A 72,089-nucleotide genomic window follows, 5' to 3' on the forward strand; every position below is an offset into this window, starting at 1 on the left:
TTCTGAGTGGGTTCAATGTAATCACAGGATCATGATAAGAAGGAGGCAGAATGGTCAGTCAGAGAGGAAGATGTGAAGACAGAAGCAGAGGTCAGAGAGAGAGAAATAGAGATTGAGATTTGAAGACGCTATAATGCTAAATTTAAAATGGGGGAAGAAGCCACTAATTAAGGAATTCAGTTAGCCTTAGCCTCTATCCACTTGATATTGAATTGATCCCAATTCAGCAAATATTTGTGTGAATTATGACTAAGTCCCAGTTCTACTTTATTAGTGACAACCAATCAGAAATGCATACATCAGTGAAGGACAGTACTCGACTACTATCCAACAGGTTGGCGGTTTGAACCCACCCGGAGGCATCTCAGAAGACAGGTCTGCAGGTTGTTAATGAGTCCTCCTCCAATCCTGATGCTGCATTCTTCTTCATGTAGTGCAGCTCCTCGGATTACTTACTCAGCATGAAGACTGAATAAGTATAGTGAAAGGATACAACCCTGACACACACACTTTTACCAATTTTAAACCACACAATATCCTCTTGCTCTGTTTGAACAACTGTCTCTTGGTCTAAATACAGGCTCCTCACGAACACAATGAAATATTATGGAATTTCCATTCTTCTCAATGTTATACATAATTTGTTAGGATCTACATGATCTAATGCCTTTGCATAGTTAATTAAACATAGTGTATTAGGGTTGTCTTACTTACATGTGCAAAAAACCCACATCCAGATGAGTGGCGGTTACAGAACCAGCTTGTGGACTAATCCTGTCTAGGAGCAACTGTGGAGTCGGTTCCAACTCATAGTGACCCTCTGTACAACAGAACGAAACACTGCCCGGTCCTACACTATCTTTACAATCATCGCTATGGTTGAAAAGCAACGTAAGGATCATTAAGTACAAAAGATCCTGAACTCACATCACCCAACACTTTTTCCTATTTCCAGAAGCAAGCTATTCCTCTGATCTCCTACCCCAGGCAATTTGTGTCTCTGGCTGTACTTTTTTTTTTTTTTTTTATAACTTTTATTAAGCTTCAAGTGAACGTTTACAAATCCAATCAGTCTGTCACATATAAGTTTACATACATCTCACTCCCTACTCCCACTTGCTCTCCCCCTCTTGAGTCAGCCCTTTCAGTTTCTCCTTTCTTGACAATTTTGCCGGCTTCCCTCTCTCTCTATCCTCCCATCCCCCCTCCAGACAAGAGTTGCCAACACAATCTCAAGTGTCCACCTGATATAATTAGCTCACTCTTCATCAGCGTCTCTCTCCCATCCGCTGACCAGTCCCTTTCATGTCTGATGAGTTGTCTTCGGGGATGGTTCCTGTCCTGTGCCAACAGAAGGTCTGGGGAGCATGGCCGCCGGGATTCCTCTAGTCTCAGTCAGACCATTAAGTTTGGTCTTTTTATGAGAATTTGGGGTCTGTTTCCCACTGATCTCCTGCTCCCTCAGGGGTCCTCTGCTGTGCTCCCTGTCAGGGCAGTCATCGATTGTGGCCGGGCACCAACTAGTTCTTCTGGTCTCAGGATGATGTAGGTCTCTGGTTCATGTGGCCCTTTCTGTCTCTTGGGCTCTTAGTTGTCGTGTGGCCTTGGTGTTCTTCATTTTCCTTTGCTCCAGGTGGGTTGAGACCAATTGATGCATCTTAGATGGCTGCTTGTTAGCATTTAAGACCCCAGACGCCAGATTTCAAAGTGGGATGCAGAATGATTTCATAATAGAATTATTTTTCCAATTGACTTAGAAGTCCCCGCAAACCATGTTCCCCAGACCCCCGCACTTGCTCCGCTGACCTTTGAAGCATTCATTTTATCCTGGAAACTTCTTTGCTTTTGGTCCAGTCCAATTGAGCTGACCTTCCATGTATTGAGTGTTGTCTTTCCCTTCACCTAAAGCAGTACTTATCTACTGATTAATCAGTAAAAAACCCTCTCCCACCCTCCCTCCCTCCCCCCCTCGTAACCACACAAGTATGTGTTCTTCTCAGGTTTACTATTTCTCAAGATTTTATAATAGTGGTCTTATACAATATTTGTCCTTTTGCCTCTGACTCATTTCGCTCAGCATAATGCCTTCCAGGTTCCTCCATGTTATGAAATGTTTCAGAGATTCGTCACTGTTCTTTATCGATGCATAGTATTCCATTCTGTGAATATACCACAATTTATTTACCCATTCATCTGTTGATGGACACCGTGGTTGCTTCCAACTTTTTGCTATTGTAAACAGAGCTGCAATAAACATGGGTGTGCATATATCTTTTTGTATGAAGGCTCTTGTATCTCTAGGGTATATTCCCAGGAGTGGGATTTCTGGGTTGTATGGTAGTTCTATTTCTAACTGTTTAAGATAACGCCAGATAGATTTCCAAAGTGGTTGTACCATTTTACATTCCCACCAGCAGTGTATGAGAGTTCCAATCTCTCCGCAGCCTCTCCAACATTTATTATTTTGTGTTTTTTGGATTAATGCCAGCCTTGCTGGTGCGAGATGAAATCTCATCGTAGTTTTAATTTGCATTTTTCTAATGGCTAATGATCGAGAGCATTTTCTCATGTATCTGTTGGCTGCCTGAATATCTTCTTTAGTGAAATGTGTGTTCATATCCTTTGCCCACTTCTTGATTGGGTTGTTTGTCTTTTTGTTGTTGAGTTTTGACAGAATCATGTAGATTTTAGAGATCAGGCGCTGGTCGGAGATGTCATAGCTGAAAATTCTTTCCCAATCTGTAGGTGGTCTTTTTACTCTTTTGGAGAAGTCTTTAGATGAGCATAGGTGTTTGATTTTTAGGAGCTCCCAGTTATCGGGTTTGTCTTCATCATTTTTGGTAATGTTTTGTATTCTGTTTACACCTTGTATTAGGGCTCCTAGGGTTGTCCCAATTTTTTCTTCCATGATCTTTATCGTTTTAGTCTTTATGTTTAGGTCTTTGATCCACTTGGAGTTAGTTTTTGTGCATGGTGTGAGGTATGGGTCCTGTTTCATTTTTTTGCAAATGGATATCCAGTTATGCCAGCACCATTTGTTAAAAAGGCTATCTTTTCCCCAATTAATTGACACTGGTCCTTTGTCAAATATCAGCTGCTCATACGTGGATGGATCTATGTCTGGGTTCTCAATTCTGTTCCATTGGTCTATGTGCCTGTTGTTGTACCAGCACCAGGCTGTTTTGACTACTGTGGCTGTATAATAGGTTCTGAAGTCAGGTAAAGTGAGGCCTCCCACTTTCTTCTTCTTTTTCAGTAGTGCTTTGCTTATCCGGGGCTTCTTTCCCTTCCATATGAAATTGGTGATTTGTTTCTCTATCCCCTTAAAATATGACATTGGAATTTGGATCGGAAGTGCGTTAAATGTATAGATGGCTTTTGGTAGAATAGACATTTTTACTATGTTAAGTCTTCCTATCCATGAGCAGGGTATGTTTTTCCACTTAAGTATGTCCTTTTGAATTTCTTGTAGTAGAGCTTTGTAGTTTTCTTTGTATAGGTCTTTTACATCCTTGGTAAGATTTATTCCTAAGTATCTTATCTTCTTGGGGGCTACTGTGAATGGTATTGATTTGGTTATTTCCTCTTCAGTGTTCTTTTTGTTGATGTAGAGGAATCCAAGTGATTTTTGTATGTTTATCTTATAACCTGAGACTCTGCCAAACTCTTCTATTAGTTTCAGTAGTTTCTGGAGGATTCCTTAGGGTTTTCTGTGTATAAAATCATGTCATCTGCAAATAGTGATAACTTTACTTCTTCCTTGCCAATCCGGATACCTTTTATTTCTTTGTCTAGCCTAATTGCCCTGGCTAGGACTTCCAGCACAATGTTGAATAAGAGCGGTGATAAAGGGCATCCTTGTCTGGTTCCCGTTCTCAAGGGAAATGCTTTCAGGTTCTCTCCATTTAGAGTGATATTGGCTGTTGGCTTTGCATAGATGCCCTTTATTATGTTGAGGAATTTTCCTTCAATTCCTATTTTGGTAAGAGTTTTTATCGTAAATGGGTGTTGGACTTTGTCAAATGCCTTTTCTGCATCAATTGATAAGATCATGTGGTTTTTATCTTTTGTTTTATTTATGTGATGGATTACATTAATGGTTTTTCTGATATTAAACCAGCCTTGCATACCTGGTATAAATCCCACTTGATCAGGGTGAATTATTTTTTTGATGTGTTGTTGGATTCTATTGGCTAGAATTTTGTTGAGGATTTTTGCATCAATGTTCATGAGGGATATAGGTCTATAATTTTCTTTTTTTGTAATGTCTTTACCTGGTTTTGGTATCAGGGAGATGGTGGCTTCATAGAATGAGTTAGGTAGTATTCCGTCATTTTCTATGCTTTGGAATACCTTCAGAAGTAGTGGTGTTAACTCTTCTCTGAAAGTTTGGTAGAACTCTGCAGTGAAGCCATCCGGGCCAGGGCTTTTTTTTGTTGGGAGTTTTTTGATTACCGTTTCAATCTCTTTTTTTGTTATGGGTCTATTTAGTTGTTCTACTTCTGAATGTGTTAGTTTAGGTAGGTAGTGTTTTTCCAGGAATTCATCCATTTCTCCTAGGTTTTCAAATTTGTTAGAGTACAATTTTTCATAATAATCTGAAGTGATTCTTTTAATTTCATTTGGTTCTATTGTGATGTGGTCCTTCTCGTTTCTTATTCGGGTTATTTGTTTCCTTTCCTGTATTTCTTTAGTCAGTCTAGCCAATGGTTTATCAATTTTGTTAATTTTTTCAAAGAACCAGCTTTTGGCTTTCTTAATTCTTTCAATTGTTTTTCTGTTCTCTAATTCATTTAGTTCAGCTCTAATTTTTATTATTTGTTTTCTTCTGGTGCCTGATGGATTCTTTTGTTGCTCACTTTCTATTTGTTCAAGTTGTCGGGACAGTTCTCTGATTTTGGCTCTTTCTTCTTTTTGTATGTGTGCATTTATCGATATAAATTGGCCTCTGAGCACTGCTTTTGCTGTGTCCCAGAGGTTTTGATAGGAAGTATTTTCATTCTCGTTGCATTCTATGAATTTCCTTATTCCCTCCTTGATGTCTTCTATAACCCAGTCTTTTTTCAGGAGGGTATTGTTCATTTTCCAAGTATTTGATTTCTTTTCCCTAGTTTTTCTGTTATTGATCTCTAGTTTTATTGCCTTGTGGTCTGAGAAGATGCTTTGTAATATTTCGATGTTTTGGACTCTGCAAAGGTTTGTTTTATGACCTAATATGTGGTCTATTCTAGAGAATGTTCCATGTGCGCTAGAAAAAAAAGTATATTTTGTAGCAGTTGGGTGGAGAGTTCTGTATAAGTCAATGAGGTCAAGTTGGTTGATTGTTGTAATTAGATCTTCCGTGTCTGTATTGAGCTTCTTACTGGATGTCCTGTCCTTCTCCGAAAGTGGTGTGTTGAAGTCTCCTACTATAATTGTGGAGGTATCTATCTCACTTTTCAATTCTGTTAAAATTAGATTTATGTATCTTGCAGCCCTGTCATTGGGTGCATAAATATTTAATATGGTTATGTCTTCCTGATCAATTGTCCCTTTTATCATTATATAGTGTCCTTCTTTATCCTTTGTGGCGGATTTAAGTCTAAAGTCTATTTTGTCAGAAATTAATATTGCTACTCCTCTTCTTTTTTGCTTATTGTTTGCTTGATATACTTTTTTCCATCCTTTGAGTTTTAGTTTGTTTGTGTCTCTAAGTCTAAGGTGTGTCTCTTGTAGGCAGCATATAGATGGATTGTGTTTCTTTATCCAGTCTGTGACTCTCTGTCTCTTTATTGGTGCATTTAGTCCATTTACGTTCAGGGTAATTATAGATAAATAAGTTTTTAGTGCTGTCATTTTGATGCCTTTTTATGTGTGTTGTTGACAATTTCATTTTTCCACATACTTTTTTGTGCTGAGGCGTTTTTCTTAGTAAATTGTGAGATCCTCATTTTCATAGTGTTTGACTTTATGTTAGTTGAGTCGTTACGTTTTTCTTGGCTTTTATCTTGAGTTATAGAGTTGTTATACCTTTTTGTGGTTACCTTATTATTTACCCCTATTGTTCTAAGTAAAAACCTAACTTGTTCTATATCGCCTTGTATCACTCTCCATATGGCAGTTCAATGCCTCCTGTATTTAGTCCCTCTTTTTGATTATTGTGATCTTTTACCTATTGACTTCCATGATTCCCTGTTATGTGTATTTTTTTTTTAATTAATCTTAATTTGTTTGTTTTTGTGATTTCCCTATTTGAGTTGATATCAGGACGTTCTGTTTTGTGACCTTGTGTTGTGCTGATATCTGATATTATTGGTTCTCTGACCAAACAGTATCCTTTAGTATTTCTTGTAGCTTAGGTTTGGTTTTTGTAAATTCTCTAAACTTGTGTTTGTCTGTAAATATCTTAATTTCGCCTTCATATTTGAGAGAGAGTTTTGCTGGATATATGATCCTTGGCTGGCAGTTTTTCTCCTTCAGTGTTCTGTATATGTCGTCCCATTCCCTTCTTGCCTGCATGGTTTCTGCTGAGTAGTCTGAACTTATTCTTATTGATTCTCCCCTGAAGGAAACCTTTCTTTTCTCCCTGGCTGCTTTTAAAATTTTCTCTTTATCTTTGGTTTTGGTGAGTTTGATGACAATATGTCTTGGTGTTTTTCTTTTTGGATCAATCTTAAATGGGGTTCGATGAGCATCTTGGATAGATATCCTTTCGTTTTTCATGATGTCAGGGAAGTTTTCTGTCAGGAGTTCTTCAACTATTTTCTCTGTGTTTTCTGTCTCCCCTCCCTGTTCTGGGACTCCAATCACCCGCAGGTTATACTTCTTGATAGAGTCCCACATAATTCTTAGGGTTTCTTCATTTTTTTTAATTCTTTTATCTGATTTTTTTTCAGCTATGTTGGTGTTGATTCCCTGGTCCTCCAGATGTCCCAGTCTGCATTCTAATTGCTCGAGTCTGCTCCTCTGACTTCCTAGTGCGTTGTCTAATTCTGTAATTTTATTGTTAATCTTTTGGATTTCTACATGTTGTCTCTCTATGGATTCTTGCAACTTATTAATTTTTCCACTATGTTCTTGAATAATTTTTTTGAGTTCTTCAACAGTTTTATCAGTGTGTTCCTTGGCTTTTTCTGCAGTTATCCTAATTTCATTTGTGATATCTTGAAGCATTCTGTAAATTAGTTTTTTATATTCTGTATCTGATAATTCCAGGATTGTATCTTCATTTGGGAAAGATTTTGATTCTTTTGTTTGGAGGGTTGGAGAAGCTGTCATGGTCTGCTTCTTTAAGTGGTTTGATATGGATTGTTGTCTCCGAGCCATCACTGGGAAACTAGTTTTTCCAGAAAATCCGCTAAAAAAAAAATGCAGTCAGATCCCTATCAGAGTTCTCCCTCTGGCTGAGGCTATTCGGATGTTAATGAAGCTGCCTGGGGAGGGTGGGGGAGGGAACAGAGAGATAGGAGAGTAGCACCTCAGAATATAGCCAGAGTTGCTTGTCTTGCTTGGAATGAGTATTATATCTGAGATTCCCGCGGGCGCGTCGCCTATGTGTGCTGGCTGTGTGGAGATTGCCCCGGGGGGTCTGGCCTGCTGGAGTCACGGTCAGATCCTCCGCTTCCAGCCCCACGCCCAGCGTCAAGGCTCCCCTACTGGGACGGTGCACTCTGGACTCCAAAATCAGTGGCTGCCTCCCGGGGACTTCTCGTCCCTCCAGCCGCGTGGCTGTGCTGCCCCTGAGAACCAGTTGGGCCACCTCCTGGGGTTAGTTCAGATGGGTGGAGCTGTGCCGTGACCGAGTGTGCCGGCTGGGACGCTGTTCTCCCCGCTCCAATACCAGTCGCTGCGTCCCGGGAACTTTTCTTACCGGCTGCGTCCCACGCTGCCGGCGTGACCCAGCTGGGCCCCTTCCCGGGGTTAGTTCAGGGGGGTGGAGCAGCTCTCCGTGTTTATGCCGTACCTGCGTCCAGTCCAAATCCCGGTGGGATGGTTCTCCGGCTGGGACGCTGCTCTTCGTGCTCCAAGACCAGTCACTGCCTCCCAGGGACTTCTCCTACCGGCTGCGTCCCACGCCGCCCTCGGAACCGGCTGGTCCCCCTCCCGGGGTTAGTTCAGGGGGGTGGAGCAGCTCTCTGTGCTTGTGCCGTACCTGACTGGTACGCTGGCTCTAGGCTCTGGAAACAATCGCAGCTTCCCCGTATTAGTTCGTTCTCCATCTCTAAATCTGTGTTTGTTGTTCAGGGTTCGTAGATTGTTATGTATGTGATCGATTCACTTGTTTTTCCGTGTCTTTGTTGTAAGAGGGATCCGAGGTAGCGTCTGCCTAGTCTGCCATCTTGGCTCCGCCTCTGGCCGTATGTTCTTAAGCCCACTCTGCATCCCATCATAAAATGTAGAAAAGAAGACATGAAGCCTCACTATGCCAGGGACCAGTAGGTCTCTCTGTGCTGTTTCATCTATTTCTCACAACATCCCTCGTAGGTAGATCTGTTAATCCTATTTTATAGATAAAAACATAGAATTTTACATGAATTTACAACATTTGATCCAGGTTTGCATGGTTATTGATTAGTGATTAGAGCCAAGATATAAATCTCTCTGTTTCTACTCTAAAATTCTACTATTTTCTCTTAGGAATTTTGTATAAGTTCTCAATATCCAAATCGTACCATCAAATTCTACTTTCTTTGTTCTGCTTTACAGAAATAAAAAATAGTGTAATAACAAAGTGGGAAACAGGAATTCCTCTTTATATCTCCCGCCATATTTCACCTGCCCCAGTGCAAGGTTGTCTGTTGGAAATTAATATGAAAACTTGGTTTGAGCTCAAAATCTTACTGTGTAAGGTTTTCACTCCCTCTCCTCCAAATTTGTACTATCAAGGACTGCAAAACAGGACCAGTCTAATTTATCTTCTCAGTAAAAGGGATGGAGAGCTAGGAACAAAGAAATAGTGCATAGATATATGTAACACTGTGGTAAAATGTGGCCTGTGGATGCTATGGGCCATGAACAAATAATATATGTATATATATTAAAAACGTCCCTGAGAGAGGCAAATGTTTACTCTAGGCTATTTACCTAAAGGCTGGCCCTTCACGTCTACCCAACGGCACCATAGAAGAAAAGACTGGTCATCTGCTTCTGTGAGATTATAGCCAATAAATGCACTTGGGGGTCCCCATAAGTTGGAACTGACAACAATGTGACAACAATGGGCTTATGTGTATATACACACGTATACCTCACATGTCTGTCAGTTGGTCATATTGTGGGGCTTTCATGTTGCTGTGATGCTGGAAGCTATGCCACTGGTATTCAAATACTAGCAGGGTCATGCATGACGGACAGGTTTCAGCTGAGTTTCCAGACTAAGACTAGGAAGAAGGACTTGACAGTCTACTTCTGAAAACAATTAGCCAGTGAAAACTTTATGAATAGCAGCAGAACATTGCCTGATATAGTGTCAGAAGATGAACCCCCCAGGCTGGAAAAAAAAGGCACTCAAAATACAACTGGGGAAGAGTTGGCTCCTCAAAGTAGAGTCAACCTTAATGACATGGATGGAGTCGAGCTTTCAGGACCTTCATTTGCTGATGTGGCAAGGCTCAAAATGAGAAGAAATAGCTGCAATCATCCATTAATAATCGGAACATGGAATGTACGAAGTATGAATCTAGGAAAACTGGAAATCATCAAAAATGAAATGGGATGCATAAACATTGATATCCCAGGCATTAGTGAACTGAAATGGATTGGTATTGGCCATTTTGAATCCTACAATCGTGTGGTATACTATGCTGGGGATGACAACTTAAAGAGGAATGGCCTTGCATTCATCATCAAAAAGAACATTTTGAAATCTATCCTGAAGTACAACGCTGTCAGCGATAGGATAATATCCATATATGCCTACAAGGAAGATCAGTTAATATGACTATTATTCAAATTTACACACCAACCACTAAAGGATCTGTCAACATTCAACCATTTCAGGAGGTAGCATATGATCATGAACCAATAAGACTAAAGAAAAAAGTCCAAGTACACTGAAGGCATTCACAAAAAAAAAAAAAAAAAGTCTCCAGGAATTGAGGGAATACCAACTGAGATGTTTCAACAAATGGATGCAGTGCTGGAAGTGGTCACTTGTCTTTGCTAAGAAATTTGGAAGACATCTGCCTTGCCAACCAACTGGAAGAGATCCATATTTATGCCTATTCCCAAGAAAGGTGATCCAACTGAATGTGGAAATTATCAAGCCATATTATTAATATGACACATAACTCAAATTTTGCTGAAGATCATTCAAAAGCGGCTGCAGCAGTACATCAGGAAACTGCCAGAAATTCAAACCGGATTCAGAAGTGGATGTGGAAACAGAGGTATCATTGCTGATGTCAGGTGGATCCATACTGAAAGCAGAGAATACAAGAAAAATGTTTACCTGTGTTTTATTGACTATGCTAAGGTATTTGACTATGTGGGTCATAACAAATTATGGATAACATTGCAAAGAAGGGAAATTCCAGAACTCCTAATTGTGCCCATGAGGAACCTGTATATAGATCAAGAAGCAGTCATTCAAACAAAACAAAGGGATACTGAGTGTTTTAAAGTCAGGAAAGGTGTATATCAGGGTTGTATCCTTTCACCATACCTATTCAGTCTGTATGTGAGCAAATAATCCGAGAAGCTGGGCAATATGAAGAAGAATGGGGCATCGGGATTGGAGGAAGACTCATAAACATCTTGGATTATGCAGATGACACAAGCTTGCTTCCTGAAAATGAAGAGGGCTTGAAACACTTAACTGATGAAATATGGATTTGAAGAAAAAAAATATTCTCACTACCGGACCAATAAGCAACATCATGATAAACAGAGAAAGGATTGAAAGTGTCAAAGAATTCATTTTATTTGGGTCCACAATCAACACCCAGGGAAGCAACAGTCAAGAAATCAAAAGATGCATTGCACTGGGCAAATCTGCTGCAAAAGACCTTGTTAAAGTGTTAAAAAGCAAAGATGTCACTTGAAGTAATAAGATGTGCCTGACCCAAGTGTTAGTGTTTTCAATTGCCTCCTATGCATGTGAAAGCAGGACAATGAATAAGGAAGACTGAAGAAGAATCAATGCCTTTGAATTGTGGTGTTTGAGAAGAACAAATGTCTTGGAAGAAGTACAACCAGAATGCCCCTTAGAAGCAAGGGTGGCGAGACTATGTCTCATGTACTTTGGACATGTTATCAGGAGGAATCAGTCCCTTCAGAAGGGCAATGCTTGGTAAATTAGAGGGTGAGTGAAAAAGAGGAAGACCCTCAACTAGATGGATTGACACAGTGGCTGCAACAGCGCGCTCAAGGCGGCACGGGACTGGACAGTGTTTGGTTCTATAGTGCTTAGGGTAAACATGAGTCATAACTGACTCAGCAGCACCTAACAACAACATATATACATATAGAGAGAGAGAGAGAGAGGAAGAGCCCTGGTGGTACACTGGTTAAGAGCTATGGATGCTAACCAAAAGGTCAGCAGTTTGAATCCACCAGCCGCTCCTTGGAAACCCTATGGGGCAGTTCTACTATGTCCTAAATGGTCACTATGGGTCAGAAACTACTCGACGAAAATTTTTTTTTAATATGTAGATAGGTCTGTGTGTCTGTATGTATACACATACACATATATGTATATATGTAAAAGTGTGTGTATAAAATCCTTAGTTTGTTTTACAAATATTTTAAAGAGAAATTTTCTAACATGAAAAATACTTATATGAACCACCATACTTTTTTAATGTAGTTACCTGTGTGGTATTTAATTTCGCTTTCAGAATATTGTGCAGTGGTGGCATGTTTTGGTCCCATGATAATGAATTTGAGTAGCTTAAAATCTATGAAGAAAGTATTTCTAATAAAAAATTTCAGACAAATATTTTATAGGTCACATTATCCCCAGTGTAACTAGAGTCCACATAGCCAACAGTGAATTAATAACTCTTTTCAAGACAATTACGAGATTTTTTAGTTTCCTTAGTGCTTTTTAATTTCAGCCTTTCTGAAATAAAATGCTGAAAATGTCCCTGCATGTTATCCAAGGAAATGGGAAGGAAGAAAACAAGTCCTTCATCAACAGTTACCAGTACTAGCAGTTCAGATACCCCAAAGCCAGGGCAAGAATCTGATTATAAAATTGAATCACTTGTAAATCAGTGGGGATTTGTCAGGTTCTTGAATTGGTTGGAGGATTTATTTTAATGAAAGAATGGCAATAAAGATGCATTTACAACTGAAATGGGGATGGAAGTAATTAAGAGCTCCTTTGAAACAGGATAAATGAAGGAGTTGGGTAGGGCTAGAGTGTTAATAGGAGAGGAAAAAAAAAAAAGATCAGCAGACTATTTGTCTTCTTGATCGGCTAACTATGAATTTTTTTAAGGCAACTTTCTGCTAAAAACACTGCAGTAAACATAAATATTTCTCCAAATGCCATGATAATGACTCCTGGAATCAGATGTCTAGTATACAAGTAAGACCACGTTCAAAAGTCAGTGGAAAACAAAATTTTTCTTCACAGTGCTGGATTAAATATAATCTTTGACATTGTTAAATGTTACAGTTCAGAAATAAGGTATGCAGGGTTGTTAGCAATGAAACATCAAAGCTACAAAAGTGGAAATGTTTGAGGGCAGATTTAGACCTATATTTGCCTACATTTTAACATTCAGTTATTTTAGCTTAAATCTTATTATCTTTCAAACCTAACTCAGGTCCTTGCCCTCAATATCTGTTGCCACAACTCCTTGTTTGGGTTTATCAATTATATTGTGGTCTTAGTTCCCTTTTTTAAAAATTTTACTGTGCTATATGTAAAAAAAAAATTTTTTTGTATGTCAAAGGGTACAGTGCAAATTATTTTCTCATTCGAAAATGTATACACAAATTGTTTTGCGACATTGGTTGCAATCCCTGCAATGTGTCAGCACTCTCCCCCTTTCCCTTTCTACCCTGGGTTCCCTGTTCCATCCGTCCAGGTGTCCAGATTTTCTGTCTCTTCCTATCTTCTTATCTTTGCTTTTGGGCAGGCTTTGACGATTTGGTTTCATATATTTGATTGAAATATGAAGTATGTAAAGTTCCTCATGTGTGTTATTGTTGGTTTTATAGGCCTGTCTAGTCTTTGGAAGAAAGGTGAACTCCAGGAGTGGCTTCAGTTTTGTTAGCAGGGTGTCTGGGGGCCATAGTCCCGGAGGTTCCTCCAGTCTGTCAGACCAGTAAGTCTGGTCTTTTTTTGTGGATTTGAATTTAGCTCTACTCCCTCCCCACCCCCCACACCACCCACCCCCGTCTAGGAACCTCTATTGTGATACCTGTCAAAAGGGTTGTTGTAGCCAGGTACCATCTAGTTCTTCTGGGCTCAGGCTGGTGGAGGCTGTGGTTCATGTGGGCCGTTAGTTCTTTGGTGTAGTATTTTCCTTGCGTCTTTGATTTTCTTCATCTCCTTTGCTTCAGACAGGATGGGACCTGCAAATGTATCTTAGATGGCCACTCACAAGCTTTTAAGACCCCAGACGCTACTCACCAAAGTAGGATGTAGAACATTTTCTTTATGGACTACATTATGCCGATTGACCTAGATGTCCCTCCAGACCATGGTCCCCATCCCTCAGCCCCAGTAACTCAGTCCCTCAAGGAAGCTTCTATGATTTTGCATTGGTCAAGTTTGTTGCCTTCCCCTGTGTTGTCTGTTGTCTTTCTGTTCACCAAAGTTAATCCCTGGTGGTGAAGTGGTTAAGAGTTCAGCTGCTAACCAAAACGTCAGCAGTTAATCCACCAGCCGCTCCTTGGAAACTCTTTGGGGAAATTCTACTCTTTCTTATAGGGTTGCTCTGAGTCAGAATCTACTCATGGTCAACTGTTTGGTTTGGTTTGGCTTTTTTTTTTTAATCTTGTTAGTGATTTTCCCTCCCTACCCTTTTTCACCATCAAAGATTATTTCTTTCTGTGTATAAACCTATTCTTTGGATTTTATAATAGTGATCACATATAATATTTGTACTTTCGTGGTTGACTTATTTCACTCAGCATCATGCCCTCCAGATTTATCCATTTTGTGAGATGTTTCATGGATTCATCATTGTTCTTTATCATTGTGTAGTATCCCATTGTGTGTACATGTCATAATTTGTTTATCCATTCAACTGTTTTTGGGCATTTAGGTTGTTTCTATCTTTTTGCTATTGTGAATAATGTTGCAATGAACATGAGTGCACATATATCTGTGTGATGGCTTATATTTCTCTAGGATATATTCCTAGTAGTGGGATTGCTGAATTTTACGGTATTTCTATTTCTAGCTTTTTAAAGAGGAACCATATCCTTTTCTGTATTGGATATACCATCTTACATTCCTGTCAGGAGTGCATAAGAATTCCAATCTCCCCACAACCTTTCCAACATTTGTTATTTTCTTTGTTTTTTTTTTTTTTTTTTTTGATGAGTGCCAATAATGTTCAGGTCAGTTGATATCTCATTTTTTTTTTTATTTGTATTTTCTAATGGCTAATTATCATGAGCACTTCCTCATGTGTCTCTTAGCTGTCTAAATGTCTTCTTTGGTGAAGTGTCTGTTCATAATCCTTTGCCCATTTTTTAGTTGGGTTATTTTTCTTTTTGTTGTTGAGGTGTTGAAGTATTTTGTAGATTTTAGAGATTAGACCTTTGTCAGATCTGTCATAGCCAAAGTTTTTTCTCAGTATTTAGGTCCTCTTTTTACTCATTTGGTGAAGTGTTTTGATGAACATAAGTGTTTAATTTTTAGGAGCTCCCAGTTATCTAGTTTATCTTCAGTGTTTGTGCATTATTAGTTATGGTTTTTATTGTAGTTATGCCATGTATTAGGACCCCTACTGTTGTCCCTAGTTTTTCTTCCATGATCTTAATCATCATAGGTTTTATAGTTAGTTTTTTGATCTGTTTTGAGTTAGTTTTTGTATATGATGTGAGGTATGGACTGAGTTTCTTTTCTTTTCTTTTTTTTTTTTTTTTTTTACAGATGGACATCCAGTTTTGCCAGCACTATTTGTTTAAAAGAATATATTTTCTCCATTTGACCCTTTGTCAAACATCAGCTGACCGTAGGTAGATAGATTTATGTCTGGGTTCTTGATTCTGTCCCATTCGTCTATGTGTCTATCCTTGTACCAGTACCAGTCTGTCTTCACTACAATGACTGTATAGTAGGTTCTGAGATCAGTTTGTGTGAGGCTTTCTACTTCATTCTTTTTCTTCAGTAATGCTTTGCTTATATTGGTCCTCTTTTCTCTCCATATAAAGTTGATGATTAGTTTTTCCACCTGATTAAAGACTGCTGTTGGAATTTGGATTGGGATTGCATTATACCTGTACATAGCTTTGGTAGAATTGACATTTTCACAATGTTGAGTCTTCCTATCCATGAGCATGTATGTTTTTCCATTCAGGTAGGTCTCTTTTGGTTTCTGCAGTAGTGTTTTGTAGTTTCTCTTTATAGGTCTTTTACATCTGTGGTTAGATTTATTCCAAAGTTTTTTATCTTTTTGGGGGTATTATAAATTACACTGTTTTGCTGATTTCCTTTTTGAATTTCTCTTTGTTGGTGTATAAGAATGCAACTGATTTTTGTATGTTGATCTTGTATCCTGCCACTCTACTGAATCTATTAATTCCAGTAGTTTTCTTGTGGAACCTTTGGGGTTATTTATATAGTATCATATCATCTGCAAATAGGGGTAGTTTAACTTCTTCCTTTCCAATTTGGATGCCTTTATTCCTTTTTCTTTTCTTTTTGTCCTAGCTAGGACTTCCAGCACAGTGTTAAATAGGAGTGGTGATAAAAGGCATCCTTGTCTTGTTCCCATTCTCAAGGGAAATGTTTTCAGCCCCTCTTCATTGAGAATGATGTTAGCTGTTGGTTTTGTACAGATGCCCTTTATTGTGTTGAGGAATTTCCCTTCTATTCCTAATTTATTCAGAGTTTTTATTAGGAATGAGTGTTGGACTTTATTGAATGCCTCTTCTGCATCAATTGAGATGATCATGCGATTCTTTTGTTTTATTTCTGTAGTGGATTACGTTAATTGATTTTCTAATATTGAACCATCCTTGCATAACTGGATGAATCCCATTTGGTTGCAGTATATTGTTTTTTGATATGATGCTGACTCCTATTGGCTAGAATTTTGTGACAGTTTTTGCATCTATATTCATGAGATATATTGGTGTGTAAATTTCTTTTTTTGTGGTGTCCTTGCCTGGCTTTGTTATCAGGGTTTTGCTGGTTTCATATAATGAATTTGGGAGTATTCCTTCCTTTTCAATGCTCTGAAATAGTTTGAGTAGTACTGGTGTGAGTCCTTCTCTGAATATTTGGCAGAATTCTCCTGTGAAGCCACCTGGGCCAGGGTTTTTTTTTTGGGGGGGGGCGGGTGTTATTACTTCTTCCATCTCTTGGAGCTTTTCTGTCTCAGTTTGTGTTATTTAGGTGGGTGGTATGTTTCTAGAAATTTGTCCATTTCCTCTGGGTTCCCAAATTTGTTGGAGTACAATTTTTCATGGTATTCTGCTATGATCCTCTTTATTTCAGTTCAGTCTGTTATAATGTCCCCCATCTTATTTCTTTTTTTTGGGTTATTTTCTTCCTCTTCTTTTTTTTTTTTTTCTTTTGTTGTTGTTTGGTTGGTTGGTTGGTTTTGTCTGTTTGGCCAGTGCTTTGTTGATTTCTTTGATCTTTTCAAAGAACCAACTTTTGGTCTTGTTGATTCTTTGTATGATATTTCTGTTCTCTATTTCATTTATCTCTGCTTAAGAAAAAAAAAAATGTTTTTTCCTTTCTTCTGGTACCTATGGGCTTCTTTTGTTGTTCTCTTTCTATTTGTTCAAATTGTAGCGCTAATGTTTTGATTTTGGTCTGTTCTTCTTTTTTGATGTGTGTGTTTATTGCCGTAAATTTACCTCTGAGCACTGCCTTTGCTGAGTCCCAGAGGTTTTGGTGTGATGTGTTTCCATTCTCATTTTAGTCTAGGAGTTTTTTGATTCCTTCTTTGATGTCTTCTATTACCCATTTGTTTTTAAGCAAGGTGTTATTCAGTTTCCATGCATTTGATTTTTTTTTTTCCTTGCTCTTCCTGTTACCGATTTCTACTTCTATGGCATTGTCATCAGAGAAAATGCTTTGCATTATTTTGATGCTTTGGGTTTTATCGAGGCTTGTTTTGTTGTCTAAAATAAGGACTATACTGGAGAATGTTCCATGTGCATTAGAAAAGAATGTATACCTTGTTTCTGTTGGGTGGAGTGTTCTATATATGTCTATGAGGTCAAGTTGGTTGAGTGTGGCCTTTAGGTCTTGTGTATCTTTGTGGAGTTTCTTTCTAGATAATCTGTCCTTTACTGCGAGTAGTATGTCGATGTCTCCCACTGTTATTGTGGAGCTGTCAGTTTCTCTTTTCAGTGCTGTTAGAGTTTGTTTTATGTATTTTGGAGCCCTGTCTTTGGTTACGTAGATATTTATTACGGTTTTGTCTTCTTGGTGTTTTCTATTTTCTTTCCCTGTTCTGGAGCTCCAATCACACGTAAATTTTTACTCTCTATTGTGTCCCACATAATTCTTAGATTTTCGTTAGTCATTATGTAATGTCCTTCCTATTCTTCTGTGGTTGGTTTTGCCTTAAAATCTATTTTATCTGAGATTAGTATTGCCGTTCCTGCTTTTTTTTTTGCTTACTGTTTGTTTGATATATTTTTTCCATCCTTTGATTTTTAGTATAGTTATGTCTCTGTGTCTAAGTAGACATGTAGACAACATGTTGGTAGGTTGTGTTTTATCTGCCATTTTGCCACTCTCTGTCTCTTTATGAGTGCATTTAACTCATTTCCATTCAGTGCGATTATCAATAAGTATGAGTTTATTGCTGTCATATTGTTGTGCTTTTTTTTTTTTCCTGGTGTTGAGGTTGTCTTTGTTCCTCTTACTTTCCTGTGTTGAATTCCTTTTGTTTGTGGATTTTCTTTTCCTTTCTTTCATTATTATGTATTTTGTGTTTACTGAGTTTTTATGTTTTTCTTCTTTTTTATTTTGATGAATAGGTTTGTTAACTTTCTTTGTGGTTACTTTGAAGTTTGAATCAATCTTTCATTATTTGATATTGTCTTGACTTCCTCTCCATTAGAAAGTTCTATACCTATACAATTTATTCCTTCTTTTATTGTTTTGATACTTTTGTTTACAAATTAACATCTCTGTTTCCCTGTTTTAAGTCTTTTAACTTTTTTTTTTTTTTTTTTGAGAGTTATTTACTTAAGTTATCTAGCTGTTGCTGTCCTTATCCTGGACTCAGGTTGTTGTCTGATACTGTTGATTCTTAACGAAAGGATTCCATTTAAAACTTCTGGTAAGTTTGGTTTCATTTTTACAAATTCCTTAGTTTCTGTTTATCTGTAAATGTCCTAATTTTGCCATTGTATTTGAGAGAGAGTTCGCAGGGTATTTTATTCTTGGTTGGCAATTTTTTTCTTTCAAGGTTTTATATATGTCATCTCATTGCCTTCTTGCCTGCATAGTTTCTGCTGAGTAATCAGAACTTAGTGTTTTTGATTCCCCTTTATATGTGAATTTCTTTTTTCTCAAGCTGCTCTCAGGATTCTTTCTTTGTCTTTGGTTTTGGCAAATGTGATTGTGATATGTATTGGTAACTTTCTTTTGGGTTCTATCCTATATGGGGTTTGTTTAGCTTCTTTTCTTCTTTCATGATATTTGAGAAGTTTTCTGCCAGCAAATCTTCAACAATTTTCTCTGTGTTTTCCGTTTTCTTTCCCTGTTCTGGAGCTCCAATCACACATAAATTTTTACTCTTTATTGTGTCCCACATAATTCGTAGATTTTCTTCATTCTTTTCTCTGATTCTTCCTGAAACAGTGCTGAACATGAATTTGTCTTTAACTTCACTGATCCTGTCTTCCATCGTTTCAAATTTGCTCCTAAAACCTCCTATTTTGTTGTCCATTTCTGAAATTTTGTTGTTTATCTGTTGGATTTCTGTTTGCTGTTTTTTTTTTTTTTTAATGATTTCTAATTGTTTAATTATTTTGATATTTTGTTCTTGAATTGTTTTCCTGAATTCTTCTGTTGCTTTATCTGTGTTTCCCATGATTTTGTCTGTATTTTCCTTTATCTTTTTCCTAATCTCTTGGAGAGCTTTAAATATTAGTCTTTTGATATCTGTATCCAGTAGTTCCTCTGCTTTTTCTTCTACTGGAAAGTTTTCTGTTTCTTTATTTTGGTCACTTACTGGAGCCATCTGCTCCTACTTCTTTATATGTTTTGATATCGTCTGCTGTTTCTGAGACATTAGGTATTATTTCCTTTATTTATTGATTGTATGTTTGTTTGTTTCATCCTGCTTTTTTGTTTTGTTTTGTTATGTTAGGGCGAGTGGGCTGAGCATACCTTACTGTTCCCTCATTTATGGGCATGAAAGCTGTCATCACTGGGTGGGCAGGGCAGCAGCAGGCAGGATGAGCCCTCTTAGCTGTGCACTGTTTTGGTGAGATGGCTTATGGAGGACTGGATGAACCCTTCTGACTCCTAATTTGGTCCAGCAATGTGAGAGCATTCACAGCCCCTTACAAGATGAGCAGCAGTGTTAGATAGGAAATGGTATGAGCTCATTTCCCACCATCAAATTTTGGTTCTCTGTGGTTGGGGCTGCTGGAATGAGGGGGTTGTTGCTTCTACTTACCAGAAGGATGAGGGATGGGAAACCATGTTTCTGTGGTTACCAGGTGCTCTGTTTCTAGTTGGGAACTCCATGAATTTGACTTCCCATACCCCCTGTCCAAGGACATTGCTGGATATTCTTCAAGATGGCCACACTATGCAATGTCAGTTGGCAGGGAACCTCTACTCTGTATCTCTCCTTCTTCTCGGCTTTCTGTCAGTTTCTTCTTCTATTCAGTGTTCTTGTCCCTTCATTTGATGCTTAGGGTTCCAAGATTGATGTTTGTATCTGTTTTATTTAGTATTTCAGTCTTTGCTGCAGAGGACAGCATGGTGCATCTGTCTAGAGCACCATGTTCCTTAGTTCACTTTTAATGTACACACAGTTCATCTTCCAAACTAGACAGAAACTTCTTGTGAGAAAGATATAAATGTGTAACATCTTCAGATTTTTGTATCCATGGTAGAGGTATCAGTTGGGACTCTTCAAGAGACCAAAAAACAAACCCACATAAACTTGCTTAAGCAGAAAAAAGAAAAGAATAGTATTAATAGGACTAAAGAATAAAAAGGAAATGTATTAGGTCATTTAACTAAATGATGGTAAGTTAGATATTTTAGATAATCTTGTGTTCGGGACTAAAAAAAAAAATTCACAAAGACTCATTTTTTTTTTTTTTTTAATTTTTACTGTGCTCTAAGTGAGAGTTTACAAATCAAGTCAGTCTCTCACACAAAAACTTATATACACCTTGCTACATACCCCCAATTGCTCTCCCCCTAATGAGATAGCCGGCTCCCTCCCTCTCCACTCTATTTTCGTGTCCATTTTGCCAGCTTCTAACCCCCTTTACCCTCACATTACCCCTCCAGGCAGGAGATGCCAGCATAGTCTCAAGTGTCCACCTGATCCAAGAAGCTCACTCCTCACCAGCATCCCTCTCCAACCCATTGTCCAGTCCAATCCATGTCTGAAGAGTTGGCTTTGGGAATGGTTCCTGTCCTGGACCAACAGAAGGTCTGGGGACCATTACTCCTAGGGTCCTTCTAGTTCAGTCAGACCATTAAGTCTGGTCTTTTTATGAGAATTTGGGGTCTGCATCCCACTGCTCTCCTGCACCCTCAGGGGTTCTCTGTTGTGTTCCCTGTCAGGGTAGTCTTCGGTTGTAGCCAGGAACCATTTAGTTCTTCTGGTCTCATGCTGATGTAGTCCCTGGTTTTTGTGGCCCTTTCTGTCTTTTGGGCTCATAATTACCTCGTGTCCTTGATGTTCTTCATTCTCCTTTGATCCAGGTGGGTTAAGACCAATTGATGCATCTTAGATGGCTGCTTGCTAGGGTTTAAGACCCCAGACGCCACTCTCCAAAGTGGGATGCAGAATGTTTTCTTAATAGATTTTATTATGCCAATTGACTTAGATGTCTCCAAAATCATGGTCCCCAAACCCCTGCCCCTGCTACACTGGCCTTCAAAGCATTCAGTTTATTCAGGAAACTTCTTTGCTTTTGGTTTAGTCCAGTTGTGCTGACTTCACCTGTATTGTGTGTTGTCTTTCCCATCACCTAAAGTAATTCTTATCTACTATCTAATTACTGAATAGCTTTCTCCCACCCTCCTTTCCTCCCCCCTCTTATAATGATCATAGAATATTTTCTTCTCTGTTTAGACTACTTCTCGAGTTCTTGTAATAGTGGTCTTATACAATGTTTGTCCTTTTGTAACTGACTAATTTCACTCAGCATAATTCCTTCCAGATGCCTCCATGTTATGAAATGTTTCACAGATTCATCACTGTTCACAAAGGCCCAATTTTTGTTGTTATTGTTGTTGTTTTCTGTTCTAATTCTCCTTCCCTGGTGAGGTTTTGATTTAACTCTTCAACTCCTGATTTCAGGGCTGTAGGCTTTTCTTTTCAAACCCAAAAGGAATAGCCATAGTATGTTTCTTAAAAAATACAATAGAAAAAAAAAAAAAAATGATTCTTACTGTGATCTCTCCCATTTCTAATGTAATTGCTGTGGCCAGAGGTATATGATAAAATGATTGGGTAGACTAAATTCACAGTTAAAAAAACAAATACTAAGCCCATTGTCGAGTTGATTTCAACTCACAGCAACCCTATAGGACAGAGTAAAACTGTCCCATAAAGTTTCCAAGGCTGTAAATCTTTACAGAAGGAGACCGTAACTTCCTTCTCCTGTGGAGCAGCTAGTGGGATTGAACCACTGATTTTTTAGTTACCAGCTGAGTGCTTTAAGCACTGCACCACCGGGGCTCCTTAAATTAATGGTTACCACAACCAAAGTAGGCATGGAGATAATGTAGCCTCAAATGCAAGTGCTAAGAATGGGGACACAGAGTGGACTCAGAGAGAGAAACTAGCAATTGGTTTTTCATTTAACATATTTAACCTTTATATCCTGTTTCATCATATTTTTATTCAAAACTTTTTTCATTTAAATTTATTGTTTACATATTAATCTGCATTCAGTTTTTTATTGAGGGTCTACACTATGCTAGGCTTTGTTCTAAGTAATTTAATGAGTTTTCTATTCAAACACAGATCATACTTTTGGTATGGAGTGATTACCTTGAGTTATTTTTCTGAAAAGTTTTCTTAATAGAAACTAATAAATCCCTTTCTACTGTAATGTAACCTTAAATACTAAGAAATTTACAAAGCAATAATAATTTTGTTCTGTAAGATTTGTACATTTGAAAAGAGAATCAAACAAAATTATTTGTTTTCTATTGCAGAATTCTGTTTCATCTTTGATTTATTGTTAAATGACTATCACCAGATTTTTAAGTCCACGTCACAAATCTCCATCTGTGATAAAAAAAAAAAAATTGACATAAATGCTATTATTGATTTTCTTGGATTGAAAAAACCAATATATGTACAATATTGGATGAAATTAATTTAAAATGTTTTAGAAAATGAGGTAACCCACAAACTACCAAAGGTGAAATTCAAAAGCTAGTGAGTATGGCAATTGCTCCAATTTGGTAGTTATTCTGTACTCATTGAGAATTTATCATTGATTTTTATGCCAGGAGAATTCCATTTTCTCATTAAACTTTAAGAATATCTGCTCTTCAGTACACATTTCCTATACTACGGGCAAACTGCAAAAACAGCTAAAGGACAAGAATTTTGTATTGTGCCAACTTAACAACAGGTGAAATAATCAGATAATGAGAATATTCAGGTAGTAAAAGTGAAAGGAAGTGTGAAGTGAACAATTAACAAGATAACTGCTGTCACTCTTGACATTTCCAATTCTTAGACTCACGGGGACACCAATTAATACCTGAAAATAAAATTTAAAAACCCACTTAAAGGGTATTATATAGTAATGAAAAGACTTGTTACGAAGCCCAGAGTACCAGTAGCCTTATGACCCACAACAGGATGACTGCCATTATCAAGATATTGTACCTCATGCAATTAACATAAGTACCAATTAGTCCCCAGAAATGGAAAATCAGGTATACTGTCAGCTTTTAAGTGCTGAACGAACTGGAAAAGACAGAAAAAGAAGTGACACATTGCAGCATGAAGCTGCATAAAACAGATACAGACATAAAACAGATTCTTATTACAATTTCATAAACTGTCAAACAGCCTGAAAAGAACTGTTTTAAGGAGTTAAAAAGAAGAAAAGAATGAAAAGTCTCCAATAATCTACTCTATGATCCTAAATTCCTATATCTTCCTTTGCCATGTAAATTTTGGCCTCATTTTATAAAATGAGATTTTGTGTCCATTATATGAGTTTGGTTTCATTTTATAAGTTCCAGTGCATCAATCTACAGTGAGGAAATTGTATTCTGAAACTGGAAGAACAGAAAAACACGTAAGATATTATCACACTATGCTATAACCCCACTAGATTATAATTTTGTAAGGGTGTATATATCAAGGTAGGACAACTGCTATAAAAACAACTGGAAATTTTAGTCACAATACAATAAAAGTTTATTTCTCACTCACAGCATAGTCTGACATAGGATTGGAGGTACCGTAGTCTCTGTTCTGTACAGTCATTAGGGAGGAAGGTGCCTTTTACCTAGATACTAAGAAGTACTTTGATTAAGCAGGGCTGGAGAACAAGAAACAAGATGTTTGTGTGAGAGGCTTTATTGGCCGGGCATGGAAATGGAATGCATCACTTTTGTATGCATCCTGTTATCCAGAACTCAATCACATGGAAGTTCTAATTGTGTGGGAGACTGGGAAATGCACACGCTATGTTCCAGGGAGGCAGTGGGATTTGGTAAGCTCATGGTCATCTCTGCCATAGTTTCACCATCTATTAATTGTTCATATGTTCTAGTCTGCTCACCACGGCAACCCTAAGTAAATGATGTATATTCGGAGTAAGCATGCTATCATTTATTGAGAGCTTAGTACGTGCCAGGCATTGTGCTTAGCTATTTCGGTCATTAATTCCTTGATTCAAACATATTTACTTGACACTCATATGAGCCATTTACAGTGCTTTGTGCTGGATATCATCAAAACAATTTCTTCACTAAGGCCCTTTGAGTTCATAGTCCAGTGGGAGAAGTTACATTTTAAAAAGCATTATTTAGATAAAATAAACATAGACTACAAAGTAATCTCTTAAAATGAATTATGCTATTGTTTATAAATGTTTTATTTATTATATATTTCTCCCTTATTAATTCCATATCAAAGTAGACTCAATACGTTATTAAGCAATTCTGCTTTTCATTTCTGAACTTCAGATTAAAATGTTTTCTTTAGTCAGCTGAAGAATGTATCATAAAACTAATGTATCAGACTGAACACGTTGAAAAACTCGGGTTCAAGTACTGACTCTAGTACTCTGTCTTAATATGTGCATTATCTATAAATTATTTTTCAAAACGTATTGGAATATAAATTTATAAATGTTAAATTGTTATACAAATATAATGTACTATTATCATTATACATATGCCAACATTATAAAAGCTTGAGTGATACCATGATATGTTTACAAGAGCAAACTTATCAGTTTTTCATCTCAGACCTTCATTCTCTGATTCACTTCCTTCTAATGGAATTAAATCTTTTAGAAATTCCTTTAATAAGGAAGGATGGCAGTCTCTGTCTGTGTTTGCCTGAAAAAGAGCTTTGAAAGGTAATATGGCTCTGTGTGGTGATCTGGGTCAACAGTTATTTTCTGTTAGGACATTAAACATATTATTCTACGATTTTCTGATTTTTAAAAATTGAGTTGAGTGGCTGTCATTACTTTCCAGGCAACATGCCTTTTATGTTTTATATATTTTTTTCTTTCTACATTCTTGGTAATTTTTTCCAATCTATCTTCTAGGTTATTATTACTTGCAGACATCTTATGGTATGTTGTTTACTATTTCACTCTGCTCATAATTTCATTTTTAATATTTTTCATATTCTCAAGTAGCAATCAGACATATTTCAAATCTGCCTGAATATTTTTATAACCTCTTTACTTTTACCCTATTTTGTTATCCTTTTTTCTTCCTTTAATTCTGAATCTGATCGTTCCAATATCTGAAGTCTTTGTTGATAGGATCTAGTTTTCGTTTACTTCCATTGGCTCTCACTCAAGGTTCCTTGTTGTGTTCTTCTGCTTTACAATTTTTTTTGACTTTGAATTGAAATTTTTGCAGTGTGAATTGAGCATGTATTCCTCCAAAGAGCATTTATGTTTTCTTCTGCCGCGTACCTGGGAGTACTATCAGTCTAGTACTTCTTTAAAATAGACTCTCCATTTTAAATGTTTTTATTTAAGAAAAAAATGTAAATTCAGGCTGCAGACTCTTAAAGCCTGTTGACATCAAGTTGATTTAGACTCGTAGAGACCCAATAGAACAGAATAGAACTGCCCCATAGAATTTCCAAGGAATAGCTGGTAGATTCGAAATGTTACACTTTTGGTTAGCAGCTGAGCTCTTAACCACTGGTCCACTAGGTCTCCTAATAAAAGCTGGATTGCACGAGTTCTAAAAATAGATATTTTGAGACCTGCAATTTTTCTTTCCTACCCTTCTACTTTTTTCTCTCCTCTTCTTCCTCTTCCTTCTCTCACTCTCTCTTCTCCTCCCCCCTTTCTCTTCCTCCTTCTCCTTCTTCTTCCCAGAAGTAGGAACAGCAGGATTATTTCTAACTCAGTCAGTGAGCTTTTATGCAGGAGTCCCCTATTATTCTCCCCATCTTAGATAAACTCTAGGGTTTAACTTATCCATATTCCATGAAGCTTTGAAAACCAAGCTCAAAGTTACAGAGCATTGAAAAATGCTCTAAGATGAAAGCCAGCTTCAGTAGTCCTCTTATCCCTTTTGGTTCCTGGTCTCATTAGCTTTTTGGCTATAAGAATTCCTTACAATTTTGCCTACAGAGCAATTTTAAAAGATAATTTTTATATTTTAACCAGATTTATAGGTGATTTCTTCATGAAGGTCAGTCAGGGTATATAGTGTGCTATACTTCCAAAGAGAAAAGTATGAAGGACGAGAATTTGATTTTTTTTTTTAACCAGGGAGTTTAAAAAATAGAAACTTCTGTCTTGATTTATACTGTTCTTAAAAGTAGAAGAAACTATGTTTAAATGGGAAACATTTTTAACAATAAACTAAAAGCATATATATGGTACAATAAAAGTCGATTCATGTAGCTAAATACAAAATAAATTTTGGCTGGGACCTAGAAAGAGCTTGCTTATATAAAATCAGCCAAGCCTCTGCTGTTTCTTTTTCCTTGTTCTTTTTGTTTGTTTGTTTTAACTGCTGTTGTTATTGTTGTTACTGAACTATTTAAAAAAAAAAAAAGTAGGACCAGACCAGCAGCTTGAAAAATTATCAATTAAATTTTCTCATTAGCTATATTTGGTTCCTTAATTGGCCTTTTTGACTGTGTAATTTCAAGTGATAATTATTTGTGGCACTAGCCTATTCCTATATCAATGTTATCTCTTAATTAATTCAAGAAATTGACTTAACATTTTCTTTCCATCTTCAGGCACAGAAGTAATTTGTGAGTTACGATTCTTTAGACAGCGCAGTCAGCAGCACTTTGAAAAATGACAGTAAGAAATTCCGATTTCACAGACTTAAACCACAATAGCATTGATGATAATCTCAGAGATGCCCTGCTAAAGAATTGTACATATGCGGTATGAAATAGAAAAGACATGGGATTATAGATGAAAGAATAAGAGAAACATGAACAAATAGAGAAAGAAATAATTCATCTTAAGGAGAGATCTCTCACATCTCAAGAAACACAGGACTGCAGTTAGGCTAACGAATTGTAATTGTGTTGAACATTTTAATTTCAACTGAGAAAGCTAGTAATGCTGCTTTCACCCCAATATTTTCCTAGTGAACTGGTCAGGAAAACACAGTGAAGAAAGCAAGCAATTTTTCATTGGCCAATAATTTTCCATGTGTGAATAGGAATTTCCCCTCCAAAAAGTAAGAATGAGTTACTGAGCTCAAAAAGTATGGTTATTCAGGAAAAGAAGGTAGGAAATTTCCATTCAGCCACCATAACTTTGGAATCTTACTTCAGAAGCTACTTCCTGCCCGTACTAAAAGGAAGCAACTTTCTGAGTCCAAAAGGCTATTTCCTCTCTCCCTGTCCATCTTCCACAAAGTACAATTCACACTTTTTTTTTTTTTTTAATATCCACTCTTTGAGTACATATACCAAACGAAAAACCAAACCCATTGCTATTGAGACAAATGTGACTCATAGTGACCCTATGTGTTACAAAGTAGAACTGCTCCATTGGGTTCTCTTGGCTGTAATTTTTTAAAGCAGATTGCCAGGTCTTTCTTCTGTGGCACCACTGGGTGCATTTTAACTTCCAACTTTAGGTTTAGTTGACTATAAATCATTTGTGCCACCTAGGGTCCTCCAGGCAACCCAGAACTGCAAAGGGCAGAAATGTTTATGTAGTTGTCAAACTTGCAGTAGGGAAGGGTGAACCCAGAAGGTTCCTCACAGCAAGACCTTGGGTATTCGTGTTTTGCAGTAACTCTCTTTGGTAAGGAAGAAGCCCATGTTGTCACAGACTATCTAGGAAAACAAATCTCAGAGAAAAAGAAGGAGTAGAGAAGACCTTATATTTCCTCTTCAGGTCAGCACACCTACAGTATAATATAATAAATAAGAAACATTTTATAATATACATGTAAATCTCAAAATAAGTCCTAAGATTATGTGTAAAGGTGTTGTTCTGCATATGTTTAGAATAGTGCCCATGATTGTCATCACTGGCATTATTATTTTAATTGTGTTCTCTACAGTAATATGGAGCCTTGGTGGCACAGTGGTTAAGAGCTTAGCTGCTAATCAAAAAGAATGGCAGCTCAAATGTACTAGCTGCTCCTTGGAAACCTATGGGCAGTTCTGCTCTGTGGGGTTGTAGAAGTCGGTATATACAAAACGCACAGATTGTAGCCTCAGGGTCGTGGCCTTACATAGTCATTGACAGAATATGGGAAGTTTTTTTTTTTTTTTTTTTTTAAATTCTGATCCCCTAAATCTGTTTTGGAGTTCCTGGGTGGTATAAACAGTTAACTTGTTCAGCTGCTGGCCCAAAGTAGGTTCTAGTCTAGTTCTAGTCTACCCATAGGAAGAAGGGCCTGATGATCTACTTCTCAAAAATCAGTCACTGAAAACCCTACGGGTGCAGCTCTCCTCTAACACATACGGTGTTGTCATGAGTCGGAATCTACTTCAGAGCAAGTGGTAGTGGGAAGCCTATTTTGATACTCAGAGCACAAGGTCAGGGAGACATTAGATTGTATACATAAGCCTAAAGACATTCAAAAAATGAATTTTTTGCAACAGTGGGTTTGCAGAAGGATTCTGAGGCATGAAGGAGAAGTGTTTTTCTCTGTTTCTGTGTTTATTGAGGGGTGGGTTGCTAGAGGAAGGGGGCTTTACCTAGTTTTTATTTTACCTGAGGCCTTCAATTTTTAGAGAAGAATCTAGCTACCGAAAGATTTTCCCAAGACATGAGGGTCGCTCTTATAGATTGAAAGTAGCAATTAACAATGAGAAGTCCATAATTATAAATATTTCTGTGGAAAACACAAACATAGACATGTAGAATATAAAATCTGGGAAAGGCCTGAGGCCAAGGCCAAGTTTTACCAAGTCTTTCATTTTATAGATGAGGCATTAATCAGAGAAAGAGACTTTGATATTTTTGAAGTCTCACGGCTTCTAAGTCCCAGAAATACAGCTTGAACTTAAATATCTTGGCTTCCCATACAGGACCACTTCTACCAAAACAGGCTTCAGTTTTCTAAAGGTATAGATTAGGTTTTAATGTAAACAGAATAAAGATACACACAAATAAGGACTTCACTGTTAGTATTTCCAGTTTTTTTTTTTTTTTTTTATTACAGTGGAAGGGACCCGTATTTTGGCATTCAACAGAACAGCTCACCTTCTTCAAAAGTACTACACAACCTCTTATTTCTACAGAATTTTCTGCTCATTTAGAAAGAAATGATTAAACCTTGATTTTACTTTTTTTAATTTTTAATACAGTTGTTGCCACTTAGCATTATTTCTTCACTGTTTCTGTTTTCTTAGTCTTCCTCTAGTTTCTTACTTAAATTCTCGAATTCCTGCTGGGGTTGCTGATTGCAAAGGCTAAATAAAATCTGACCTGCAAAATTTTGCATTTGAAAAAGGGCTGTCCAACTGTCCAGTTCTTTAACAGACTATTGTATCTTCTTTCTTGTTTTCCTTTATTAAAGATCTCCACATTTTCAGATCTTCGAGAAACTAAATTTTCCTCTCTGGCTTGGATGTGAAGAAACGTGGTATGAAATTAGTGGGCCAGTATTCTGAAAGATTAGTCCTACCACTCTATACACATAATTAGAACTAATTGAATTAGTCCCACTCCTAGCAAAGAAGTAAAATCAATGTTATAATTAAAACTGCATTTCTGTATAATTGGATTTTCAAATGAAATCTCAAAAAGAGGGAGGAGTAGAGAGGGTTTCTAACTTATAGAAGTAATTAATGTTTGTATTAAGTTTATATATTTAAAAAATAATCCTGCAGGAATTTGTGGCAATATCCTAAATTTCATTAGCCAAAGCTGATTGCAAGAGTTCACCACTCTAATTCTTAAAGAAACCATCCTTGCAACAAAAGGCTTCCTGTCTGCTACCAATGAGCAGTTTGGCTGACAGTCTTACTTCTTTCCTACCTCATGTGTTTCACTCAGGAGTGGCATCAGGGTTTTCAGGGAACATTTTATTGATTGGTTTACCAAGTTTTACCCCCCCCCCAATTTTTTTTTTTTTTTCAGGTCAAGAGATACCAATCTGAGCAGGATTGGGCAGCTTTACTGTTGATCTGCTAGTACTTTCCATGAAGTTCACTGACTTCCCTTCAAGTGCTTTTTACCAACATCCCATGTTGTTATTGTTAGGTGCCATGGAGTTGCTCTGACTCATAGTGACCTTATGTATAACATAAAGAAATGTTACCGAATCCTGCACCATTTTTGCAGTCATTGGTATATTTGAGTCCATTGTGTGGCTATGGTGTCACTCCATCTCATTGAGGGTTTTCCTCATTTTTGCTGACCTGCTACTTTACCAGTCATGATGTCCTTTACTATTGATAGATCTTTCCCCATGATATGGCCAAAGTAAGCTAGCTAAAGTCTCACCACCCTCACTCTTAAGGAGCATTCTGCTTGTATTTCCTCTAAGACAGATTTGTTGGTTCTTTTGGCAGTACGCAGTATATTTGCTGTTCTTCGCCAACACCATAGTTTGAATGTATTGATTCTTCTTCTCTTGAATTTCTTTTTATACTGTGATGCTGAAAGAGACTCACAATTTATTTAAAAAAATGGCATGATTGGGACCAAATAGCACCATTTGACATGGTTTTTCTCTTAGATCATAATGATTTAGCAAAGTTGAATCAAGTAACATTTATGAAGTCACTTCCCTATGTAATGTAGACCCTGGGTTGGGAGAATGCATAGATAAATTTGGCATTGTCTTTAGTGGCGTAGATAAATTCGGCATTGTCTTTAGGCTTAAAAAGTTCTTTTTAGTTGGGAATAGCATAAATTATACGCACAAAAAGTAATGACTAAAACAAACCAGTATAGGTCATGTGTCAAATGAGTGATATTGACATGTAAATATGCAGGTGTGATGTATTGTAAGAATTCTTGAAAAAAGTTGGAAGATATATATGTATATGTATGTGTGTATAAATAAAACCAAACTCATTGCTGTCAAATTGTTTGTGACTCATAGCAACCCTATAGTACAGAGTAGAGCTGCCCCATAGGGTTTCCAAGGAGCAGCTGGTGGATTTGAACTGCTGAACTTTTGGTTAGCAGCTGAGCTCTTAACCACTGTGCCATCAGGGCACCATAGATAGATAGATGATAGATAGATAGATAGATAGATAGAGAGATAGAGATAGAGATAGAGAGATAGATGATAGAGAGAGATAGAGAGAGAGACAGAGACATAGAGATAGAGATAGGTAGGTAGGTGGGTAGGTAGATGATAGATAGATAGATAGATTAGATAGATAGATAGATAGATAGATAGATAGATAGATAGATAGATAGATAGATAGATACAGATAGATAGATGATAGAGAGAGATAGAGAGAGAGACAGAGACATAGAGAGAGAGATAGAGATAGGTAGGTAGGTGGGTAGGTAGATGATAGATAGATAGATTAGATAGATTAGATGATAGATAGATAGATAGATAGATAGATGATAGATAGATAGATAGATAGACAGACAGACAGACAGACAGACAGACAGACAGACAGACAGATAGATAGATAGATAGATAGATAGATAGATATAAGTATAGGTATCAGATACAGATATAGGTATGGCTTTGCTGGACATATAAGTCACCTGATCTACCTAGGTGAATATTTTCTCATTTGTAAAATGAAAATGCTGAACTAAATTAGGATTTTCCAATTTTGAAATTTAATGAAATGCAGAAGAGGGATACCACCTTGGAATGATGTGCTCATGGAAGGTTACTGAAACACAAGAAGTGCGAGCTAAGCACTGAAAGAGTAAGAGGACCTCTTTAGACATGGGATAAAAAATAGGACAAAACATGAACAGAGACAGAGCTACGGTCTAAGTTTTGTACACTTTTGTGTCCTCAGGACCTGCCACAGTACCTGACGGTAGTTGTCTGTGATACCCACTGAATTAATGCAAAAATGAATGAATATTGAGAGGTGCCTCCATTGCTTGCAAGTGAGATGATATCTAAACAATCATATTTTGTATTCACTCAAAAATGCTGAAGTAAAGAAACTAAAGAACCAAAGAGAGACATTTGTGCAAAGTTTTCTCAGGGTCTTATGATGAATGAAAGTGAGAATTTTCCATCTCTATTCCAAATTTTTCTTTCTAATATATACCAAAGTTTATTTTAAAATGTCCAAAACAAAACAAAAAATCAAACCCATTGCCATTGAGTCGATTCCAACTCATAGCGACCCTATAGGACAGAGTAGAACTGCCTCATAGGGTTTCCAAGGAGCAGCTGGTAGATTCAGATTGCTGACATTTTGGTTAGCAGCCATAGCACTTTAACCACTGTGGCATAACTGACAAAATTCCAAATCATATCTTCCTTGGAAATTCTGTCTTCTGTGTTAGTTTCTAATGCAGGGAGGTTTCCTGAAACTGATTCTGAATTTTTTCTGTAACATGCACTGGATGTCCCCATTTTCTCATTGCTGTGTTCTTGACGTGAGGTATGTAGTTCCACTGCAGTTTTTTTTTTTAGTTCTTCTGCCTTCAGAACAAATCCTCACCTAAACTGTATATGGGTTCTCCTGAGGAGTCTCCATTGCATGGTTATTTTTTCCCTCCCATCGCACTCTAAAAACTCTGGTGCTCACAGTGTCTTCTTTTCTCCTCTGGGGTTACCTTGGGTGTGCTCTTATCCAGTTATGTCCAGGAAAATGTTGGAGACTGGAGAAGGAGACACATTGCTTTGATTTCCCCTGAGCCTGCTAAAGTTCTAATGCCCAAAATAGAAATGCCCTGGGAGTCTTTGCTTGCATATCACTTCTTGGCAACAGATAAATTGTTCTCTGTGTTTTCTCTTTGAATTTTATGTTGGATCAGTTTTTAACTTAGAAACCATTCTCTTTTAAGTAATATTTTTTCAATGTGTCACACCTTGAGATTTATTGCACTAATACATCATCAGAGTGACAGCTGGCCCTGATGATGTATAGCTTAATACATCATCAAAGCAATTTCTCATTCGGCTTACATATTACAAAGAACTGTTAGTGTTTGTATTTAAAAAAAAAATATATATATATATATATATATATACCTGCAAAAAATAAAAGAAGCTTTCAATGAGTTTGGAAATCTCTTAGACCTGTGCCAAATCTATCTGGGCAATAAAATTAGCATTGCCTCACACTCATATTAATAGTGTCACTCCTACTCTGCAGAGCTACTTATTATCTTCTATTTTACATTATATTTCTTAGATAAGAAATAAATGCACTTGATAAAATACCAAAAGATACAAAAGCATATACAACTAAGACTACAGTTTCCTCCTGTCCATATCTGCCTGCTATCCAGTCCAACCCTCCAGAAGGAAAATCTTACTAACACTTTTAGGAATAGTTTATGGATATACAAAAATCAATGTGTGCGTATATATATATACACACACACATATATATGCATATATGTATGTATGTGTATATCTATATATATGTTCCCTTTATATGGAGTTAGTGACATAATTTTCTGCCCATTTTTGGTTTTTACGCTGTAGTATAAATTAGAAATCTCTTCATATAAGTGCACATAGAACTCTCTTGCATTTTTTGACAATAGCATATTATTCTACTAAACAGAAGTTGTATACTTTATTTAAGCAGTTCTTTTGTTCCAGTATTTTACTATTATGAGCATTATAACGATAAAGATTCTCATACCTACCTTATATTACACATATAGGGTTACACATATCGATTTTCCAAAAGGTGGAATTGCTGGGTTGAATGTGCATGCTAATTTTTGATGAAATTGCCCAAACTGATTCCATGATAGTTTTAAAAATTTACACAGTCCCAGCAAGGTAAAAGAGTCTCTATTTATCCCACTTGTTATTGTTGTTGTCGATAGGTGTCATCGAATCAGTTTGAACTCATAGCGACCCTATATAAAACAGAAACACTGCCCAGTCCTGCACCACCCTCACAATCATTCCTACGTTTCAGCCCGTTGTGTCATTGTGTCATTGACAGCCACTGTGTCAATCCACCTCCTTGAAGGTCTCCCTATTTTTTGCTGGCCCTCTGCTTTGCCAAGCATGATGTCCTTATCCAGGGACTGGTCCCTCCCAAAAATGTGGCCAAATTATGTAAGACAAAGTCTTGCCATCTTCGCTTTGAAAGGGCGTCTGGTCTGGTTGTACTTCTTCCAAGACAGATTTGTTTGTTCTTCTGGTAGTCCATGGTATATTCAATATTCTTTGTAATACCATAATTCAAAGGCATCAATTCTTCTTCAGTCTTCCTTATTCATTGCCAGCTTTTGCATGCATAGGAAGCAATTGTTGAAACATCTCAGTCGGTATTCCATCAATACCCAGAGCCATGTTTTTCGCCATTGCCTTCAGTGCAGGTTGGAATTCTTCCTTCAGTGCCATCAGTTCCTGAAAATATGTTACCTCTTGAAATGAATGAACGTTAAAAATTCTTTTTGGTATAGTTACTTCTTTTATGCTTCCTGTGTCGTTTAATATTTTCCCTGTAGAATCCTTCAGTATTGCAACTCGAGGCTTGAATTTTTTCTTCACTTCTTTCAGCTTGAGAAATGCTGAGTGTGCTCTTCCCTTTTGGTTTTCTATCTCCAGGTTTTTGCACATATCATCATAATACTTTACTTTGCCTTTTCAAGCAGCCCTTTGAAATCTTCTGTTCAGCTCTTTTACTTCATTTGTTCCTTTTGCTTTAGCTACTCGACATTGAAGGGCAAGATTCAGAGTCTCTTCAGGCATCCATTTAGGTTTTTTCTTTCTCTCCTGTCTTTTTAATGACCTCTTGTTTCTTTATGTATGATGTCCTTGATGTCATTCTACAGCTCCTCTGGTCTTCAGTCATTAGTGTTCAACACGTCAAATCTATTCTTGAGATGGTCTCTAAATTCAGATGGGATATACTCAAGGTCATGCTTTGGCTCTCATGGACTAGTTCTAATTTTCTTCAGTTTCAACTTGAACTTGCACATGAGTAATCAATGGTCTGATCCACAGTTGGCCCCTGGCCTTGTTCTGACTGATGATATCGAGCTTTTCCATCGTCTCTTTCCACAGATGTAGTTGATTTAATTCCTGTGTATGCCATCTGGTGAGGTCCATGTGTGTATTGTTTTTGTGCTGTCAAGTCTGTTCCGACTCATAGCTACCCTACGTACAAAAGAAAAAAACACTACCGAGTACTGCACCACCCTCACAATCGTTGCCATGCTTGAGCCCATTGTTGCACTCTCTGTATCAGTCTATCTCATTTAAGGTCTTCCTCTTTTTCAGTGACCCTCTACTTTACCAAGCATGATGTGCTTCTCCAGGGACTGATCCCTCCTGATAATATGTCCAAAGCATGTGAGACATAGTTTTGCCATCCTTGCTTCTAAGGAGCCCTCTGGTTACACTTCTCTAAGACAGATTTCTTCATTCTTTTTGCAGTCCATGGTATAAATATTCCTCACCAACACCACAGTTCAAAGGCATTAATTCTTCTTCAGTCTTCCTTATTCATTGTCCAGCTTTCAAATGCATAGGAAGTGATTGAAAACACCATGGCCTGGGTCAGCCACACCTTAGTCCCCAAGGTGACATCTTTGCTTTTTAACACTTTAAAGAGATCTCTTGCAGCTGATTTGCCCAATGCAATGGGTTTTTTGATTTCCTGACTACTTCTTACATGGGTTTTGATTGTGGGTCCAAGTAAAATGAAATCCTTGACAACCTCAATCTTTTCTCTGTTTATTGTTATTAGTTGCTTATTGGTCCAGTTGTGAGGATTTTTGTTTTCTTTATGCTGAGGTCTAATCCATGCTGAAGGCTGTGGTCTTCGATCTTCATCAGTAAGTGCATTGAGTCTTTTCACTTTCAGCAAGCAAGGTTCTGTTATCTGCATAATGCAGGTTGTTAATGCATCTTTGTCCAATCTTGGTGTGCTGTTCTTCTTCAGAGAGTACAGCTTCCCAGATTTTTGCTCAGTGTACAGATTGAATAGGTATGGTAAAAGGATACAGCCCTGATGCACACTTTTCCTGACTTTCAGCCAACTTTGAAATAAATATTTTCTCCTTGTTCTGTTCGAACAACTGGCTCTTGATCCATTACAGGTTCCTCAAGAGCACAATTAAGTGTTTCAAAATTCCCATTCTCTGAAATGTTATCCATAATTTGTTATACTCCACACAGTCAGATGCTTTAGCATAGTCAATAAAACACAGGTAGACATCTTTCTGGTATTCTCTGCTTTCAGCCAGGATCCATCTGACATCAGCAATAATATCCCTGGTTCCAAGTCCTCTTCTAAATCCAGCTTGAATTTCTGGCAGTTCCCTGTCGATAAACTGCTGCAGCTGCTTTTGAATGATCTTCAGCAAAGTTTTACTTGTGTGTGATATTATTAATATTGTTCAACAATTTCCACATTCTGTTGGATCACCTTTCTTTGAAATGGACAAAATATGGATCTGTACTAATTGGTTGTCCAGGTTGCTGTATTCCAAATTTCTTGGCCTAAACGAGTGAGTACTTCCAGCACTGCATCGGTTTGCTGAAACATTTCAATTTGTACTCCATCAATTCCTGGAGCCTTGTTTTTTTGCCAGTGTCTTCAGTTCAGCTTGGACTTCTTTAATCGATACTTTTGGTTCTTGATCACATGCTACTTCCTGAAATTGTTGAATATGTTGAGCAATTCTTTTTGGTACAGTGGCTTTGTGTATTCCATCTTCTTTTGAGGCTTCTTGCATTGTTTAATATTTTCCCACAGAATCCTTCAATGTTGCAACTCAAGGCTTGAAATTTTCCTTCAGTTCTTTCAGCTTGAGAAATGTCAGGTACTTTTTTCTGTTTTGCTTTTCTAACTCCAGGTCTTTACATATCTTATTAAAATACTTAGTCTTCTCAAGGTGTCCTTTGAAATCTTCTGTTCAGCTTTTTTACTTCATCATTTCTTCCATTCACTTTATCTACTCTACATTTAAAAGTAAGTTTCAGAGTCTCTTCTGACATCCATTCTAGTCTTTTCTTTCTTTCCTATCTTTTTAGAGACCTTTTGGTTTCTTCATGCATGATGTGCTTGATGTCATCCCAGAACTCATCTGGCCTTCCGTCATTTGTGTTTAACTTGTCAAATTTATTCTTGAGATGGTTTCTAAATTCTGGTGGGATATACTCAAGGTAGCATTTTGGTTCTCATGGACTTGTTTTAATTTTTCCATAGCTTCATCGTGAACTTGCATATGAGCAATTGATGGTCTATTCTGCAGTCAGCCCCTGGCCTTGTCCTAACTGGTGATACTGAGCTTCTCCATTGTCTCTTTTCACAAAAGCAGTCTTTTGGATTCTTTTCATTCCATCTGTTGAGGTTGACATATATTGTAGCTGTTTATGTTATTTCAAAAAGGTGTTTTCAATGAATAGGTCATTGGTCTTTCAAAGTTCTATCATCAGATCTCCAGCATCATTTCTATCACCAAAGCTTTATTTTCCAACTACTGATCCTTCTTTTTTGTTTCCAAGTTTCACATTCCAATCACTAGTATTTATCGATGCATCTTGTTTGCATGTTTGATCCATTTCAGACTGCAGGATTGGTAAAAATCTTCAATTTCTCATCTTTGGCATTAGTGGTTGGTGTGTAAATTTGAATAATAGTCATATTAACTGATCTTTCCTGTAGGCATGTGGATATTATCTTATCACTGACAGCATTGTACTTCAGGGTAGATCTTGGTATGTTCCTTTTGACAATGAATGTGATGCCATTCCTCTTCAGTTTCTCATTCTGTCAGTTTGTCCTGCTATGGTGGCTTGCATGTTTCTCTGATGCTGGGAGCTTTGTCACTGGTATTTCATGTACCAGCAGGGTCACTTATGGTGGACAAGTGTCAGCAGAGCTTCTAGGCTGTGTTGCAATTTATTACTTTTGTGTGTGGCCTTTCTAGCCATGGTCTTATGACTCCCACCCAAGTGATTGAGTGGGGCTATGCAAATAAAATAATTGTGGTCCACCAAGGGGATCGGTCAGTTTTGCCTTAAGAGAGCCAATTCTTGAGCAAAGAGGAGAGCCCACCAGCACCCGAGAAGGAGGGACTGGCAACAGAGACCTGCAGGAGACAGTACAGTGGGCTTCCTGGCCCACAGAGTGAGAAAGCTCAGTGCCTTCGGGCAGAAACTAAGGGCCAGGGAGAAGCCTATACCTGACCCATGAATTTGGGACTTGCCAGCCTCCACAGTCTCATGAGCCCTTTCCTTTATATGGTTCATGAGTTCTGTGAGAGCTTGCAGTGAATTAGGGAGCCAAAGACAGGAGGGAGAGTACTGATGTGAGAGGGAGTAGTTGATGTTAGAGATGATGAAGTGGTACAGTATCTTGGAGAAGTTAGGCATTTGAACATCTTTAACCTCCACCTCACAGGAACCAGCTTTGTGCTGATCCTTACAAAAGAAAGAGACTAAGACAGACTATGAAGAAGGACCTGGGGATGTACTTCTAAAAAAATTGGCCAGTGAAAACCTTATGAGTAGCAGCCGGAGTATTGTCTGATAAAGTATCAGAAGATAATCCCCTCAGGTTGAAAGGCACTCAAAACATGACTGGGGAAGGGCTGGCTGCCTCCTCAAAGTAGGGTCAGCTTTAATGGTGGGGATGGAGTAAAGCTTTCAGGACCTTCATTTGCAATGGGGAATGACTCAAAATGATTAGAAACAGGTGCAAACATCCATTAATAATCAGAATGTGGAATTACAAAGTATGAATCTAGGAAAATTAGAAGTTGTCAAAAGTGAAATACAATGCTTGAAGATTAATATTCTGGGCATTAGTGAGCTGAAATGGACTGGTATTGGCCATTTTAAATTGGATAATTTTATGGTCTACTATGCTCGGAATGACAAATTGAAATCCCACTCTTATCAGTACATAATTACACATCATTCCCCCAATGTTGTGAAAAGTCATATTCATTAGAAGAAAATTTCCACATGAATTTGGGTTTATTTTTGTACCTTCTATTTCTTTCCCTTGATGTCCTTTCTTTTTCAGGTGCCAGTATCAAGTAATTTTAATTATTATAGCTTTAAAAATCTTTTCAAATCTGACAGGCCACTCTTCACTTAATACTCGTTTCCAGAAATTTTTTGATGAGAATTCTTTCTTTTCTTTTTTTTCCATATGAACATTAAAACCTTTAGTTACAAAGGAAAAATATATTTTTATAACATAAAAAATATGTTAAATATATAGAGTATCTTCAGAAAAGTTTATGTATTTGTGATAATAATTTCTATCTAAGATTGGTCTATGTCTTTCAAATCTGCTTTCATACTCTTGGTAGCTTTAGAAATTTCATTTTTGGTATTTATTCCTTGGAAGTAAATTTTTTGTTATCAGTTTCAATGGATTTTTTTTCTCTTAATAGATTTCTAGCTAAATCTTGCTTTTATATATAAAGCCTACTTATTTCTGCATATCAATTTTTTTATCCGGTCAATATACAGAATGGTTTTGCTTATAGTCATTGTTGTAAGGTTCCTTGAGTTTTCCTGATATAATCATGTCATCTGCATGTAATGATGATTTTATTTCCTCCTTCCAATTTTTATGTCTTTTTTCCTGAAATTTCTTGATTGGTGTCGACTAGATAATGTTCAGTTATAACATTGGACCTACTTGTCATGTCGTGGTAATTTTTCTAATGTTACCCCATTAAATGTGATGCTGGCTTGTAATTGGCTTCTTTTCCTATTGTTTCCTTTTGTCATTCATCTGTTCCAAAGAGATTTTACCAGCTTTATGTAGAATATCCAGTTTTCTTTATTTCATGGACAGAGCCCAAACTACAATAAGAATTAAAAAATGACTGGAAAGGAAATAGAGTTACTTTTAGTTTTTCTTTATGGGTAATATGTACAGCTACTGCATTCTTTTTGGATGACAGCATATTATTCTATTGATTTTTTTTTTTATGATGTTGACTCAAAGAGAACTCATTTTTACTAATAAGGGTTTAAATTTTTTATTTAAAAAACATACAAACCATTTAATAAAGTATTACTAAATATGAGAAAAATGTATTTTAATTTAGAGATAAGCTAACACTGAGTAGAGAGATGAGGAAGTACAGTCACGCATCACTTAATGTCAACCGTAAGTTCTGCGAAATAGGACATAACGTGATTTGGACATTGTGTAAACATGCCTGAATAAGGAACAATAGCATTCACTGATTTTCCACCTTCATGTTGTTTAATAATCTTTCGTTTTATTTCCAAATTGATAACTTCTTCTTTGCTGCTTGCTGGTTTTACTGTGTTTGGGGGCCATGATGCATTTCCAAGCAATATTTTCAAAAGAAGGTTAAACAGAGAGATAACCCTACAGCTCTCAAGAGACATGTGATACACAGAATTGGATGCCGCTGCCTACGAGTCAAAGCATACACTGTTATATGGTAAACTTTTTATTTGTAAATAGGGAAAGTTCACATTAAAATAATAATAGAAAGTACAGTACAATACATACATAAGCCAGTAACATAGGCATTTATTATGACTATCAAGGCATATGTATCACAGGCTATATATGTACTATACCATTATATACCTGGCAGTGCAACTGCTTTGTGTACAAGAGACGTGAGATACATGTGTTGTGTGTGGCAAGCTGTGGCATTTGCTATGTCTGGTTCTGCCTGCTAGGTCCTGTTCTCCTATCAGGCTTTCTGAACTCTATTATAATGTTATGGGGCCACAGACGTATACGCGGTTGTACGTTGCCTGAACAGAGGTCATGTGGCACATGACTATATAGAATGGCACTGATGTGAGATTGAAAGTATAATCAAGTTTAAGTAATACTATATGGAAACTGAGAAATGAAATATCCCAAGTCAGCAATACATAAAATCCATTATCTTCTCTGTTTTCAATTATAGGCTTTTTTTTTTTTTTTTTTTTGGAAATTTAGATTTATTTTGTGTCAGACCGGTCAAAATAACCATTACAGAGAAAACTGTATTTCAGATATGCTTTCAACTGATGAAGAATAATAAGAAACATGAGATATTTCAATATGGGACGTCTCAGTCTTTAATCCAAGTCATGAAAACAGTTGCAATTGAAAGCAAGGTAGACAGTAGATTGAAAAGAATAAATCTCTCTTCAAAATCAGGTGTGTTTTTATTGCAGCTCTCAGAATTATTATTATAAGCATGTCAGCACTTCTCCATTAGTACTTCCTTTATTTCTTTTGCCTAGTCACCTCTGTGACGTAGTCTGTCTTTTCCGGATCAACACATTCTTCTTTTAATATTTACTAAGTCACTTCTTTTAACACTTAGCCATAAACCTAAGTCCACAAATGGCAACTCTTTTGAAACTGTGTAATAGAGATTATTTATTATTTTTTTCTTGATTAACTTTGTTTCCTCTTCTCTTTCCCCTTGACCTCATTGATTTAATAGCTTCTATGGGTATTTTTTTTTTTTTATGGGTATTGAGAAATCCATTGCCGTCAAGTTGATTCCGAGTCATAGTGACCCTATAGGACAGAGAACTGCCCCATGGAGTTTCTAAGGAGTACCTGGTGGATTCAAATGGCTGAACTTTTGTTTAACAACCATTGACCTTAATCACTACGCCACCAGGGTTTCCGATGAATATGAGCATCCACAGATATTTAACCAGAGACTTTTTTTTGTCTTTATAAACTTCCTCTTAAGGGAAAAAGAAGTATATCAAGTATTACTGCAGATAAAATTTGAATTAGTATATGTTTGTGTGCACATATGCATGTCTGTACACATATCTTCAGCCGTCAACTCTGTCCTCTCATTGTTGCAGGAAGGATAAATTTCCAAGTTAAGAGTTAGGAAAAACAGAAGAGATGGTTTGAAGGATTTGGTTTGGAGAGGATGGATGAGGACAGAAGAGAAAACATTTTATGTAAAGACTTGGGGGTGACATTCTTGAGAAAAGAAATTGTTAGGAGATTTGGGAGTAAGAGAAAAGAATAAGATTGAAAGAGAAAGCACAAGACATGGACAAATAGATGGACAGACAGACACAGACTGGAAAAAGAGATCAGAAATGGTAACTGGCAGTTTGATAATTTTTTTGTAACCCCTGTATTTTTTTTTTTTTTATAAAGCCTTGTTAAAAATCTACTTAAGAGTCAATGTTTTTACAGTTGGATCTATTTGAGTGGTTAATGATGGTTATCTGGCTTTAAGTTAGAACGGGCTGAGAGCAGAAGCAGCCACTAGGACCCAGCCATCTAGCATTACTCTTGAAAGAAACATTTTGTATGACAAAACTGCTGCTGTAAACTAATATGTACTGTAAACTTTCACCTAAAACACAATACATTAAACAAAATGGGAAGTTGAGGGAAGGAAAAAAAATTGCCACTTTAAGAAGCTAATGTATCTCCTTCCTAATCTAAACAGATAATCCTCAAACACCAGTGTAAGAGAACTTAGTGACCATATTGCCACTAAGCATGGTTTAAGGTCAAATAGTTCAAAGCTGAGCTAGGCCTGTAGAACTGACTGGTTAATAATAACTCAGACTCTGGGGTTTAAACTCCAGTACCAAAATTTAAATAGTTTGGGAAATTACCTAATCTCCATGAATCTGGATTTTTTTCTCATTTAATCCTAACCCAAATACTTAGAGTTTTTTCAGGATTAAGTGCTGTAACAGGTATAAAGCAAATAATACAACTCTTGGCACAGGCATTATACTTGTTTAACAAATTTTTATTATCATTATGATTATTTTTGTTATAATAATAACTATTAGTTTTGGCACCTATTACCTATCATGTTCCTTTCACTACACCTGGATGTTTTTCTTATGGAAATTAATTCTAATAATAGTCTCATTTTATAGTTGTAAGTATGGTAATGCATTAAGGCTACCTTTTCTAGAAAAATCTCTCTTGACTAGATGAATTGGAATAGGACATGACTATATTTAAGGACTATGATTATATTTAAGAAAAAAAGTCATATGGTTTATATAGTTTCACCATCGTATTTGGTTGAGAAGCTGAATGTAATATTGTTGTTATCTCTATGAACCAGATGAGATTAGGTGCATCTGTTGTATTGAAAAATATTTGTGGCAAACGATGGAGTCTCCCTGGTGATAATCAGACTAAGTTCTTCACTTAACAGACTCACTACGCTGTAGACTGTGGCTTCACTATTGCTTCCCACTGCTGCATCTCAGTCCAAATCTTTTAACCTTATACTTTTAGGATATCAAAATTATATTTTAAGCCTGTCATGATATCAATGATCTTGAACAAGGAACACTGGAGAGTTAATTAAGAAAATATCTTTATTCAAATTACAAGCTCTCCTAGCCTTTTAGGAGTATATTTAAAGATATTATTTAAACTGTAATTGAGGAGAACAGAATCCTTGGAACAATCTAATCCAGTGAGTTCAAAACATATGATTTAACTCTCATCCAAATATTCTTTATCAATGTAGTAACATTGTAAGTTGAGATGACCTGATGAACATAATTTCCTTTTCAAAATATTGTCTCTTTTTGTATTTCTTGAAAAGGTTTTAGCACTCATTAAATCAATGAAAAAATGCATTAGTCCCTCGAGCATAAGAAGCAAAACTACTGTATTGAAGTTGCCGTGATTCCACCTATTTATGCAACAAGCTCATTCAATCTCCTAGGCAAGGATCACATTTCTATACCCAAGAAAGTATCAGACTTTACAAAAAAACTTATTCTTCTTATCTGCATGGTAAGTTATAGTATAAGGGATCATACAATTTCATTGTTGTAATTATGCTAAAATGCTAGCAAATCTGCCTGGCCCAAATAAAGTAAGCTATTATAGTTATTAGGAACTACACAGCAATAATAGGTAGGTAGAGAGATAGAGAAATAGATAAATAGCTTATTTATATATTATTCTTCATAATTTGTTCAATATTGGTAATTATATACTTCTCTGCCTTAATTTAGAAAGAAGTGTACACATCGAATTCTGTCCTCTGCCCACAGAACATGGTTCTTTGTGAAAACAAGACATCGTTGGAACTATAGATCACCCTGAAAATTTATTTATGTTTATTATCTCTTTGAAGGTAGACACTATGATAATTCTCATTTTACAGAGTGAGAAATTGAGACTCAGAGAATTTACCACAACCAAGGTCACACACTTAGTAGGAGAGAGACCCAGGATCCATACCCAGACTGCTCTTATCTAAAAGTCTGTTCTCTTAAATCACCATCTTCTACTGCCTCCCTTTCTCCCAAAGGTAAAAGAAAAATGAAAGAAAAGATGAGAGAAAATTAAACAATCTTAATATTAATTAAAATATTTAGGGTTCAAATAGTGATATTCTTTTATTAACTTTATATTGAGATTATGTAAGTTAATAAAATGGGTATTTCAAATTAACTTCATATGTGAATCCATCTTAAAGTTTTCTTTGCACTTCGGCTGTCCATAATTGACCAGGTAGCCAGATAGAAAACCACATTTAGATTTGGCTCACAAAGTATTAGGAGGCAGTACCACCTAGAGAGAGAGAGAGGGAAAAATGCTGAATAATATTCTAAAAGCCTCTGTGAAAAAGTTTTCTTTACTTAATATTCTTGCCCATCATGATTGCTATTTACGTACAAGTGTTTATCAACAAAACTTGGACTCATATTTTTGTCAAGTGACTGCAGAGGAAAATTTAGAATCAAGTTACTGTTCATACTTCAGTTACTTGTAAAAATCAATAGTTTGATTTACCAGAGAACATACCATGAGTCTTGTTTTCTCTGCCTTAATTCAAAACCATCAAAATAATATAGCACACAAGTAATACTCTGTATAATTTATGCTAAAAGAAGAACAACTGATGTCATTAGAAAAAGATTGTCATTCCCTGATGCATCAATCAGGATATTATTCATTGTCAGTTAACCAAATGAAGTTTATAAAATAATTGTGATTTTATTTAACACTTAGTTTAGATTTAAGTACTAAAAAGATATATTTTTGAGATTTGACAATTTAAAAATATCATGTGTCTTAAATATTTTAACACAACTAAAAAGAAGCACTTAACTGTAATAACAATATATGTAAAAAATCATTTTCTCTATTTTGAATAAGAGGAAATATTTTTAAATATTAATACAGATACAAACATGCTTTTTTTGGAGGCAGAAACATTTCATTCTATTTATCTCATTCTTTTATTGCTTTTATAATCCTGGGTATTGTTGTTGTTAGCTGCTGTCAAGTCTGTTCTCACTCATAGTGACCCTATGTACAACAGAATGAGACATTGCCTCGTCTTGCACCATCCATCCTCACAATCGTTATGTTTGAGCCCATTGTTGTAGTCACTGTGTCAGGCCATCTTATTGAGTGTCTTCCTCTTTTTCGCTGTCTACTTTACCAAGCATGATATCTTTCTCCAAGGACTGGTTCCTCCTGATAACATGCCCAAAGTAAGTGAGAAGAAGTCTCACTACCTCACTTCTAAGGAGCATTCTAGCTGTACTTCTTTCAAGACAGACTTGTTCATTCTTCTGGCAGTCCATGGTATATTCAATATTCTTTGCCAACATCATAGTTCAAATGTGTCAATTTGTCTTCAGTCTTTCTTCTGATTATTACATAATGTTATATACCTTTCCAAATTTGTCTATCATAACTTGGCAAGTCATACAAATTAATTTAGTGTTCATTTAATTAATTCTACTCATTCATCTGTTTGCTTTTATTGATGCTATTCCAACAAAAAACTGAGAGGAAACATTATGGATAAGACTGAAATCTCCTCCTCTCTCGAGGAGTTAAAAATACCAGTGTTATATTGTTATACAAAAATAATGGCTAACTTTTATTAAGCCACTATTATTAGTACAGTTTTAAGTACATTATCTATGTTATTGTAATCTTCCAAACAAGGCTATGAGGGAAGTACTATCTCCCATATTTTTAACATAAAAAAGGTTTCAACTTGTTGAAAGTTACTGTACCATGTAAGAGCCATGTTCAGGACTCCTATGACAAAATCTTTCTCCTGAGAATTGGCAATTAACCACCAACCTCTACCATCTCAATATGTATCATGACATATCAGATTTTTTATAGAATAAATTTGAAGTAATTATGGTACACTGTATTTAACATTGTGTTTTTTCACATTGTCTAAAAATTGTTACCGTGTTTGAAAAATTAGGACATTAAAATACATAGAACGTTCTAAGTAGTTCTCTAAAATAGATTTACTTGCATTGTGTTCAGTATTTCTGTGCATTAAAAGACAAAACAAGCTTTTCAATGCCTCATCATCCCTGTTTCAGTTTGGTTCAGAAAAAAAAAAAAAGAAGAATGAGCAGAGGGGAACTGCAATTGCTCAATTCTGCAATTGCTATAAATCCTAAATATGTTTGAAATGTCACTGCACACTGCTTACCAGCCTGGCGGTACCAACTGAAGTCAGAATTATTAATGAAAGACCTTTGCTGACAAATGCTAGGTATTTGTGAGCAACACCTTTCCATAAGTACAAATGAAGGCACATTTCTGAAATCTCATGTAAAAGAGAAAATATATCCTACAGTGCTAGTGGGAAGGGTAAAGATAAGGAAGATGGTGGTAAGTTACCCACCACTGAACTATCTGTTTTAAAGATGGAATGCTGGGAAAGGAGAAAAAAAGATGAAAAGGAGATGGAGAGAGGATATTGAAAGGTTGAGACGAGAAAGAAAAGGCAAATAGAAAAATTCTAAAGAAAAGTAGGAAAAATACAAAGGGGTAGTGATGGACTGAAGGAAAAAAATCTAGAGAGGGTAAAGAAAAACTAAATAGAGAAAAGTGTGTAAAGAACTCACCTCCTCTGCTTTTTGCCTCACCCTATCTGAACAAACATTTCCAGCATTGTTTTTTGTTCTGTTTTCTCCAGTTTGTGATGTTTGGCATTAGGGAAATGGTAGGATTTCACTAGAAAGTGCCATCAGGACCTTTTCAGATTATTAGGGATTTTGTGTTTGTTACCAAGATCACAGATAACAGAATTTTTTTAATTGTTAGGTAACTTCATTCTCATGAAGAAAGATCTTTCCCATCACTGATCATTGAGGTAACCCAGAAGCAACCAATTTTTCCCAGACAAAATTAATTCTATACCAAAACCAAAGCAAAAATAACAAAAATGCAAAGAAGTAACAAACAACACATTGATTTATGTTGTGCTTTAAATACCAGGGAAACCCTAGTGGCATAGTGATTCAGAGCTACGACTGCTAACCAAAAGGTTGGCAGTTTGAATCCACCAGGGGCTCCTTGGAAACTCTGTGGGGAAGTCCTACTCTGTCCTATAGGGCCATTATGAGTCAGAATCGACTGGATGGCAACGGGTTTGGTTTTTGTTTTTTTTTTTTTAAATACCAGACTGATGACTGACAAGTTTTTAATTGTAGTAAAGATCTCACTCCTGGACTTCAGATACCTGCACTGCAGTGTCTGCAAGGCATCTAAACTTTACAGGTTATCTTAGAGGACTACAACTTTAGATTAAGAATCACTCTCTTCAGCATAGATGCTGATTTACCGGAACATTCTTGGACTGCATGCACCCTAACATCATTTGAAATTGAACTCGATGGAAAACATGATTTTACTATTTATGAGCATACATACATTCATACACACACATACACACACCAGGACATTCTTCTTTTAACTCAGTCTCATCTGTGCTTTGCAGGTCCATACTCCATTCCTTTTATACATGTTAGGGCACTTAAGTGTTGGTTATTACAATACCTAATGGTAGCATCTTATTTTTTGAGAATCTCTCTTCTCCCCATACTTCAGATTTCTCAAACATGCTTACTGAACAACTTTTTCCCGGAGATAGTCAACATATTTTCAGTTAGGTAAGGTTTTAGGGTTGCGCTATCCTTTTCATTTATAAAAAACTGGTTTTCCAAAACTCTGTTTAGGCTCTTGTCCCTATATCAGAGTATGTGGTAACAAACAACAACAACAACAAAACAAATGAATAAATAAAATAGGGAAATAGGAAAATTTAGACATTTTTTTTTTTGGACAGCCTGAACACTGGCCCCCAGGTCAGAAAATATGTGATACGTACCCAAGAAGTTCAGTCCACGTTTTATCCATCATTGTCTCTGAAAGGGCAAGAACTTTTTGAAGTTTCATTGTGAAGGAAAGAAGCCGGTTACTTCTGATGCCACTGAAAATTCAATGATAGGGTGAAAGTGTTGTTCGAAGAGTAGGTACTGAACTTGTGGATCTGTCCAAGATTCTGTCCCCTAGTCCAATTATGTCTGAATCCTTAATCATGATCTTAATGTTCTGAGTGTATTTCCTGAATCCCTTTAACTATTTTTCCTGTCATCAGTTATTCTGGGAATGGTGCTGAGCCCTCTGAACTGATTTATATGCTCAAGTTTCATCTAGTTCAACATATTGCTGACTATTATAATACGTATTTATAAAAACACTGAACTTTTAAATAACTTTGCTGTACTTAACCATTTTTCATACAAAGTGGCTATTATGTTTGGATTATGATTTAGTAATTGAGTGGACAGTTTCCCAGTTCATTTTGGTTCATTTTGATTCAAAATCTTGTCTTAAACCGCATCGAAAATTCAATATAATTGATTTTATTTATTTATTATTTTATTGTGCTTTAGAGGAAGGTTTACAGAGCAAATTAGTTTCTCATTAAACAATTAATACACACATTGGTTTGTTACATTGGTTGCCAACCCTACAACGTGTCAACATACTTCCCTTCCCGACCTTGGGTTCCTCATTTCCATTCATCCAGTTTTCCTGTCCCCTCCTGACTTCTCTTCCTTGTCCCTGGGCTGGTGTGCCCATTTAGTCTTCTACACATGGTTGAGTTATGTGTATTATTGTTTGTTTTATGGGCCTATCTAATCTTCTGCTGAAGGGCGAACCTCTGAAGTGACTTCAGTACTGAATTAAAAGGGTGTCTGGGGGCCATAGTCTTGGGGTTTCTACAGTCTCAGACCAGTAAGCCTTGTCTTTTTTTTGTGACAATATAATTAATTTTTGACAGAGATTTGCACTTGTTCAAATCGAGAGTGTTACAAGAGGGTCTTAGTGGCTTGGTAAGAAAAATTCCCTGGAAGCTAATGGCTGAACTGTAGGTAGGAAGAATATTTTTAAGTATCAGAAAAGTGTTTTTAAGAGTGATATTTTCAGCTAAAACTCAAAAAATTTTGACCCTTGATGAAAACATAATGATGAAATAAAAACCCTTTGTTGTCAACTTGATTCTGACTCATAGTAGCCCTATTGGACAGAGTAGGACTACCCTATAGGGTTTCCAAGGAGTGGTTGGTGGATTTGAACTGACAACCTTTTGGTTAGCAGCCGAGCTCTTAACCACTATACCACCAGGGCTTCATGGTGAAACAGGTCTGCAATTTTCAGTAATTATGTTTACATTGTCTGTATAAATTTGCTGACTAGACTTGACTTTTTCTATCCTAAAAACAAGAACAATAACCCTTATTCACATAAGAGATGCATTGCAAAGATAAATTAAACTGTTTCTATTCATAATATCTCTAAGGTTTTGGAAAAATGGGGCTATATAAATGCAAAGTGCTATAACTGTTATTATTGCCTAGACCAAAAATAGTGTACAGAAGGATGAGAGTTGCAGAAGAATGAAATGGTTTTATTTCTGCAGGAAAATACTTTGGAAATAAGTAAGCTTAATCACACTTATTTTTTCTCCTCATAATTCAGAAGACATTTATCTTTGTTCTTTCACAAAGCAAAACAGTTATTTCTAGCACTGGCTTGAGATCTTGATCTCAAGCTCAGGAAAATGTTTCAGCTGTCTGCACCGACAGCAGGAGCCATTTGACAAATTGAGCATTTGAGTTATCACAATCTTATATGATCTCCCCACAACGCTGCACACCTCTTATCTGATTCCTATAGCTGGGGACAACTTAACACATCGAATTTATCTTTATTGTGATTTAATTTTGAGCAGTCAGTATCATCCTGAGTGGAAGGGAAAACTGCTAATATTTAAAAATCACGTTGCCCTGCTTGCAAATTTCTTTTTCTGTTATATACTTGAAATGACACTCACCATGATGTTTTGACACTCAATCTTTTAAAGTCTCATTCTAGCCCTTCTGACCTCAGCTGCTGTTGTAGAATTCTTTGCCCCAATTCTTCTTTTAAGTGATGCCGGTCCTCAGAACAGAGAACCTGTTATGATATCAGAGTCCCATAAACCCAAAAGTAGCAATGGCTGTGGAAACAATCCTCTTGATTCCTCATGATCCTCTGTGCTCACCACCAAAGACTCTCACCTCAGTTTCAACAGATTCCATACCTAAAGTAAAGAAGAGTAAGAATTCTTTGTGCATAGTTATTGATAGGGTGTCTCAGGCTGAAGGATAGCCTTAATATGAGATGAAACTAAACATCAGAGAAGAACAAAGGATCCACTTATTCAAGGTAAAGGTATATTTTAGTGACAAATGGGCTAAAACTCAAGAGATATGGTTCCCAGTAGTGATACCATCAGAGGAGCTGGGTAACCTTAAATAAGCTGCTTTTTTAAAAAACCTCCAGTTGCATCCTTGGTAAAATATGAAGGTAGACTACATAGTGTCTTGTATAGTAGTATTTGACATCTTACAGATGATAAAAGAAATGCACATTCACTGTAAAAACAAGTTGTAAATCATGTGAAAGTTTAATAATCAAAATTAACCATCTTACCTTAAACCACCTAGAGAGAAATAAATTTACCTCTTTCTCAGGTTTGCATTTTAAGTCATGAATTTAAAGGTAGCAAGTGTTTGTAGTGCTATGGCTGCTAACCAAATGGTCGGCAGTTCAAGTCCGCGGGGCGCTCCCCGGAAACCCTATGGGGCGTTGCATAGGGTCGCCATGAGTCGGAAATGACTCGATAGCACTATTTTTTTTTAAGTGTTTATAGCCAAAATTAACCTTGAAGTTGCCTTAAATTGCTCATGCTCATTAATTTATGTATGCAGAAGGCTGTTGGAATGTGTTTGAGACTCTCATGGAAGAAAACAAGGAAGCGACTTTGAACATTAGATTCACATTCGGCTTAGTAAAGTACTTACATTATAAAATTCGTATAGGAACCAAGATGACCAGGACTAATATCTCGCATGTCATGATTTCTCAGAAGGAGGTGGGCTCAGTGATATAAAGTCACTGATATTTGATAATTTTTGACCTACAAAAATGGTGAATTTGTATACTTCTACTGAATAGTTTTTTGCATACTCTTTTTTGAATATGTGCAGTTGAATTGATATAAGCCAAATGTGGATATGATGCAAACTCCTCTACAGTGTTTTTTACCAGTTAGATGGCTGCTTCCGGTTTTTTAAATGACCTTTGACGCACTTTCTTCCTATGAAATTATTGCATGCTAGATCTTGACTTCTAAGTGTTTGGGTCTTTTTTTGTTTTGTTTTGTTTTCCACCTTAAGGGTGTCTTGGCAATACTCAAACAAGATATTCTACTTTTCATAAATAAATGCAACTTTAGAAATAGTTGTGTTTAGACTATATGATTAGAGAATTTTATTGGGAAAGTGAGAGTGACTCTTTCAGACAGTGCATACTTATCCCAAACTCATTGCTTTTGAGTCAAAATCTAACTCATAGTGACCCTGTGACACAGGGTAGAACTGCCCCGTAGGGTTTCCAAGGCTGTAAATCTTTACGGAAGCAGACTGCCACATCTTTCTCCCACGGAGCATCCCTGGGTTTGAATCACTGAACTTTCGGTTACAAGGCATACACTTAACCATTGTGCCACTAGGGCTCCTGGCATACTGATTAAAAAAAAAAAAAAATTTTTTTAGGTGTAATTAAATGTTCTTTTGCACACCGTTGCCAGCCTAAGATTGTGGCTTTACTGCTTCTAAGAAGATGGAAGGATAGGAGTTTTGAGGTCTTTCAGATATTTGAGAAATACACAGGTTTGCAATTTTATGGAAAAAGCCTAAGAACTAAATTTCAGGTACAGATCTATTCAGTGGTTAAGTGCTTGACCACTAACCAAAAGGTCAGCAGTTCTGATCCACAAGCTGCTCCTTGGAAGCCCTATGGGGCAGTTCTCCTATGTCCTGTAGTGTCACTATCAGCTGGAATCGACTCGACAGCAATGTTTTTTTTTATTTTTTGTTTTTGGTATGTGACCTTGAGCAAATCATTTCAACTTTCTGACCCACATTTCTCTACTTGTAAACTAAGGGATAGGATTTGGTGAGCATATATTTTCTTTAGCTCAAAGTTCTATGAATCCTTGAGTCTATGGGATAGATATGAATTCTTCATCATTAATAACTGTATGGATAAAATCTCTTAGAAACATCCTAAGAGGCACTTAAATTAAAAAAAAAAATGTATTTTCCAATTTATTTCACCCTTCATGTTTATGTTTCAATGTTAATAGTCAAGCAATCTCCCCATACCATATAGTTTGATCATTCAAAACAACAAAACACAGTTGATTGGCATTCTACCCATTTAGTTAAAAGAGTATTTTCAACATTGACTCACCTAGAGAATATAAAAGTATAAATAAAAAAATATTTGTACATATGTTTATTTGAGAGAGCTGTTTCTCTTCTGTGCATCTCTATGGGTCAGAACTTCCATGGTATACAACTCCAGGGTTTCTGTTTTTCTTCAGTCTTTTTCAAGGGGCAACTTGCTGTAACTGTGTGAGTCATCTAGTCCTGCTATAACAGAAATACTACAGTTGATGGCTTTAACAAACAGAAACATATTCTCTCACAGCCTAGGAGGCTGGAAGTCTGAATTCAGGGCATCAGTTCCAAAGGAAGGCTTTCTCTCTCTCTTTTGGCGCTGGGGGAAGGTACTTGTCATCAATCTTCCCCTGGATCTAGGAGTTTCTCAGCACAGGAAACTTGGTGGTAGGAAGTTCCTCTTTTTCTGTTTGCTTCCCTCTCTTTTTATCTTTTGTAAGATAAAAGGTGATACAGGCCACACCCCAAGGAAACTGTCTTTATATCAGATCACGGCTGTGATGTGAGTAAGGGTGTTGCATCCTACCTTAATTCTCTTTAACATAACCCAATCTTGCCTCATTAACCACATGCAGAGATTCGGATTTATAACACATAGGAAAAGTACATCAGATCACAAAATGGAGGACAACCACACGATGCTGGGAATCATGGCCTAGCCAAGTTGACATACATTTTTGGGGCACACAATTCAATCCATAACAATGACTGTAATTATTGTTTGGTGAAGTGAGTCTGAATTTTGTAAATGTGATTTAATCAGATAGGTATTCTCTTCAGTACACACCAATCTATTAATGATGCTATCTTTTTTATGAAAAGTAAACTCACTAGAGCAAGGAAAATCATGATAATCTTTCATAGTCATAGGTTTAATAGGACTTCCTAGATTGGCTCAGTTTTACGCTTATTTTCACTCTCTGTTTCCCCTTAGATACTCATACTTTGATCCAACACAGGGAAGGCTCCAATGTCAAGTAGTTTCCTGAAGTGAACTGTTCATGTTTTAGTTTATGTAGGAATTTATTCTGATTTTTTTTTGCTTGGGCAAAGGAATTCTAGCCTCAAGAAACTGGAAATAATAATGGGATAGCCAGAAAATAAGTGACCACTGGCATTTGGTGGATTAAATAAACTGTCAGAGAGAAATTCTCACCAACAAAGAAGTACCTATGAGACAGAGAGCTATAAATTTCTATAAGACTCAGAGAACATGAATGGTTTTTGATCAAGGCCCTTCTAATGCCTTTATCACTTTTCCATCCACCCAAATCCTCAGAGAATTCACAACCTAGGGGAGAGGAAATGCAAGAGAATTATAAGGTAAAACAAGTAACTGTCTTTTCTTTTAGTCTAAATGGTCTTGGGTTAGAGTTGGAGACAACATATCATGTTAAATCAAACTCATATTTTTAATTCATACCTTGGAATGGATGATTTAAATGGTGTATTGAAACTTTTTCTGAACTAAAGGTAACTCTAAAGCTTTCAAATGATTGTTTAATAATTAATAGGCAGATGTATGGAAATGCTGAAGTTTTTGCTTGGGGGCCAGGTAAAAATAATTTCTTTTAATTAACTTTGACAGGACAAACAATACTATATTTGTGCTTTGATTATATCACGAATCTTGCATGTTTTTGACATCACAGGCACATGAAATTAAATAAGATTTTAATTTTTGGCTTGTTTTTTCAATGCCAGTTTTTTTTTTTTTCAAAGACATTCACACACTGTTGGGTTTGAGATATCCCAAGAAGAAATTATAATAGATAATGTTCCCCTAAATTATATGACAATACATTTTTTCACAAAATACCCACTTACAACTCACAGAATGTAAAATTGCATAGCACCTAGCTTGGAAAACCGCATCATGCTAATGTGTAAAGTGTGATTAAAAGCAAAGATGATCTGAGATTATAGAATAAAATGGTAAATAACTTTCGGCATTCTCCAAAACCTGGTAAGACAGAATAAGAATACACTAGTAGAAAATTATGCCCTATCCAGAAGAAACATCTATATGTTGGCCAGCAGAGAAACTCTGAAAGCTTTGGAAATCCATGAAAATGCAAGCAAGCATAACTAAAAGATGTATAAAGTGGAAATCATTTTTTGAGTGGAGAGTACGTATTGGCTAAGATGCAAACTATACTATAATACAGATTTGAGGCTTCAACCATCTGTATATTCACTGGAAGTTTCATTCCACTACAAAAAATAAATACTACACTCTTAATGTGACTTTTTAAAATTCAACTGTCCAGAAGTGAAATGAAAAAACTATCAAATAGCTAGAAGGAACCACTTTTGATGTACAGCGAGAACTGATGGCTACAATAGAACAATGGAAACTTTGGAGAAAAATTATGTCATCTTAAAGTCTACATGGTATCAAGAGAGCTTAAATTTTCAGAGGCCAGCTTTTACAATATTGAAATAAATTAGAGGAATGATTCTATGGAATAGTATTCTTGAATGAATGATAACTCAAAAGTCTGGAAAGTTTACAAAAAAAAAAAAGAAAGAATTCTGACCTACTACTCCAAGAAATGAACAGGTGCCTAAAGAAATACATTGGCTGCTGAAGCTCTCTAAATGAGCTTAGATTTAAAGGACACATAAACAAAATGTAAACAGGACACACATCTGTCTCTAAATACAAGTAATATTCATGAACTAGCAAAAATTGACTCAACAGATTTAACTACAAATGAGCTAACCTGACCACAAAAGCTAAATGCAACAACAGCAACAAAAAATAACATGTAAAGTTATGGTCAAAAACAGGAAAACAGAGTGCAACACAGAATCCAGATTTTCTTTTGCTATAAAGAACATTAATATGACAACTGACGGAATCTGAATAAATTCTGTAGATTGATAATAATACTATGAAATTGTGATTTTGTGATTTTGATAATTGTACTGAGGTCTTATAAAAATATCCTTATTATTCCCTATTGAACCATGTCACATGGAGAAGAAAATATGATACTGTTTTACTAAGTCCATGCCACTCAAATGAGAAAGTTTCAAGCATCGAGTCAAGTAAATTCTTTTCACTTACACCACATCATTTACTAAAAATTCATGACTTACATTTGCTTGGCCCATATGAACTGTAATTCATTTGTATACTTTTTCCTCTATAGAGTCTAATTTTCATACCATTTATGACTGAAAAAACATATGCTGTCATCCTATTGTTAAGATCTTACAGATTCTTAATTGTATAATTTTTCATGGAATCTTTGATCCTTTTCAAGAGGGTCTTCATGAAGCCTTTGATATCCCATTCGAATACAGATCAATTGTATTCTAAGGTTGTTGCACAGTTGGCAACTAGACATTTACTTATGTTTTACTCCTGGATGAATTCCATTTTTTCTTTAAGCCTATATCTTCCTCTTATCAGATTATATTTCTTGAGAACATTAATGTGTACATATTCCATTCTTTCAGAAAGTGGGTCTAGAAGGTCAATAGGAATCTTTCTATGCTTGAAAATATATTTATCTGCTTTCCTTCTTGATTGTTAATTTTATTTGCTATATAATTCTAGGTTTAAAATACATTTTTTCCTCAGAACTCTTGAAGCTATTACTCTATTCTTTGAAAGAATCCTGTTTAACATGAATCTGATTATTATTCTAACATAAAAAGGCCTTTTAGCATTCTCCACCTGGCCCTACCCCAAATGCTTTTAAGATTTTTTACCCCTTGAAGTACTGAAGTTTTACAAGACTGTGTCTTGTGAGTTTTTTTTTATTCATTCATATTGATTAGCCCTTGAGAAATCTTTTCAGCCTGAAGAATTGAGACTTCCTTTATCTCAAGGGAACTTACTTTATATTAATTTTTCTTTCTTTTTAGTGTGTCTTTGATATCCTTCTAAGATTATTATATTGTTATATAGCTGTTGGACATTCTGTACCTAATCTCTATGTTTCTTATCTTTTTCTCCCCTTTTTTCCACCACTTTTAGATTCCTTGAATTTATCTTCTAGATTAATACTATTTTAAAAACTGACGTTCTAAAAACATTTTTCTAATATATAGAGATAGGTGTGTATATCTATCGATCTATCTATGTACACATACACATGCACACACGTGTATCATTTCCACTATGAATAATGAGAAAAATTTAGAAAACATCTTTTGTAATCCTTGTGCATTTAAGTAGAAGCCCTGGTGATACAGTAGTTAAGCATTCGACTACTAACTGAAAGGTCAGTGGTTCAAACCCACCAGCTGCGTGGAAGAAGAAAGATATGGCGGTCTGTATCCATAAATATTAAAAAAAAAAAAAAAAAAAAAAAATTTTTTTTTTTTTTTTTTTTTATATTACAGCCTTGGAAACCCTATGGGGAAATTCTGCTCTGTCCTATAGGGTTGCTATGAGTCAGGATCAACTCAACAGCATTTTTAAAAATATATATATATATATATATTTAAAGATATATTTTCATCTTTGTTCTCAAAGAGGTAAACATTGTAGTCAGGTGCTCCATAGTCTTTGGGGGAGAAACTCTGAATAGGCCTAAGAGCAATCAAGGCAAAGAGAATAAGTATATGGAAAGTACATCAAAGTATTACTACATTATAGAAGAGGAATTGGTAGTCAATATCAGAAGAGTTGAGAAAACAGAAAATCTATTTTATCTCCTTTATCCCTTCATAAGATCTTCCTGCTAACTTTCTGTCCATGAAAATCCTATTCCTTTAAATAATACTAATATTAATTATACTTATGAATTATAATAACTATAAAATTGATATATATAAAAAATCAGAAAATATAAGCCACACAGGAATAAATCCCAAGAATCAGATAAATACTGAAAGGCATCATTCCAATATAAATTTTTAAAAGCCTCATGAAATATTATAGCATTGAAAGAACATCAAAAAACTGAAAAGTTGTAGTCATGATTACTATAGCTAAACATAACACGGATTTGAATTAGAAAGACATAATATAGGAAAGAAGTAACTGTAAAACATGAAATTATTTCTGGTATAATAATTTAATTACAATAGGCCAATGATGAATTGACAAATAGTATGGTGTAGAAAAGATCAAAATGCATAGGAAAGAAAATAAAACTGAAATAGCAAAAAAGATAAATGGCCAATAGAAAAAGTGATAAAGTAGGCAAAAATGATCTAATAAACATATAATTGGAGTCCCAAGTGAAACCACAAAATAATATTTAAATCTATAATTCCACAAATGTCCTCAAATAAAAAAAAAAAGACCTCAATCTACATATCAAAAAATTGCATTTTGCACCAAAGAAAACTGAACCAGGTGATCAATACCTTGATATATCTTCATAAAATTATTGAACTATAAGAGAAAGAAAAATACTGTCAGCAATGAGGCAAAAAGAACTTTGTTCAGGATATACTCAGTTATACTGTGGTAACAAAAAATCGCACGATATGTTGTTGTTAGGTGCTGTCGAGTCGCCTCTGACTCATAGCGACCCTGTGGACAACAGAACGAAACACTGCCTGGTCCTGCACCGTCCTTACAATCCTTGCTATGCTTGAGCCTGTTGTTGCGGCCACTATGTCAGTCCACCTCATTGAGGGTCTTATTCTTTCCCGCTGACCCTGTACTTTGCCGAGCATGATGTCCTTCTCCAGAGACTGATCCCTCCTGACAACATGTCCAAAGTAAGTAAGACACAGTCTCGCCATCCTTGCTTCTAAGGAGCATTCTGGTTGTACTTCTTCCAAGACAGATCTATTTGTTCTTCTGGCAGTCCATGGTATATTCAATATTCTTCACCAACACCACAATGCAAAGGCATCAATTCTTTGGTCTTCCTTATTCATTGTCCAGCTTTCACATGCATATGATACCATTGAAAATACCATGGCTTGGGTCAGGTGCACCTTAGTCTTCGAGGTGACTTCTTTGCTCTTCAACACTTTAAAGAGGTCCTTTGCAGCAGATTTACCCAATGCAATGTGTCTTTTGATTTCTTGACTGCTGCTTCCATGGCTGCTGATTATGGATCCAAGTAAAATGAAATCCTTGACAACTTCAATCATTTCTCCATTTATCATGATGTTGCTCATTGGTCCAGTTGTGAGGATTTTTGTTTTCTTTCTGTTGAGGTGTAATCCATACTGAACGCTGTGGTCTTTGATCTTCAATAATAAGTGCTTCACGTCCTCTTCACTTTCAGCAAGCAAGGATATAATGCCATTTAAATTGGAGGGGAGGTTGGAATGAGAAAAATAATATATTCTAATTTTACTGTTTATCAGTTTAGGGTGCCAAAATTTTCTCTAAAATATGAGGAAGCTAAGAGTATCATATAATGGTATTACTATAAAGGTTAAAAATGGGACAAAACATTAGAATTCCTAAATATCAAAATATCAAAAGAAAATCGTAAGGAAAACCATACATAAAAGGCATCAAAACAGCAAATATAACATAAAATAACATGATATAATTGACAAAAAAAAAACTGTCACATCAATTAACGTAAATAATTTCAAATTGCCTGTTGAAAGAAAAAAGATTTTCAGATGGCTCACAAAGCAAAATCCAGCTCTTTACTGTATACAAGAGACACATGTAAGCAAAGTCATTCAGAAAGACTGAAGGTCAGGAGATACCAGGGATACAAATGAAAGGGGGGCATTCAAAATTGGTAACAGACGAGACAGAATTCAGCCACAGAATTAATAAACAAGCAAAAGAAGGCAGTTTATAATTCTTAAGGCTATAATTTATGATAATGACATGACAGCTACGAATATTTATTCACAAATAGAAAAGCGGAAACTATCATAAAGCAGAAGCTGTAAGAGATATGAGGCAAAATAGTCAGGAACACAAAAATAATATGAGATATTAATGCACCCTCTCTGCCAAAGATGGATCAAGTAATCAAAAAAGCAAGAATATAGATGACCTAAACAACAAAAGTAATAAAGTAGATCTTACACGTATTTAATAAATTTTATATCTTAAATATTGAGAATAATTCATAAGGTATTGAAAACATAAACACAGAAATTAATAAGCCAGAAAAGAACTAGTAATGTAAAAACCAAATTCATTGAAAAAATAAATAAAATATCTAGTAATACCTTAAGGGAGCAAACAATGTAGAAGAAATAACCAACAAAAGTGAAAATTTTAAATATTTTTCAAAACTCTATGCAATGTATACAAAAAATAAATTTTCTCTTCCAGTGTGTGGCAATCTGTGTGCTGTGTATGCCAGAACTTGTCTAAACTATTTTACTTGAAATTAAAATGTAGGACTACTTTACATGAAATACTACCTTCTGGTGCTGTGTTATTTCTGGAACTCCTACAACTGCATTAAATCAAATCTTTTTTTTATTTTTATTTTCCAGTAGATAAACCTATCCCGTAATAAATAATTAAAAAGTTAAGGAATATTTATTTTATGTCTGTTCTATATTAATCACACCCAGAAACTGGTGGCATAGTGGTTAAGAGTTCGGCTGCTAACCAAAAGGTCAGCAGTTCAAATCTACCAGCTGCTCCTTGCAAACTCTGCCTTATAGGCTCAGTATGAGAGGGAATTGACTTGATGGCAATGGTTTTTTTTTTTTTTTTTAAATAATCACTGAATAAGTGAGAACTGTCTCATTTAGTCAAAAACAGCAAGGGAAAAAAATGAGAATAGATGTATGTACTGTTATCTCCAACTCATAGAAAATGATAAATCAAAGAAGATAATTTAATTTATTAATGGGCACATTTCTAGTATGAAAGAAAATTGAGATTTGCATCTAGACCTAACCAGTCCCAAGACCTCTATGTATACAAAATAAACTTCTGTGTTAGGTATACTTTCTTCCCCATTTTTTCTTGTTTCTTGGATACAATGTAAGATGTTGTCTTTGGACACATGTAAAGGACATTTACCCACAAAAAAGTTGTCACTTTGGAGGATATATCAGACTTCTTGCATACCTGTTGAAAAGCTCTGGTGGCACAGTGGTTAAAGTGCTAAACTGCTAACCTAAAGCTCAGCTGATGGAACCTACTAGGCGCTCCGTGGGAGAAAGATGTGGCAGTGTGCATCCATAAAGATTTACAGCCTTGGAAACTCTATGCAGGCAATTTTACTTTATCCTATAGTGTTGCTTTGAGTTGGAATCAAGTAGTCAGCAATGGATTTAGCACACCAGTGCCTCCAATATGAACATCTGCCCAACTGATCACCAAACCCATTACCAGGACTGCCACGAACATATGTACATCTTCTCAGAAACAATGCTGCCATTATTCCAGATAAAATGAATATACTCTGGTTCTTTATATTTATAAAATAAAATCACATTAAACGAAAATATCTGGCTATTAAAGTCAGCACCTTCTGTGCCCAAAGCATCAATCCTGTCCCATCCAGTCAGCAGCAGCACCCTCGCCCTTAGTCATCAGAAAGTAAATGTGTGGATTGGTATGTTGCAGGATCCTTTAATACCAAGGTCTTAGGGTCAGCAAGAAAATAAATGGTGCAGGTTATTTTTGTTGTTGTTGTTTCTATGTTCTTTTGCTTTACTGACCATAACTTTAATGCCTATGTGCCAAATGAATAAGGGTTATGGCTCCTTTGAAAGCCCATTGGAATTTGTTTCAAAGGCTTGCATTGGCCAAACATGCATATTGACCCATTCTTTGCCTTATTTCCTGTTTTAATTGCGTGTCAAAGGTTACACGTTGCTATTAGAGTAAGACATGACTGGCAGCAGAGGTCAGGGACTCTCTGGCATTCTATTAGAGCCATAAAAACAAAACAGAATGATAATTTCACCTGCTCTAACCTCAATTTTTCCAGGATGGGACAGACATTGACCTTATTGTTTGTCAGCCATTGACTCTATAAACTCCAGCTACTCTAATTCTGCTTACGAAATAATAAGAGTGTTTTCACAACCAGGATGAAAAATAAAACAATGGGTAGTACTCAGCAATGACTTAAAGGAGAGACATATCCAGGTGACAGAAAAGATAAAATAACATCTTCTTTATTCCTGGGTCATATCCCTTGTTTGGCTAGTTTACAACAATAATGGTTTCTACCAACAACCTTCAATTTTATCTTCTTTTGTGGAATACCTTATAACTTTTTTATGTGAACAAGTACAAGCAATAAATCTAATAAATTGCTCATGCTACCTAAAGTCCATTTGTGGCACTTGAAAGCTTTATGGATTTCTCTGAAAACCTCCTCCACTCTCCCTTCCACACATTAAAGTTTTTAGCTTAAAAATAGGTGGATATTTAGGGACACAGTTAATATCTTTTTTCACCTCCTTTCCAAAGTGAAAACGGCAATAGTGAAAACTGCATGTCTTAAATGTGTTTCATTTAAAGGGGTTGAGAAAATGATATCTTAACAGTCATTTAATGAAATAAGTAAAGGTTAGAACCTGAAGATAACTTTCCTCCAATTTCAGGATCCAATTCTATGTAATTTCTACTGATAAGCAATAAAGCCAATTTTAAAAAGCAGGGTCTTTTCAGTAACAGTGAATATTTGTGGTTTGGCAAATAATTTAAAGTTTATGATATTCAGTTGCATTAGCCATGAAGGATGACTATTACTTTTGAGAGGCTGTCAGGAAACCTCAAGCCATTCCCTTGTCCTCACTTTCAGGAAGGTACATTATTTTTTCTCTCCTGCCCATCATCTTATAATTATGATTTCAGGATTAATATGGAATTTGGATTGTCAGGATAATAATCAGTTTTATTTGACACAAATGTTCATTTTTAGCCTTTTTGCGACAAAGGAAGATAGTAAAAAAAAACACATGAATTTTTTTTGGAAATGATTGATGTCTGTATAAGACTGACAAGCACAAATTCACGAGTCAGTGAGATGCCATAAAATTCCTAGGTCCCTTTTTAGAAGTTAAATGTGATTTCTAGTGACATACTCCTTAACAAGGGAGCATTCATATGTTATAGAAATATTTGTGATGATTTCATGCCTTGATTTGTCTTAAGCATCAAGTGAGATATTGCTGTTTGACACACATTTAATTGAAAAAGACACCAGATTATTAGCAGGTAAAAAGAAAAATTTTCTCACTTGAAGAATTGATTTAATATTTCCATAAATGAATGATTTTTTTTTACTTATTAATAAAATATATGCTATCTTGACAAAATGTTTCCTCCTGTATTTTTTGAACTAAAAGCTGATCAACTATATTAAATTTTGTTAAAAGCCAGTGGAGTTAGCTGAAGTTTTGATCACCCTGATCAGCAATTTCTTTAAGGCGAGGCTGATTTTCCCCTAATCCACTGATGTACTATTACATAATTGGTACTGCTGACCTGAATTTGACAAATTTGTCCATACGGAAAAGTTAGCTCAGTTGCTCATTTTCCTAATTCTCTTTTTATTTTGGGAGCTCCTTCCCTTCCTCTACGCAGCACAAATTTATGAAGAAGGAAGCAGATACATCATCACTGTTTTCTCAAAGCTGAGGGCATTTACCAGCAAAGCCTTACATCTCCATGAACAGGGGGTAGTACAACTTTTTCATGAATTCTCCAGAGAAGTCAATATCTTCTCCCTTGTAGAAGCCCCAGTGCCAAGCATATTGCCTAACACATAACAAATGCCCAAGGAATAATTTTATTTGGCCACAATTGATATTCAATTAGGTCTTGGCAAAAAAGAATTTGATGTACTTTAATTATAATGTTCCAAAAAACCCCAAAAAACCAAATCCAGTGCCGTCAAATTGATTCTGACTCATAGGGACCCTATTGGACAAAGTAGAACTGCCCCATGGAGTTTCCAAGGAGTACCTGGCAGACTCGAACTGCCAACCCTTTGGTTAGCAGCCATAGCACTTAACCACTACGCCACCAGGGTTCCCTTATAATGTTCCAGAGATGTCTAAATACAGGGCACAATGTACACTTAGAATTAACCCACTCAAAATAGATGAGAGAGGCAGAGAGAAAGTGCAAACAAGAGCTCTTTGTAGCCGTCTTGGTACAACTTCAAATTCACATTCTATAAAGGTTCTACATTTGAAAGATTTTATAAATCACTTAAATAGACAGCTGTTTATTTATCCAATTTCATATAAAAATTTCTCCAATGTCATATAAAAATACTATAACAAAATTTGTACTCAATAAACTCTTAATAATTAACTGACAAAATCTCCATGCACATGTCCAAAACTTTCTCATAAATACCTTGGGATTTGATACTTACTCTACACAATGTTTCATAAATAAAAAGCCAGCCATTAGAAAGGTGAAAAAATGAGGTGACATGATCTAGGTCTGAGGAATATTTGGAGCAACAATGAGTCTGAAAAGAGGACAATCCTGTTTCATTCCCACTGATGTTCGTATCCATGGAAACTCCCTTTTAATAGCATCCACATCAGACTGGAGAAACAGGTATGCTACCTTTTGAAAGTGAGCGCGTTAAAAGAATCCAGCCCTTTGCTAAGAAAGGTCAGCTTTTGAAAGCCTTCAAGAGCTTTGGTAGCTGAGAAAGCTGGAGGGCTGTAAATCCTTCATTTCGTTGCTAAGAAGCTTGGCTCCTGAGAATCACATCAGTGATCTCTAACACAGAGAGGGAATGGGAATCCTTTGTTCTCTGCCTATGATGTTGCACTCCTGAGTACTTGTTTCCTTGACTAAGAGAACACGCAAGAGAGCCCTATTACGTGAACCTAGAGATTAATTATGAGTAGACACAAACTGAGAAAGACAGGCGAAAAGATGTACAGTGTATTAAGAAAGAAGACTTCTTTGCAAGAATGCCAGATGGCAAATGCCATTACACTAGAAATACATGCACTGAAGTAATATTCACACGGTATCATTTTAAAATATTTTGTAGTCTCAGCATTTTTTTCTGTGATAAATAATCTGTCAAGGAAAACTTCTTCCCTACGGGATAATTCAACACGCTCATGGAAAGCAAAAAAAGAAAAGAAAAGAAAAGGTCCTTGTGCCTTTAAATCAAACTGTGACATGCCAGAACTACTCTTCTATGGGAAGAGTAACACTTAAAATAACCGGATAATAAATAATTATTGTTGTGCAGCAAGAGTCCAGTACAGCATGTTTTGGATACACATAAAAGATAATGAACCAATATTTTTCTATGTGTGTAATAAGAAACAAAACAAATATGTTATTTATGTGATACATTGTTACATCTGGAGGATCATCGTGAATAGTTTTAAAGATTATGATACCTGTGAAAATCACTCTACTAACTTCTGGACATATTAAGTTAAAGAAAGCCATGTGGCCATGATAGACCATAATGGTGTCACCAGGTAGTTGAACAATAAAAATCATTGCATCATCAGTAGTTGCATTAGTAGTGATAATAATGATGACACTTGTTGACTTACTACATGTGTCTGGCACTATTATAAGTACCTTCCATGTCTTGATTGTATCATGAATCCTCAGTACAACCTCACGCGGTAGGTCCTACTAAGGATTCTGTTTTACAGAGGAGGCACAGAGAGCTGGAGTAGTTTGTTCAAGATAGAACACAAGGTAATGGTGTGGAGCTGAGATACAAACCCATGTCATCACCTAGGATGTTATTTAAAGGTAGTAAAACCAGGGTGTCTGCAATCTATGAATGATGGCTTAGATGTACAAATGATGATGACAAGGTCAGCTTTCATTTCTTTATATTTTGTAAAATAATATCCCATGTATGAACTGTTTTGATTTTTATAGCCCTTATGTAAGTGCAGATAGTAATTACATAGCTGAAAAAATCGACTATTAGGGATGTTAAATGGTTCCCAATGTCATATGTTTAGTTGGTGTCAGGATAAAGAACCAGAATCAGCTTTTAACACTCATTCTTCTCTAGTAGCTCCTTCTTTTCTTTATATAAACAAATAAAATATTGAAAAAGTTTCCTATTGACCCAAGTGATACTAGAATAAAAGATAATACCTAAGAAATAGGGGTATTAGTTACCGTCATGAATTGATTTGTGTGCCCCCAAAATATGTGTCAACTTGGTTAGGCCATGATTCCCAGTATTGCAGGGTTGTCCTCAATTTTGTGATTGATATAATTTTGCTATGTTTTGTAAATCCTAATCTCTGCCTGTGGTAAATGAGGCAAGATTAGATTACGTTAAAGAGGGTTAGGGTGGGATGTAACACCCTTGCTCAGGTCACATCCTTGATCCAATGTAAAGGGAGTTTCCCTGAGGTGTGGCCTGCACCACCTTTTATCTTACAAAAGATATAAGGAAAGGGAAGCCAGCAGAGAGCTGGGGACCTCATACCATCAAGAAAGCAGCACTGAGAGCAGAGTACATCTTTTGAACCCGAGGTTCCCGTGCTGAGATGCTCCCAGACCAAGGGAAGACTGATGACAAGGACCTTCCTCCAGAATCAACATAGAAAGCCTTCCCCTGGAGCTGATGTCCTGAATTTGAACTTCTAGCCTACTAGACTGTGAGAGAATAAACTTCTGTTTGCTGAAGCCATCCACCTGTATTTCTGTTATAGCAGCACTAGATGACTAAGACAGTTGCCAATTCATCTACTTTCTCAAAGTTTCCTTGTCTCAACTGCCACTCCCAACAACACCAGCATTTTGCTTGATTCAGGAACTTGGGGCCATTTTCACACTCTTCTTAAACCCAGTTGGTAAATTGTGATTGTTCCTTTGTGTGTGTGTGTAATTTAAATCATTTTTTTTCGACTCCCACTATTACAAACAAAAAAACCACAACTAGCTGTTTATTATCAGACGGCTGGAAAACTACAAAGTTGTCTAACCCGTGTTTACTGACTCAGACTCTCCCTATTTCACCTAACCTCAATATTATGGTTAGTCTCTAAATTCTTGCCAAAGAATATGTTCTCAAGCTTCTTGCTGCCCAATGCTTGGATAAAATAAATAAATAAATAAATAAATAACATTATCTGAGGGCTGTGCAGCCCTGGCTTTGAACCCCAGCTCTGCATTTACCAACTGTGTGACTTTGAACAAGTGACTTAAACTCTTTATAACTTTGTTGTTGTTGTTAAGTGTTCCCAGTCCTGCACCATCCTCACAGCCATTGCTATGTTCAAGCCCATTATTGCAGACATCGTGTCAATACATCTCATTGACTGTCTCTCTCTTTTTCCTCTAGTCCTCCTTATAATAAGAATAACAATGGTACTCATTCACAGGTTGTTGTAAGGTCTATAAATGAGTTATTATATGTAAGTTGTTAAGAAGAGTATGTAGCACATAGCAAATGCTCAATAAAACCAAACCAAACCAAACCCATTGCCATCAGGTTGACCCTATAGGACGGAGTGGATCTGCCCCATAGAGTTTCCAAGGAGCACCTCGTGGATTTGAACTGCCAACCTTTTGGTTAGCAGCCATAGCTCTTCACCACTACGCCACCAGGGTTTCCAATAAAGGTTACTTATTATTACTATTGGAACCCTGGTGGTGTAGTGGTTAAGAGCTATGACTGTTAACCGAAAGTTTGACAGTTCAAATTCACCAGGCACTCCTTGGAAACCCTATGGGGCAGTTCTACTCTGTCCTCTGGGATCACTATGGGTCAGAATCAACTCAATGGCAACAGGCTTGGTTTTCGTTGTTTTTGTTATTACTGCTAGAGTAACTTATTTTGTTCCTTTGAAGAATTCTTAGAAGAGATGCAGTTTCCAATCAACCAGTCTTAGGAGCTGTGTGACTTTGAAAAATCTGCTTGATCTCTCTAAGTCACAGTTTCTTTGTCTATAAAATGGATTTTAATAAAGCACCTCTTACGAAAATTAAATGAGATGGTAAATGCATAAATCCCTTAGCGCTGTATGTGGATATAATAAATACTCAAGAGTTGTTAACTACTTTATTTTACTGAAACTCAGTTTGTTGGAGGGGTTGTTATAGGAAATAACCTATGTGCTATGAAATCATTACTGAGAAAAGTTTTTAGTACGTCTTGGTAACCAGTGGTTCTAAATCCATGAGAGAATTTTTCACAAAATGCAGTGCCAAGACAAATTACACTTCTTCTCCCCACCACCGCCCCCCCGCCTTTTTTAACCTTATGGATGTAACCAGTCTTGTAAATAGACCCATATTTCGCTCTTTAATTTGTCTGCTCTGAAACATACAAAAGAAAACAAAACAAAAGGAGCAAAGTTTCATGTCTGAATTCAGCAAATGAACAAAATCTCCTAAAATACATTTATTTTTCTAAACTTATTATTGGCCTCTTTCTACTTTTCTACCTTAATATGTATTTTTCCTAGATCTATTTGCCTGTTGATTAACTAATGATATAATATTTTACTCCTTTTTTTTAAACCATGAACTACCATTAGTTCAGATACTCTCAATATCTATTTGCAAACAGTTTGCAGTCCTAAAATTCTTTGATAATTCCAATTTTTTTTTTTCATGTATTCATCTCGAAGTCACAATACTTTCTCCATCTGTGGAAAAGTTGTATATGCTGATTTAGGCTCCCTGGCAAGTTCAAAACACTCATTTAACATGTACTATACGGATGTTATATATGATGATGCATTTGCAGTAGAAATAATGGAAATGACGATGCTGGTGAAGTAGAAAATGAATGTTCCATACAGGCTGATTTTTCACTGACTTCCCCAGTCTTGACATCACACTCTGTAATTACTAGTAGCAAAGTCCCTTTTTTTCCTAAAGATGGCTCGTCATAGACAACATGCCATGTTCTGTGACTCCATTGTGAATGACCATGTTTTGTTAAATGGATTTGACAGAGCTCAAGTGTGATGGTTAAGGTTGTGTGTCAACTTGGCTGAGCCATGATTCTCAGTGGTATGGCAGTTATATAATGACGTAATTTGACGGTTATGTAATGATGTAGTCATCCTCCATGATGTGATCTGATATGATCAGCCAATCAGTTATAAGGGTAGTTTCCTTGGGGGTGTGACCTGCATCTGGCAAAGCTTGCTTGCTTGCTTGCTTGCTCTGGGTCCTGCATTCAGCTCATTATCATCTGACCTCTATTCTTCGGGCTTGAATCAGATGACTGCCATAATGCCTGACAGTCTTGGTATTTGTCAGTCTCCATAGCCTATGAGCCAGCAGACTGTCATCTTACCTGCTGATCTTGGGTTTGTCAGTCCCTTCTGCTACATGAGTCAGGAGAAGCCTCCAGCCTGATGCCTGACCCATGCATTGGGACTTGCTCTAAAACCATGTGAGCCATTTTCTTGATTTAAATCTCTCTCCATATGTATATGTGTATGTGTATGTGTATGTGTATGTGTATGTGTATGTGTATGTGTATGTGTATGTGTATGTGTATGTGTATGTGTATGTGTATGTGTATGTGTATGTGTATGTATATACATACATACGCTGTACTCGTTTTGCTTCTCTAGAGAATCCAGCCTAAGACATTTGGTACTGGGCATGAGGTGTTGCTCTACTACCTAAATGTGGAAGTAGTTTTGGAACTGGGAAATGAGTAGAAGCTGGAAAAGTTATAAGGTGCCTAATAGTAAAAGCCTGGATTGCCTTAAAGAGACTGTTGGTAGAATTATGGACATCAAAAGCAATTCTGGTGAGGACCAGAGGAAGAGAGGAAAGCCTTAGACAAAGTCTCTACCCTCTTAGAGAATAAATATGACACCAGAAACAGAAAGTTGCTTGAAATGTGGACGTTAAATGTGCTTCTGGTGAGGCTTTGAAAGAAAATAATAAACATGAGATTGGACAATGGAGGCAGGGTGGTGCTTTTTATGCAGTGACAAAGAACTTGTCTGAATTATGTTCAAATGTTTGGTGGAAGGTAGAACTTGTGAGTGAAGAACTTGGATACCTAGCTGAGGAGCTTTCTAAGCAAGATCTTAGAGGAGCTTCATGGTGTCTCCTTGTCACTTATGGTAAAATGTGACAGAAAAGAGATGGACTTAAAAATGAACTGTGCAAAATGAAAACAAAACTTACAGATTTGGGAAATTCTATTGTACAAACTAAAGACAAGTGTCCCAGAATTTTCACCAAGGTTGAGGCTACACAAAATTTTGTAAAAGAGATTAAGTCTGTGACTGATGGATCTAACCAACTACCACGGCAGAAAAATCCATCAGGTTTAGGCTGAAGGGGACAGAGAAGGAATGAAAGGAGAGAACACTGTCTACCTCTTGGAATTCTACAGGCAGGAAAAAAGCTGAAGGGACTACGTTAGTTGTCCTCCAAGAAAAGAAAGGAAGCAGCTTGGAGATCAGCAGAGCTGTTGCAAGGAACACAGGAAGCAGAGCTGCCTTGGTCTCAAAAAGTGGAGCCATGGCCTCTGGGGTTTCAGTGTGGGGCCACAGCCTCCTAGGTTTCAGAGTTGGATTTTTGCCAACTCGCTTCTGGAGTGTGGGGCTGCCATTAAGGTGTGCCAGGGGAATGGCACCAGTACCCAAGGCAGAGGGGTTGGGGTAGCTACCCAGATGGAGTAGGAGAGTCGGGCCGCCCGTAGCTGAGGGAGCAGAGTTGCCGTTCCAGTGGGCCTGAAAGATGGAGCTGAAGCCCAGGGCCAAGGGGCCTCCACCCAGGATCCAAAGAGCATTACCAACGCCCAGTCTGGAGGGCAGGACCATTGCCCAGACGGTTTCACAGAACAGAGAATCATTTCCAAGCCTGGGATCTAATGTAAATGGTTCTGCTGGGTGTGGACTTGCTTGGTGCCTGTTATCCTTTCTTTCCCTGCAATTCTCGCATTTGTAGTGGAAACGTCTACTTTGTGCCTGTTCAACCATTGTACTTTGGAAATAGATAACTTATATTCTAGATTTCACAGGTTCACAGATGAAGAAGAATATTGCCCCAGGATGGAATATAATTAAGAAGATGAAATTTTTGAACTTAGAGTTGATTTAAGACTTTTGGGATGATGTGATGGAGTGAATATGTTTTACATGTGGCAAAGAAATGAATTTTGGGGGGCCAAAAGTGGAATATCGTGGATTGAATTGTGTCCCCAAAAATATGTGTCAGCTTGGCTAGGCTATGAGTCCCAGTATTATGTAGTTGTCCTACATTTTGTGATCTGATATAATTGTCCTCCATTTTCTGGTATTATGTAATTATCCTACATTTTATGTGTTGTAAATTCTAACATCTGCCTGTGGTTATAATCCCATTTGTCAATAGGTTATGTTTGTTATATTAATGAGGGAGGATTAGGTTATGTTAATTGAGATCAGGTTGTTTGTTATGTTAATGAAGCAGGATTAAGATGTACTTTGGGTCAATCTTTTTTGAGATATAAAATAGATTAAACAAGCCAGCTAAGCAGAGTTAAGGAAAGATTGGTGTCAAGCCACACTGAAGATCAACCTGGAGCAGAAGCTCAGAAGAGACAAAAACCTTCCTCTAAAGCCTATAGAAACTCTGGCACTCTGAATTGGAACTTCTAGCCTCCTAAACTGTGAGAAAATAAACTTCTATTTGTTAAAGCCACCGACTTATGGTATTTCTGTTATAGCAGCATTAGATAACTAAGACATCAGGCTTAGTATATCAGGTAAGGACTCAGGTGTCTTCTCAACTTGGGGTCCAAGAAAATCATATACATTGAAGAGCTCAGAAATCAGCCCCAAGAAAAACCCATTTTCTCTTGCTATGTGGAAAATTTTCCTCACTCTGTTTATTTACAAATAAAATTTGTCTTTTTTTTTTTATTTCTTGCAATTAACTCAATTATTCTTTTCATTTTCAACAATGTAGCCACTGTACAGTCTTTCCTTTTTTTCTGACTTTGGCTGGATCTAGGAAAAAAAATAATTGCCATTTGTCATTGCTTCTTATGTGATTGTATCCTAGCCTGTCCGTTATTAAAAGTCAAGCATTTTCATTCCCAGTAATAGGAACTATTACTATTGATAGTTTCCTTTGTTTTTGATCCTTATCATTAAATGAAAACTTAGACTTTCCTACTCTACAGAGAAAAAAAAAAAAAGCAACTACTTTGTTACTGCACAGCTGCCCTTCACTAAATGAAACAGATAAATTCCAGCAAGGCTAGTTGAAATATTTTCCCACTTATTCTCATTATAAATAATAGACTTATTTCCATGCTATGCTGAAGTAGAACTGTGCTGAATTCAGCTCAGTTCAAATCAGCAAATATTTATTGAGCACTTTCCTTGTCTAAGATACCTGACAAGCACTGGATGGTATACGCAGAAGAATAAGACATTGCCACTCTTCTCAAATAATTAATAATCTTCCTAAGTATGAATAATGATAGTATTCAGATTAATCTAAAATGAAGGAGAATATAAATGTATTAAAAGACATATAAACAAGTTATTGTTGTTGTTAGGTGCCGTCGAGTTGATTTCGGCTCATAGTAATCCTACATAC

The sequence above is a fragment of the Loxodonta africana genome, chromosome 9 (assembly GCF_030014295.1).
Source record: "Loxodonta africana isolate mLoxAfr1 chromosome 9, mLoxAfr1.hap2, whole genome shotgun sequence".
NCBI lineage: Eukaryota > Metazoa > Chordata > Mammalia > Proboscidea > Elephantidae > Loxodonta > Loxodonta africana.